The sequence below is a fragment of the Corythoichthys intestinalis genome, chromosome 9 (genome assembly GCF_030265065.1).
Source record: "Corythoichthys intestinalis isolate RoL2023-P3 chromosome 9, ASM3026506v1, whole genome shotgun sequence".
Lineage (NCBI taxonomy): Eukaryota > Metazoa > Chordata > Actinopteri > Syngnathiformes > Syngnathidae > Corythoichthys > Corythoichthys intestinalis.
In genome coordinates, this window is record NC_080403.1 from 45858249 (window position 1) to 45930337 (window position 72089).

The window sequence follows — 72089 nt, forward strand, 5'->3', positions numbered from 1 at the left end:
AGTGCAGTGCATGACCGATCTGAGCCGTGAATACATTATGATGTCTTTGGTTACATACAGTCAACTCTGGGAGCTGCGAGTACCAGCCATAATGTATTTTTGCCTTTATCATGAAATTTCTTTCTTTACAAGAGGCAATATTTTCCCATTAAGGTGTGTCTTAACCTGAAAATTCTGTATGTTGAGACGTTCTTAAGTAGAGGTACCACTGTATTCCTAAAATCCTCAAAGATGTCATTTAAGTTAGTTTCATGAAAATCACCCGTTCGGGTTTTCAATTCCTTTGGCAAGCTATGGAGGTCACCAGTCAGTGTGTCCGACAGGACCATGAATAAGAGAGGACTGTTATCTGTCTCGACTCACCTGGGGGACATTGCGAGATGAAACAAATGGGAACACCGGCATACATCAATAAAGGATGGACACTTGAAAGACTTTGGAGAGGAGGCAGAGGTGAAACTACTTGTTTTTACACTATTTAAACACACTAATAGTCTTACTTTTGCAAGATCACAATGTTGGGTGCTTGACTCTAATACATACTAACTACCTAACGGTACCTTACTATAATACACTCTGTCACTGAACTAGATGGACGTGACACAATGCAAGGGGACTTTATGGACGAACATGACATACAGTGGTTGCTGTAGATGCTTGGCCATAATTTGAACTTTACCAAAAAAATTACGAAAGTACGAAAGAGAAACGTAGCCGGTAGTGGTAAAACAGGGTGAATGCAACATAACGTGATGGCACTTAAGAAAACCAATAGAGAACGGGAAGTGTACAGGAGCATCTCATATGATTTGAAAATCAGTAAAAAAAAAATTTTGTGTCATTTCAGGAAGTTCAGCGTCACAGCTCCACACTGTGACGTTGAACGTAAAGTACCAAGCACACCCTGCTCCGGTTGCATTCACAAGCGAAGCAGGGTGCGCTTAAAGTTACCGAGACCCACAATGTTTGTGCGGACTAAAGTTTGTTTGTTTAGTCCGAACTACAGTTCAGATGCGTGTTCACATTTACAAAACGAAGCGAACTAAAGGTAGTCGCCGGGATACGATGGACCCGACTTATTTTAATTTTTTTTTTAATGTAGGCTTTTGTGATGCATTATTTTATTTTGGCGCAGAACGCATAGAACAGGAAGCGAGCACATGTACAGACGCGCCCACCCCACACGGGCACACACAGAGCAGCCGAGTGACAGAGGTGGCAGCCTGCGCGTACATTGGTTGCTTGTGAAGCATCCAGAGGCGACGGCTGTATATAACCCACTTACAATTTTTGTATTAGTGGCAGGGCTTATCTGGAAAAGACTTCAGTCCTGGCCGGTCAGCTTTTCTTTGTTCCTGAGTTGTGTGTCATCATCTCCTGTTCATTGAGAGAATTAAATGACCTGTGAAGAGAAAATCAACTTTTTTCCTCTTCAATATACACTAAGAGATTTTATTTCTCCTGCTATCATCAACCCCTTTGTTATCTTTCTCAAGTATCCGTGCAATTGCATTTTCTCAACAATGTCCCCCAATCCCTCATTGGTACCAGATTGCTTTAAATAGACATATGAAGATGCAGTTGACCTGCGAATAGGGGACAAAATCTTTGTGGAATCAGACTGATATGTCAGACTGGAGAGTACTTCAAGCACAGATGATGACGAGTTGCAGTGAAGCCACATTAATTAGGCACCATCACTGGCATACAACTGAGCGGTGCTTTCAAGCATGGCTGTCTGTCTGTCTGTGCATGCATTTGCACATGAATTAGGAATACGGATCAGATGTGCTGACTGTCGAACATCCAAGAGTGTTTCTGGGTGTATGCAAGCACCACCTGGTGGGGGAAAGGGAGGAGTGGGGGCACGGAGTGTAAAGCCATGACTTTGGTTAACAGTAAACACACCGCTGAGGGCTCATTAGAGAGGAGCTCTCCGTTCCGTTCTCCTCGCTGCACTGCTCCAGTGACAGGGTTTCAGCTTCAGCTCCAGCCCGATCTGCTATCCAGCAACAAACTAATTAGTGGCCGGCGCTCATTACAGTCAGGCCAGTGAGCGTAGCCCTCTCCAGCGCATCTGTCAGAAACACACCATTTGTGTTAAAGTTCCAAACGTGTTGTGATTGGAAAAGGCGAAATGAAGAGATTTGATTATCACCCAATGTTCGTCTCCACTTATCTCCAGCTCATTAAAATGACAGTATTGTTCATTCGAGAGCAGTCTTGGTTCTGCTTGGTTTTTGTCTTAGTTTTGACTTCCTAAAGTCATGATCTTCACATGGTCTCAATGATTTTTAATAATCATAACACTGACCTAATCACTGGGGTTCAATGAATTTTATCTTTGAAAAGGCACTGGTTGTGTAAAGGATTTCTCTCAGCAATGATTTGAGAAGGTTACTCATCAATGCTGAACAGAAATGAGTAGTTACATGTTGCATTTACTCCGTTATTTACACAGTGATCCCTCGCTATTTCGTGCTACAACCCTTGCGCCTTCATTCCATCTCAGATTTTTTTTCAATATAAAAAAATAAATGCCTTATTTTTTAGAGCTGTCCTGATCCTATCACGAAGTCTCTCACTGTCGCTTCTGCCGCTTTTCTTGGTCAGGTAGTGCACTGGAGTTGCTTATTAAAGTTGACGATGCTTGACAGACGTTAAGTTTTGGTCCTGCCAGAGACGCACGGAAGCCGAAACTTCAAAGCGCCGCATGCGTCAATCATCGTTTAACTAGTTAAATAGTTACTGTGGCAACTCATTCTGTGTAAGTGGGTAGCTTCATCGTTTAACTAGTTAAATAGTTACTGTGGCAACTCATTTTGTGTAAGTGCGCAGCTTGAGCTTATTTGAGTGACTCACTCAATGAAGCATTTAATAAAGACAAGCATTTTTCTACTTTAGTCTTGTTTAAAAATAATTTGATGGGACAGTAACATGTTTACAATTTATCATAATTATTACATTTGAAGTGCTTAAAAACCATTTATTAATAGATTGGGGAAAAAATCGGCATTTTGCCCATCCAGGCGGTATAGCCTCTCAAGCTCGGGTCCTCTGCTAGAGGCCTGGGAGATTGAGGGTTCTGCGTAGGATCTTAGCTGTCCCTAGGATTGCGCTTTTCTGAACACAGATGTCGGACGTTGTTCCTGGTATCTGTTGGAGTCATGCACCCAGCTTGGGGGTTACTGCCCCTAGTGTCCCAATCACTACTGGCACCTCTGTTGCCTTCACTCCCCAACATTTTCCAACTGGATAGCTGGATAGCTCAGTGGTAATATTGCTGACTTTGGTATCCAGGTGGGTCCTTAGGCAAGGCCCTTCACACTATATGCCTATACCTCAGAATGGGTGGAACAATAAATGATGGAGTCATACTGGCTCGAACGCTGCCTGGGTTAACAAGGTTTGCGTCAGGTATTGGGGGACCAGGACAACCTGGTGTCAAGTGGGCTACTGGAACAAGACACAGATAGAGCAGGATATATACATATACAGTATATACTGTGTATCACAAACGTGAATACACCCCTCGCATTTCTGCAGATATTTATATCTTTTCATGGGACAACACTGACAAAATGACACTTTGACACAATGAAAAGTAGTCTGTGTGCAGCTTATATAATATAGTTGATTTATTTTCCCCTCACAATACCTTAAAATGTAGCCATTAGTATCTAAACCTGATTTATTTTCCCCTCACATTACCTTAAAATGTAGCCACTAGTCTCTAAACCCCTGGCAACAAAAGTGAGTCCACCCCTTAGAAACTACGTACATCCCTAAATGTCCAAATTGAGTACTGCTTGAAATTTTCCCTCCAAAATGTCATGTGACTTGTTACAGGAGTGCTGTCAGCATTGCTGCAAAGATTGAAGTGGTGGGGTTTCAGCCTGTTAGTGCTCAGACCATACGCCGCACTCTCCATCAAATTGGTGTGCATGGCAGTCAGCCCCAGGAGGAAGCCTCTTCTGAACATGGTACACAAGAAAGCCCGCCCGTCTCACCAGACAATAGGTCATGGTTCCAGTAATCCATGTGCTTTGTTGACATGTCTTCAGCCAAATGTTTGTGGGTTTCCTTGTGTACTGTCTTCAGAATCAGTGTCATCCTGCAATTTATCTCACTTTTGAATGGATGTAAAAGATCCTAGCTGGATTTAAATGGAGTTTGTGACAAAATTTGACACTTAATAATAAGCATTCATTACTGCGCATGACATTGTCATGTCCTAATTATGACTGTCTTATGACAGTATTATGATGCCACTGTCCAATAAAGTATTACCTATTAGCCCAAATAAATCAAGATATAAGCCGCACTAGACTATAAGCTGCAGGATTCAAAATAAGGGGAAAGGAAATATAGTCCGACAGTTACAGTATATACTATATATTACCTTTTTGCATTAAGAGAAAACACTTTTACTTTTTACTTGTATAGTAAATTTTAAAGCAAGTACCATTGTACTTTTACTTAAGTAAAAAAATAAATTAAATAAAAAAAGTGAGTACATCATCCACCACTGCATCGCTGTCCTTCTTTGACATGAACTGTCAGCTATTCAGATGAAGCCAAAGTTTACCTGTCACCACTCTCCCCACTACTCGCATGTATGGAATTAAAGAACACGAAGCCCACAACGAAGTGGATAACATGTAGGGTAGGTTTGAATTGTTAACTTTTGACACTGGTCCTTTTACATTTCTTCTATATCTTGTATTTCCACCTCAGAAAATAGTGGAAGAAATCTCTAAATAATTTCTCCACGTGGTTAAAGGTCAAACTATTCCGTAACATTATTATCATGCAGCGTGCAGACGGCCATCACAACCCTGTGTGTGTTAAAACAAAAGGAACCATGCATCCTTAATCAAAAAGCCTATTCATCACAAAGGCAATATCCTCCATAATGATGCGTATGGATAAGAAGATAATAAGGTAAATGAGAAGGAGCATAAAATAATACAGTAGCCACCACGGTTCATGCACTGTTGCGCTGCTGATAAATGGCATCGCTTCCTGCCGCTCCTTCTTCTCTCCTTTTCCCATTTGCACACTGCGGTCATCAAGCTTTCCGCTAATGTTCTGGAATGTAACAAGGTCAAGATAATTTTTATTCATGGTTGCAAATGCAATTTATAAAGAATAAATTATTCCAAAGAAGCATAGTATATAGTACACCCCAGTGCATTAGACAAATACACACACTTCAAGAGAGATGAAAACAATTATACTTGCACCTCAAATCACACCTGTTGGAGCAGCCAGATGGTTCTGCCCTGGAGAGTTGATGAAAACAGAACAATAGCCAATTATGAGATGATGGAGAATATGTGTTGTGAGGAGGGGCCATCTTCCTAATTCTATGGATAGATTAGTAGAAGAAAATGAATTGGAGAAAAAAAACAGAATTCATATAGAAAGAGGAATAAAAAAAAAACATAATAAGCATGCAATTGAGTAAAAGTGTACATAGAAGTCCCATCCATTCATCGCTGGTGATACATTCCACACTAGCTCATCACATCTGAACAAACAATACAGAGACCAGACAATGTATTAAATCAAGGGCGTAGGTTTGCATAGGGACGGTAAGGACATAACACTACCAACTTTTCAGGATGCTCAAATTGTCCCCACCAACCTTTAGGCCACCTTATTTGCATTATATAATAAGTTCAGTTATTTAGGTAATTTTGATTTTCTTCCCATATGTTGTAAGGATAGAATAGATCCTACAATTATTAAGTGAATTATTTTCAAATTATTTTAATTATGTTCTGACTTACATGTATCCCTTTTCACTTGCTGAATGTGCCAGTCCATTTTATTCTCCCTCAAACGCACATTTGATTGGGTGATGACTTGACCCACCGTTCCCTCCTCCCAACACACAGAAACACGTACACTCACACAGCCTCATCGACAGAAATACAGCATGCCTCCTCTAACCCCTTTAAAGAGGAGGGATATTTGAAGTTTTTTTCAGCTAGCACAAGCAAGTAAGTAATGAAAAAAGACATCAATGTTGTGGAGGAGGGGGAAACACCACTAATTTTGCTGCTAAATGTCCGACCTGCATCAGAGTTGGGATAGCATTAATCTGTGTGAACTTGATAACCTCTAAACTACTGCGGCCAGGCCAGCCTCCACAAGGAACATCTAAGTCAAGCTAGCCGACCCTCATTTGAATCATTGTTTGCATTATGCGCACTACTGCAACACAGTGGCTTCAGAGTGCAAGTCCCAAGAAAGGCTCCACTTCAGAAGGACAATGACATGAACATGAACTGACATTAAAAAAAAAGTGAAATGAAATCACACATCACATTTTCATGAGAGTACTTTGGATGCTTCAGATATAGATCGCTCCTTGGATTTTCATGAATTTTTTCCCAAATCACTTTTAGATTACAATACTTAAGTCATTGAGTCAAAATGTTTCTTTAGTAGTTTTTGAAAACAAAGGTTTGAATCGAACGTTGGATCATGTGAGCCAATACACAAAGTTAGTATGAGTCAATACAGATTTAGTTTGCTTTGATCAGTACGCCTATCAATGAATGAGGTTCATATTCGTGAGAAATGTGGCCTTGACCCCTGTTTAATAATCTCATCCCGAGCAAAAAGTGTACATGCAGGTTATGCTGTTATATTGTCAGTACCGATGTTGAGACCAAACCTGCGCCCTTGTATTAAGCCAGTGTTGTTTTCCTCAACGGTGACGATAACAAAAAAATTCGTGAACAAATACTTTTTTCCATGACGACGAGACGATAACGAGCAAAAAACTTGTTTTGGGAGACTAAAACATAACAAGACGAGTGCCATTTTTTTGTATGAGACAAAAACGAGCAGTAATAGTTTCTGTAACGTTCACAATATGTGACATTTTATGTGTAGATAGCTTGTATCGCATCAGTGTCTGGTTGCTGCGCCCCCGCCCTTCCCAACTCACCAGCGTGTCATCTCCAGTCTCCATACAGGCTTGCACACACGGTAAGATTTGTTTTCTTGGCCAGAGAGAATTTGCAATGTTGCGTTAACCTTTAAAGGTCTGTGCTGAGTGATCATCATACAATCAATGTAACTCGTAGCGTTAACATCGCATTCGCGTTGGCTTTACTAATGCTAATGCTATGCTAACGCATCCTCTTAAACACGGTCAACTTTTTTTTTTACTTAAAGTTTGTGGCGTCCAGGTGGGTATAATTAAATGAAAATAATGTACTATTTTCCTGCTAAGTGTGCATTATCAGTGAGTTGGTGTTGTCCTTGGAGAGAACGTGAGGACCATAAGTGGTATTTGGTATGTGGCAAAATTGATTTTGCCATGTGGAAAAATATATTTTGCGTAATCCATTTTGCCACCTAGCAAAAAAATGCAACATTGCGAAATCCATTTTGCCAATACCAAATACCACTTTTTTTTCTCAGCCCTGCTGGGTCCTTGTAGATAGAAGCTACAATATGTGCTCGTCTGTCTAGGTTCATTCGTTGAAAACCTTTTTTTATTTACTTTTGGAGTAAAATTTTTATAATTTTTAGTAAACGTCGACTAAAACTAGACAAAATTAGTCTTGAGTTTTCGTCAACACAAACTAACAAATACAAACACATTTTGAGATGACTAAAATATGACTAAGACTAATATGTATTATAGTCCAAAAGACTAAGCAAAAATTAAAAGGGCTGCCAAAAACAACACTGTATTAAACTGAAGGTGTAAAACTTGAAATTGAGACATGCACATACAGGCAGGCCAAACAGTCACTTAAAAATCTGCAGCAGAACCATTTTCGGAAGCCTCCATTAATGTATCTCCACCATCTTTGTTGCTTTTGCAAAATACACAGCAGTTCATAGACACGAGTTCAAATTCCTTGTTTTGATGTCAAAGATAACCTATCTTCAGATGTGCCCTTCCCTTCTACATGAACTTATCCTTTCAGTGTTATCTGCTGTATACTCAATGACTCAAACATCTTTATAAATTGTCTGTCTCTCACTCATGCACACACACCTCATCCACTAGCCACTAATACATGTTCAACAACTTGTGCCAGACTGGACGTGCAACAAAATAGAGGCGGTTGAAGTATTTCACATTTTCTTTTACTTGAATATGTTTTATATTTGCATTTCTGTATGTGATGTGCAATTGCCTTTTCAGCTTAGCCTTTCAATGACATTGTTACATTGGTGTCAATAAGAAATAAAGCAAGTTGCTTTCTTGTCACATAACCTGGCAACGGCAACCATAGCAACCTGTCACACAGCCGGCCCCTTTGCATACAAATGAGTACAACAGAAGTATGTATGCATGCGCAAGTATGTGTGAGTGTGCATTAGAATAGCTGGTGCCAGTTTGCTGGTGGGTGGCAGCATAAATTGGTGTATAAAGTGCGTGTGTGTGTGTGTTTGAACGAGCATGCATGAGCCCTTAGCCGTATGCACGTACGCTATATAGAGTTATGTAAAGAGATAGCTATAAGGCACCAATTAAAATCTTATGTGATTTCAGTGTGATTATAGCGAAGGATCTAAACAGCAGATTTTGCTCCTCATTAATGTGACTTAATTAACTGTGGCATTTCCCCCCTGCATTCTCTGAAAACAGAGTAAATGACTTGAAAATGACTGATGTTTCACCTTTTAAAAACCGAAATGATTTTTTCCCCCACTTAATAAACCATAAAGAGGTGTTCTCATACACCCAAATTTCCTTTCTCACAACAAAAAGTACAGCATTGGCTCGTTGAGATCGATCTAACGAGAGCATTGACACTGATGAAAAGCCAATACATCACTTTTTCACTTCCAAGTCGGGTGCTCTCGTTCACAGTGATGAGACAGATGTCTTTGTGCTAATAGTTTATTGTTGTTGGAAGGCTGTTATCACAACTTACCTATAGATAGAAACATGAAAAGTCACTTTTGTTTAAAGGAGTTTAATATATACTTGCTTTAATCAATAGCATACCGTACGAATGCCATTTTTAGCCCGTGAGGCTGCGTGACGTCACCATCGTAAACCGGAAGGGGTTCAACCTTTAAGCGCGCTAGCATGCAACCCATGCTAGTACTGCTTGTTTTCTACCGGTAATCTTTCAAGAAAGAACATGCCAAGTAAACACTGCTGCTATGGAACTTGTAGAAACGACTCTAGACATTATGACATATGAAGGATGTTGTCTTCATATGTTTCTTGAAGCCAAAAACGCAGAGGGAAAAAATGTGAACAATGGATAGCTTGTGCGGACGTCCAAAAGAACAGTTTAACGCCAGCAAGGTGAAGCCATTCACCTTCATATGCAGTAAAGATTTTGTTGGGGGCTATGGTACTACAGATGACAATGCTGATCCATTGCCTGCCACAGGTCAGAGACGTAAGACAACCAGAGGATATAATATATAAGACAGACAGGGCATATGGTGGTAAAGGATAGGTTGTTGAAACGGGAGAATGTCATTGTCAGTAGCGTAAGGCAATGCACACAAGAAAAATATGTCAATAAAAAAAGCTATCTCTGGATCAGGTCTTTTTCAGCCCTCGACACTCAAGCCATCTCTTTAACTGAACATTTGTATGCTCTTCCACATCTTTACCAGTGAATTTGGCCCCAGGGACATCATTTTCGGACAGAATTGGTAGGTTTAGCTCAATAAACGTCTCTTTCATACACTATTCACATGCATCTAGCATGAGGGACAAACGCGAGTTCGACCCCCCTAGCAACAGTTACTAACATCATGAATATTAATGAGCAAAGGTGACGTGTTAGGTGCTGTACGCTATTGCTGCTCGCAACAAAGAGATACTTTGCTTTTTATTGCTCACAACGAAGAAATCTTTTGCCTTGAAGAAACTGCTAACGTGATAAGAACCCAACCAACCGGCCAGCTCTAGACAGCGGGGCAAAGACAGTGGTTCTGTGTTGGAATATTTTGAGATACATGTATTAATTCCACCTACATGCACACACAGAGCCAAACAAATTCACTGGGTGTTACCCTGGCTTTTGCTCACTAATTCCTTTTAAGTTAAGACACCTTGTTGTGTCTAGGGCTATCCCAAATAAGAACAAAGGGAACAGAAGGACAATTGTGGACCCTGTATTGTATAGTTTTAGTATAGCATTGTATAGCTTTCCGTTCTCCTTGCAAGCTGTTCGATTAAATTGAGAGGCTTCTCTCTTTATATTCTGTAATGTTTATAAATGTCCTCCTAAGGATTTGTAGTTGCACTTGACATTTTAATGGTCCTTCGAGCCGGATTTAAACCAGCGACCTAGGGCAGTCAATGTTGCAAAAGCAGTATCCACTAATAAGATTTAAGGATTAAGAACGGAACCAAGATTTACTTTCCAGGTCTAATCAATCAATAAAATGTACTAAAACTCCACAAGCACTAAGCCTGAACGCTATATCGTTTAAACATCGCCATCGCGATGTGCACATGCAAGGATGTGCGATAGTTTTTTTTTTTTTTCCCCAAACCACAAACCTTTGGTCTGCTTCATTCGCTCGCACAGCCTCCCTCACCCCCTTTCCCAGCTCTCAGTCACTGCGGCACTTGCTTATTAAAGTTAACAATGGCTTTGATCTGGCCAAAGAAGCCAGGCAGCAATCTGTCAATCATCGTTTAACTTGTTAAACAGTTTCTGCAAGGAAGCGCGGGCTGGAATGAATGTGTGTGTCTGTGGGGGGAGAAGGTAGAGAGGTTCCAGACATATAAAATAAACGCCAGACGGGATTATGAGGAGTTTGTAATTTCTACGTGTCACTCCAAGTGTCACAGCCATGTTAGGTAAGCACAAGCATTTAATAAAGCCAAGCATTTTTCTACTACAGTACTTTATTCTTGTTTAAAAATGATTCAGTGGGACAGTTATGTTTAAAACTGATCATAATTGTTACATTTGAAGTGCTTAAAAACCATTTATTTAAAAATAAATATATATATATATATATATGTTATATATATTATATATAATATACATTTTTTTAAATAATACTCTGGGGGAAAAAAGTGAGGAAAAAACATGTCTTATATGTATCTCTTTCCAGTGCTAAATCTGAATGAATACATTGAGTACACACACACAAAAAAAAATAAAAATTGGGGGGGGTTTATGCGCTACTTCACGGTTTTTTAGTTATCGCGGCGGGTTCTGGTCCTATTAACCGCGAAAAACGATGGAATACTGTACACTGTGGTCATGATGAGTCATCCAAAGTCTTTCCAAACAGCTATTCAAGTCATCTAGTACAAATTTCTTTAAATATATATATATATATAAACAAGCACTAAAGACTTTTGCTGTTAAAGTATGAGTCAGAGCAGTTTGCTTGGACATGGTAGCCGGTTTGTTATTTGTGATGTGCGAAGCCTTGAATCTTGCCCTGACCGAGTTTTAACTGTGCCTGATGGAGTATTAAGCAAAAACATGTGTTTTAAATGTAGTTTTAGACAAGGTGTTGGTCATTTGATGGACATGCTGATGTGGCTGTGATATATAGTATTCACAACCAATGACACTGCCAGTGGCAAATGACCTTTCTTTTAAATGTTGCATGCTCACATGACCTTAAACAGTGGAATGATTTAAAAATGATAACAACGATGTGTTCAATTAATAGTTCTATAATGTTTCAGATGCTTATATATGTTGTATTTTCATCAAAATCGCATTACACCACCTGTGGTTGTGGTCTGGTAGTGTCCCCTCAGACCAGCATTTTTCCACCAAATTGTCATATCACCGATTATACCTTCAAGGGCACACATTGGACACGTTGGAATTCTAGACTTTGCAAAACAGGTTGAGCGAGGCTTGCACTTGCACGAAAATCAAGATCCGCTGGATTTTACACTAGAGAAAAACAGTAGAACACTAAAATGACTTAATTTTCCTATTCACTGACTCAGCTGAGAAGGCAGCACCCTTGCTCCCTCTCTTGACCAGCTGCCACTGGTACATATGTGCAAGTGAGAGCACGGTTGTCCTGGTTATGCATCCGTGTGATTGCGTCCGCCTGTGACAATGTGTCTAAGTAAAAGAACAGGAAGGAGGCATTGTTTGTTAAGCAGTGGGGGGGGACTGAATTGCTTCCTCTGGCCTTGGAAGTGTTCCCAGCATCTGCATGCATGTGTTGTGATACCAGGGTGGCACAGCTCATGATGGATTATAGTTATCGGACCAGTGCCCATGCAAAGCTAATGTGTATATAAGCAGGTGTCAACAATGACACTGTGCGTATTTGAGTGGGTGTGATCATATATATATATATATATATATATATATATGTATATATATATATATATATATATATATATATATATATATATATATATATATATATATATATATATATATATATATATATATTGGCCTGCTTCGGGGGTCAATACTTGGCCCACTGTTATTTTTTTTTATGTACCGGTATTTGCCAAATTAATGTGTAAATGTTGGATTTCAAATGTACGTTGATTATGCTGTCATCTTCACCAGTGCAAATAAATGCTCAAGACGTAGCTTCTACTCTCACATTAGCGATGGTTCCTATAAATGAATGGCTGCTAAACACAACTAAAACTGTTTGTATGATGTTCACAAAGCGACCTTTGGACATCAAACATTCAGGTCTATTTTTGGGAGGACAGGAACTATACATTTTCTCTGAATTTAAGTACCTTGGAGTGACACTTGATTCCACACTCTTAAAAGCCATATTATAAGAATATGTAATACAGTGAAATTCAACCTGAACAATTGTAAACAAATACGATCTTTCATAACATTTGGGGCTGCTAGAGTGTTTCTATACTAATTGATTTTATCACACATCGAATATTGTATTACATGTTGCGAACTGGCAGTAACATACATGCAGTAACATAGAATCACTCTATAAAAAACGTTAAAGGTCTTTGTCAGAAAACCAATGTCATTCCAAGTTTTTAACATTTTAAAAAGTACTATTTATTGAGCCTTGAGAATTAAAAGAAAAAAAATTGAAATCATTTGTCTAATGTAGAAGGTGTTACATGGACTCGCCCCACCTCCCATGTTGGGCTTTATTTTATTTTATTTTTAAACGGCTCACAGCAGTCTCAGCACCAGGGCCTTCTCTACAACGGACTGTGAAGTCCCACTCAGGAAAACAGCCTTCAGTCAAAATTCTCTCTCTGTAAAGGCCAGTAAGATCTGGAACAGTTTACCATTCGCCTTTAGGGAGTGTCCCACAATACGAACCTTCAAAACTCACTTCAAGTAGTGCTTGAAAGTAAACCAGTCCTGCAACCACAGACTTTTAAAGTTTTTAATAACCTACTGTTTTATTGTAACCTCTTGCTCTTTTTTGTCTTTTTGTGTCTTTCTGTTCCGTTATCTGCTTAGAGACTGCGAATGTGAATTAGCATTTTTGCTATAATCCGGCATATTTACGTCTTCTAGACTCTTACTTGAAGTTCAATTCAATTCAATTCAATTTTATTTGTATAGCCCTGGAAACACAACAACGTTGTCTCAAAGGGCTTTGCAGAGGCAATATGATACACAATCAGAAACAGCAAATGAAGCAACAGAGATGAATAAAAAAATTCAAGTCCTGGGTTTCCGCTCTGAGACCCCCAATTTGGCCAAATTTACAAATTGTCCGATATGCATGTGTGATACATCATTGGAAAGCTTAAAATCTGAATTTTCTGCGGGAAGAATAATTTTGAACAGGAGGGCATTAAAAAAAAAAAAAAATTAAACAGAAAAACCCTATCTGGAGGTGAGAGCACGCGAGAGCAGAATTACAGACGCCGCCATGACTTTAACGAGATGTCATCGCGTACTTGTTTCGATCCAAAAACTCTATGTAGCGTGTATCACTGAGTGTCAAGACACAGCTTTGAATGGCCACAGCTGGATTTTTGGGGGATTTTATGGGTGAAACATGGTAATATAACAAGGGTCGCGATGCAGAAATCGCAGACATCAAGGAGTGGTCGAGAATTTCTTTTTCACATACAGTGCCTTGCAAAAGTATTCGGCCCCCTTGAATCTTGCAACCTTTCGCCACATTTCAGGCTTCAAACATAAAGATATGAAATGTAATTTTGTCAAGAATCAACAACAAGTGGGACACAATCGTGAAGTGGAACAACATTTATTGGATAATTTAAACTTTTTTAACAAATAAAAAACTGAAAAGTGGGGCGTGCAATATTATTCGGCCCCTTTACTTTCAGTGCAGCAAACTCACTCCAGAAGTTCAGTGAGGATCTCTGAATGATCCAATGTTGTCCTAAATGACCGATGATGATAAATACAATCCACCTGTGTGTAATCAAGTCTCCGTATAAATGCACCTGCTCTGTGATAGTCTCAGGGTTCTGTTTAAAGTGCAGAGAGCATTATGAAAATCAAGGAACACACCAGGCAGGTCCGAGATACTGTTGTGGAGAAGTTTAAAGCCGGATTTGGATACAAAAAGATTTGCCAAGCTTTAAACATCTCAAGGAGCACTGTGCAAGCCATCATATTGAAATGGAAGGAGCATCAGACCACTGCAAATCTACCAAGACCCGGCCGTCCTTCCAAACTTTCTTCTCAAACAAGGAGAAAACTGATCAGAGATGCAGCCAAGAGGCCCATGATCACTCTGGATGAACTGCAGAGATCTACAGCTGAGGTGGGAGAGTCTGTCCATAGGACAACAATCAGTCGTACACTGCACAAATCTGGCCTTTATGGAAGAGTGGCAAGAAGAAAGCCATTTCTCAAAGATATCCATAAAAAGTCTCGTTTAAAGTTTGCCAAAAGCCACCTGGGAGACACACCAAACATGTGGAAGAAGGTGCTCTGGTCAGATGAAACCAAAATTGAACTTTTTGGCCACAATGCAAAACGATATGTTTGGCGTAAAAGCAACACAGCTCATCACCCTGAACACACCGTCCCCACTGTCAAACATGGTGGTGGCAGCATCATGGTTTGGGCCTGCTTTTCTTCAGCAGGGACAGGGAAGATGGTTAAAATTGACGGGAAGATGGATGCAGCCAAATACAGGAGCAAACCTGTTGGTATCTGCACAAGACCTGAGACTGGGACAGAGATTTATCTTCCAACAGGACAATGATCCAAAACAGAAAAGCCAAATCTACAATGGAATGGTTCAAAAATAAACGTATCCAGGTGTTAGAATGGCCAAGTCAAAGTCCAGACCTGAATCCAATCGAGAATATGTGGAAAGAGCTGAAGACTGCTGTTCACAAACACTCTCCATCCAACCTCACTGAGCTCGAGCTGTTTTGCAAGGAAGTATGGGCAAGAATGTCAGTCTCTCGATGTGCAAAACTGATAGAAACATACCCCAAGCGACTTGCAGCTGTAATTGGAGCAAAAGGTGGCGCTACAAAGTATTAACGCAAGGGGGCCGAATAATATTGCACGCCCCACTTTTCAGTTTTTTATTTGTTAAAAAAGTTTAAATTATCCAATAAATTTTGTTCCACTTCACGATTGTGTCCCATTTGTTGTTGATTCTTGACAAAAAATTAAAATTTTATATCTTTATGTTTGAAGCCTGAAATGTGGCGAAAGGTTGCAAGGTTCAAGGGGGCCGAATACTTTTGCAAGGCACTGAATGTACCCTTTTAAAGTGTTTTTTCAATTTTTCTTTGTTTGGAACGATTATCATCTAACATATCGGAGAAAATGCGACAGTAACAAAAAAACAAAAAAAAAAATACAATTAAGCGATAGTTATGAGGTAGATATCTGTGACTTTTTGCAGACACCATTTTTTTCATTGTTACGTGATTTGTTTAAAAGTTAAAAAAAAAAAAATATTCACTTGCATATTTTAAAGTCTTTATAAAGAAATATTAGACATCAAATAATGATTCTACGCTAAAAATGACAGACATTTTGAATAATAAATATAATTAATTACCTTTGTTTTATGGCTGGGTTGAAACAAAAGCAGTTGCGCGACGTCTGTAAACGGGGGTTTCCAGGGTAAAACGGACAAATTAAAAATAGTTTAGGGGCTTCATGCGCCATGAATCTGCTATGGCAGCATATAGACATATTGTTCAATCAAACACAACAGTTCTTTTGGCTTAAAATACAGCAATTTATTTCAAAGAGGGGTGCAAGAGCAGAAACTGCTTTTTCAGTCTTGTCTGTGTTTTCCGCCATATATAATTCAACATCCCAATCAAAAATGAATTGTGGGTAAGGATGGACGGACGGGAAGGGGTTGATTGATACCTAGGCGACAGTTATTAAGTAAGCTAAGACATTTCTAAATGTTTTGCATCTTGAGTTTACAAAAAGAGGGCAACTGTTTGTCCTCCGACATCGGAGCTCAGCATCTCTTCAATTTGCATCTTGGAGCTTTTCATGGCATGCTCCCAGCGGTTTCAATGCATCTACTAGGCCCTTTGGCTTCCTTTTTACTTGTTATCGCAGCCCAACGCCAATGCCTATGAAAAATTGATTCCCCCCCAGTCTACATCACCATGGTGATACACAACTTACCTGCCAGTTCTCCCATTTAAGGATTTACGCCAAAGTTGCTTGACTGAAGGGAAGGTTAGGAGGGGGTTGGGAGTAGATGTAACGTATATGGGAATGGAAAATGTTTCATCTCTCAGCAGGTACTTAGCAAAATACCATTACTGCGAGAACAATGAGAGATCGAGACAGTTCAAATACAACCTGATGGCTGCGGCGTAGACGTAACAGCTATTTTCTCCTAATGCGTGAGGTCATTTATGCACACATAAACTGGCTTTTATTGCCACACGTAACCTACAGACATATTGCTTTGTCTCAAAGCAAATTGAGAATACAATATAAGGTAGAAGAATTAGTTTTTTTTATAATTTACATAGAATTTATGTGCAAAAGCATATGCAATCGATGTGCGTGCGTGAGCAAAAGTATCTTTCAGCAAACAATGAAACCGGATAACACTTTAGGTCAATACTGAATGTTTGCAAAGGCAGCAATGTTGTCATTAATTATGCAAATAAAGAGTCAAGATTAGAGCAAAATCCAGTCTGCAGTGTTTCATCTGACACTGTCTTTCATTTAAAATAGATCTCATTCTAAATTTTGCCCCTCGCTTCAGCAATTAAAAGAAAAAAACAAAGCCTTGCACTTCTTTGTGGCTATCTGCCAGTCCATCAAGACAAGGCTGCTACCTGCTTTTTCATGAGCCGCACATAAATTGCTGTGAAGTGTTGCGCTGGCGGGTTAACAAGGATTTGCGCAGCCCTTATCTTTCCTTTGAACACAACTTTGATGGAGACAGAGATTTCAGATAAACAACCTGGGGTATTGTACGATTGGAGCCTTGTAAACAAGTGTTTGAACAAAAAGCGCAAAAACATCACAAGGTCTGAAATTCCAGGAGGATTTGAGGCAGCTTCCAAATTCTCATCAGATGTTTTGATGTTGCATCTTTCTTAAAACAGGAGGAAACAATCTAAGAAAAAGGTGATCAATTTTCAAAATGCTACTGTCACTTTTTCAGGGTGTGTTTTGAGAAGATGAAAGCATATTTATGGCAGTGACATTTGGAAAGAAAAGCACGTGAAATGAGTACATAAAAAAACACTCCGTGCTTTTAACTTTTCATTTTATGATACTATTTCTTAACTTTTTGCGAGAGCTGAATTAGTGTCAGTTTGACACATATTTTATTTTGTTGGGATTTTTTTTTTAATTTAGCTTTGGTTTGATTTAAAAAAAATTACAAAAAATTACAAAAATGTTCTTAAGACTTGCAATTGCAAGTCTAACAGAGTGAGGTTATTCCATCTTCACTCTTTGTTAGTCAGTTTAAGGTAATTACAGTACTATGCCATATTTTATCCACTTTTTTCAATCTTTACTGTGGATTTTGGCCTTGGAAATTACTTAGATTTTCTCAACTAATAAATAGACTTTACAAAGCAGATTTTACTGACTAATGGCCAATTACTTAATTGTATCATTTCTGACTCGTCCATTGTTTTTCTTACTTTTGAAATCCGTGTCATTTTGAAATCCAATTTGAATACATGTGCACCAGTAAAAAGATGTTGTTCTCCAAACGGTTTTCCAAAAGCTTTGTTTTCAAAGGGAAAAAAACAGATCAAACAAATAAATGCACGTTGTATAATGGCAATGGTAGTTTCTCACAGCTTTTTAAGCAAACTTTAGGCTGCGTTCAGACTGCCGGCATATCTGATTCCAATTGAATTCTTCCTCAAATCTGATTTTTAGGGCTGACAATTGCCCTACTGCACTAGTACTACAGTTATTTTTGGAAAGTCTCCAAATCAGATTTGGGTTAGGGTTACAATTTAAGTCAGGTGTATGCCCAATCACTGATGAGTGGTTTAAAGCTGCCCTGCCCACTATAAAACACACACCTTGTAAGAATTGTCTTGATGAGAAGTATTGTCTGATGTGCATCATGGCTCGGTCAAAAGAGCGGTCTGAAGACCTGTGATCAAGGATTGTTGATTTGTATAAAGCTGGGAAAGGATACAAAACCATCTCTCAAAGTCTGGATGTTCATCAATCAACAGCCATAGAAGTTGTCTACAAGTGGAGAGAGTTTGGCACTGTTGCTTCTCTCCCAAGGAGTGGTCGTCCACTAAAGATGCCGCCAAGAGTTCAGCGCAGAATACTCAGAAGGGTACAAAAAGAACCCAAGGATGTTTGCTAGACTTACAGAAATCACTGGCATAGTCCAATATCTCCGAGCACACATCAACTATATGTAAAACTATGGCCAAGAATGGTGTTCATGGGAGGACTCCAGAGAGGAAGCGACTGCTGCCTAAAAAAACAACATTGTTGCTCGTTTAATGTTCGCAAAAAGGCACTTGGACACTCGACAGAGGTTTTGGCAAAATATTTTGTGGACTGATGAAACCAAAGTTGAATTGTTTGGGAATAACACACAATGTCATGTATGGGGGTAAAATGGAACAGCTCACCAACACCAACACCTCATAACCACCGTGAAGCATGGTGGAGATAGTATCATGATTTGGTGCTGTTTTGCCGCCTCAGAGCCTGGACAACACTTAATCGAAGAATGAATTCTAAAGTTTATCAGGATGTTTTGCAGGAAAACCTGAGACCGTCTGTCAGACAGTTGAAGCTAAAAAGAGGAAGGATGCTGCAACAAGATAATGATCCAAAACACAGGAGTCAATCAACCTCAGAATGGTTTCAGAAGAACAAAATACACCTTCTGGAGTGGCCAAATCAAAGTCCAGACTTCAACCCCATTGGCCATTGAGATGCTGTGGCATGACCTAAAGACAGCGATTCATGCCAGACATCCCAGGAATCTGACTGAACTACAGTAGTTCTGGTGAGGAGAATTGGCCAGATTAGACCTGGTCGATGCGCAACACTGATCTGCAGCTACAGGAAGTGTGTGGTTGAAGTTATTGCTGCCAGAAGGGCGGCCACAAAATATTAAATGTGATGGTTCACTTACTTATTTCACCCCCTTCTGTCATTGATTGCATACTAAAATATTAATATAAAGACCTAGAGTCCCCCCCCCCCCCGAAATGCTAATACTACCGAGAACGTGAGCGCTATGCTAATGCTCTGAGCCAAGGAGCATCGCGTTTGCAACGGCGTCACAACCCCCTTTCCTCCTCTCCCTTTCCGTTCTGCTCTCTCCGTGTCTCCCATGTCATTCAACCAAATTGTAGAACGTGCGCCTTCACATCCTCAGTAACCGTAACGGTGTTGCAAAGATGGGAAAAGTAATTAATTAGATTACTCACTACTAACGCCATTAGTTACGCCGTTATACTATAACCCCCTTATTAACAACACTGATAACGAGTCCAACAGAGGTTATGGCCCACAGAAATCAAGGGAAAGATGGCATCCCCAATTGTATAACGAGGACAACAGAGGCTATGGCCCACAGATATCAAGGGAAAGATGGCGTCCCCAATTGCACAGCGCGAAGTGTAAAGCAGGGGTTCCCAACCTATTCCACTAAGGCACACTGTGGGTGCAGGATTTCATTCTTACCAAACAAGATGACAACACTTTTTCCCCAATCTGGTGTTTTACAAGTGCAATCAGTTGATTGCAGTCAGGTGTGGCTTGTTTTAGCAGAAGCCTCATTGGTTCAACTGTCTCTGCTGGATCGGCTGGAACAAAAACCAGGACCCACAGTGTGCCTTGAGGACTGGGTTGAAAACCCCTGGTGTAAAGGGTTAAGTGTTAAAATATATTTGGCCGCCGCTTGGCCAGTTTTCTGGAGAGGCCCGCAAAAAAAAAAAAAAGTTGCACTGGCACCCCCCACACACACACACACACACACACACTCACCGGACGATTGTCTTAACCCCCGATTGGATGGTCCACTCAGGGGTCCCGTTTTTGCTCATCACACAGTATGTCCTGCCCCTTGAGCACAAATTTTTAAAGCCACCAACAATGGGAAAAATATTAAAACATGCTGCAATAGACTAACACTATAGTAATAGTAATTACAATAGACAATATTAGTTTTAATATTCAGTAGAAATGACAATAACATTAACTGGTTAGCATGCTATTCACTGAAACGGATGTCCAATGAAAGACTAAATACAGTAGCAACGTCTCCTTTCTGCCGATGCTGCACGTGCAAACCAACTTTTTGTCATTCGACTGTATCCGCCATTATCCACCAAAGGAAGTGAAAGACAAAACACAAAGTAAATCAGGGACATCACAATCAGTGGCGTTCCTACCCTACATAGTGCCCTTGGCGACAAGATGCTTTGGCACCCCCCCCCCCCCCCCAAAAAAAAAAAACGGTTGACCCACAAAATACAGCGCATGAAGTATACTTAGCACAAATTTGCTAAGAACGTTTGCTAAGAATGTTGCATTTAGTAACACTATCAAACCAGTTGAAAGTGCACATCTAATATATGTGCAAGAGATTTTTAACATTACAAACATTAATAAGATATTGTAAAAATAATAAAGAGAGGTGTGCATACATATACACACATTTAGTATCTGGTGAATAACATACTGACATATAGTAAACAATCACAGACCTCTATAGGTGCTTAGCTTATTAAACATTTTACCGCTCATTTTAACTATAAACCAACTATAGAGAACAATTGCACGCTATCTCCTCTTAAGCCAATACACTCACTGATCACATTAATTATTTTGATATGATGCTAACAGTTGTAGCCGATAAATACAAAACAAACAAACAAACAAGCTAACAACTACGAAATTACGAGCATGAATGATAAAAAAAAAAACACACAAAACACAAAAACACATTTAACACAATTATTTCTCCACCTAGCATTGTGAGAAATTTTCAACATCTATGTGCAGCGCCTTTAACTTTACAAGGCATACTAACATCATCATTGAAGGAGCAGACGCATGAACCCGGAAATGAATAAGTGGAAATAAAAGCGTGAAGTTTCCAAAAGTTTCTCCTTTTAGGGTTGTGTGCAGACAGTACCAACGGTCTGCAGGGGGCATCACTGCAACTCTAAGGGCGCCAATTATAATACTAGACAATCACTCGCGTGCACGTGCTCCCAGCAATTTGCCGCCCCAGGTGACCGCCCAACCCGACCCTGCCAGGAATTGCCATTGATCACAATGCAGCTATACAAAACATGACTACATTTGGTTTTGTTCTACTACTATTTCTAATCAGAATTTCCCATCCAATGGTAAACTTCATTATTATTGCTTCAGTGCAAGATATAAAATATGTAAAATACGACATACATACAAGCACTAGCTTATTAGGATGATTATAATTTGATGCCATACAGTAGGCATCATATCCTTACTTTGATGAACAGTATTCTTTGAGCATGGTTGGGGAAAAAAGGCGCTTATTGATGTACATAATTTCATGCACAGACGGGCACACACAAAGGCGACAGCCACAAAGCTGAGCTTCTGTAAGGAAGACATACAAATAACCAAATGTCTTTGGGTCGTAAGTAGACTGTCATTATACGCCATCCCCCAAATAAAATTTAAAAAACACAGATTTTTGTCCTTGACAATAACGCTGCATTACAAAAGTATCATTGATATTAAAATAAATGAACCTTCATTTATTTAGAAGCATAAAAAAAAAATTGCCTTAATATTTCATTCATTTCTCTTTCTGAACAAAAGGATGATAATAAACAAAAGTGATTAGACCATTGCCTAAAACAACATCATCTCCATGTCAGACACGATGCCAATGAATGTTGTAAAGCATAAGCTGTAAATACGTGCAAAGACACACGTGGCCTTATGATTTATTTATTTCTATTTTCATTGCTTATGGATGCAGAAATAAGGGCGCTGAGGGAACGAGAGAGGTGGCAGAGAAGCATGTTTTTGAACAGGTTGGCGATGATCACAGAGTCTTGGGGCCACTGTTAATGACTTATTCATGGACCCTTCTGGCCCCTCACGGGCCCTTGGGAATGCCACAGATCCAACAGATGCGAGCGGGAAAGAAAGAGGGCTGGGGAGGCAAGAGATGTAAGAAAAGCAAAAAATGAAAAAAAAAAAAAAGGGTGGGGGTACAGTGTCAAAGGACAGCAGCAGCGGGATTGAGGCGGGGAGAAGCAGCTTTGCATAAAAAGGGTGAAAGAGAACAGATGAAGTGAGCCGTCACACTGGCGACCAAGTCGTAACCTTCTTGCCCGCGACTCAGTGGAGGGAAGCTGAGGTGCCGCACAAAGACTTGCCGGCTGGCTGAGCAGGTGACGGACTGTTGGCCCACATTATCATGCTCATCTGGATCCGCACTGAAGAAGAAAGGAAATGGACTTTTAGATGCCACAATGACGCAAATCTTGATTTTATTAAGCTAAGATGCACTGAGAGTCAAGATGTGGGCGAAATAAAGTTAACCCATCAATTGTTCTCCGGCCCTTTGGAAGGCTGTCTAAATACTGTAAATAATTCTTATTATAAAGGAAGGTTGTATTTTTTTTAAATACTGTATATAATTCTTATTATAAAAGAAGGTTTTAATTTTGTACATTTGCCCTAGCTTTTTTATTCTATAGACCCTACTCACCAACGTCACAGAATGACGTGTCGCTGTATCCGGCCGCCGTATTGTCCGTCATTTTTTAGACCTATTCTCATTGTTTTCAATTAGTCGTTCAGTTTATAGAGCAATTCATGAAAGCCCCGGTGCTTTCAGACGCTGTAAACTCATTGGATGCGTTGCATAAAAGGCGTTATGTGGAAAAGCTTCAGTCTATCAATTTGCCAGATCCATATTTGATGCCTAAATTGATATTTTTCGACCCGCTGTCTTCGCCCTCTCTGCCTGACATCTGCTACCCTGATATCTACAACTATCTTGTCCACACAAAATCAGCCTATTCTCACGAAAGTTTGAAAAACTTTAAGAGCAGCACTCTAAGCAACATTACCACGTGTGACCCTTTACTTCCAATTTTCTAAAATGGCGACAATCAATAAAAAAAAAAGTTGACTGCGATGGCCGACGCTTCAAGGATAGGTGGATATTGGACTATTTCTTCAATAAAACACGCAACAACTGTGTCTGCCTCATTTGCAAAGAGACAGTCGCTGTTTTTAAAGAGTTCGATGTGACGCGATAATATTACCGAACAAGACACGCTGACATGTACAACATTACAGGGAAGATACGCAGCGAGAAATTATAGCAACTTGAAGCTTGTTTAATTTCACAGCAGCAGTATTTCGCAAGAGCCCGAGTGTCGAAAGAGAACGCCACAAAGGCGAGATTGTTGAACTTATGAATTAATGAAAAAAAATAAATAAAGTAAATGTGACACACAGAAGGGCTTGCTAAAATTTGTTTAAATATATTGTTCTATGTGAATCAGCCAAAGTAGCCCCCCGCATTTTTACCACACCAAATCTGGCCCCCTTTGCAAACGGTTTGGACACACCTGTTTAACTGATGATCCGTAGACGAGGCCAGCTTCTTTCACTTGGTACCAGCTAAATATTATTCAAAATGTAATGATGATGGAAGAAATAAGCATCTTGAATTTGAATCTGTATGTTGTCGGCGATTAGCCTCGCAATGATCTTAATTGTGGTTGTCAGCCCAAAACCCTCTAAATATATATTAAATGCATCTTACCAGATATAAAATGACTACTACATAATCTGTGGTAATCGTTTGGAGCCCAGTTTTCTCGTGGAATTGCAGCAGTCTATCTAGCTCTCCTCTCCCGGTCTCTTGGAATACGGTAGAACTTCAAGTCTCTCCGTCTATCTTCTCTGTTACTGCAACCAACCGCTACACACGCCTTCACCATTATGATTAGTAATGTTAACGAGCAGAAAAACACGCCATAATAGGAGAAATTTACGAAGCGGTAATGCGTTAACATGACGAGTAGACGGACAACATGCCGCGGAGGCGTGGTTGTGACGTCATGTGAGTAGGGTCTATAACACCTACAAATACATGTTTCCAGTGGCGGAACAATCCATCCAAAGAAGAGGAGGCGGTGCTAGTGGACAATTATTTGCGGGCCCCTCCAGACAAGCAGTTGGCAGAGATATTTTAACACTTAAACACTATATTAAAGCTCCGTGCATCACCTTACCTTTCTGTTTGACTCTCCCCTCACCCAACCACGCCCACTTTAAGCCAGCAAACCGGACCCCTTGGAGGCACAGGTGCGGTTGCACCCCCAGCACACCCCTAAATTCTGCCCCTGCATATTTCACATGTAGGATGAAATGAACAAACGGTGAAAAATGTGAAGGTGAAACGGACGTGTTTAGAACCTCAAAAGGAAACCAAGCATCTGGATAGTGATTTTTGCTACAAGGCCTTGTTAAAACTGGTAGCCAAAATCTGATTTTTAGCCCATCCAGATTGAAACCGGTTGGCTATTTTGTAGTCTGAACAATCACAAAGCAGAGTCATCTTTTTTTGCAAGATGGATGGAAGCCACATACGGGAGGTAGTTTCTTATCAGATATGGACAAGATGTTTTTTAGTCTATAACCCTTACTAAACTTAAATTAACCTAACCCAGGGGTGCCCAAGTCCGGTCCTCGAGAGCCCCTATCCAGCTTGTTTTCCATGTCTCCCTCCTTTAACACACCTGAATCAAAAGATCAGCTCATCAGCAAGCTTTGCAGGAGCCTGAAAACGATCATCATTATTTGATTCAGGTGTGTCGGAGGAGGGAGACATGGAAAACAAGCTGGATAGGGGCTCTCGAGGACCGGACTTGGGCACCCCTGCCCTAACCCAAATCTGATTTGGATACTTGCCAAAAATAATTGTAGTAGTAGTATAGTAGTGTAATCGTCAGCCCTAAAATTCAGATTTCAGGAGGAATTTCATTGGAATCAGACAGACACTCAAAAATGCACATGCATGATTTCAACTTTAAATAGGTGTTTTTCATTCTATATACACATTAGCTTTGTGTTATTACGAATTACTAAGGGTGTAACGGTACATGTATTCGTATTGAACTGTTTCGGTATGGAACGGACGCTAGTGTTGTATCGGTCGTGAACGATTCGTTCTTTTTGAACGAATTGTTTGGGTGAACGAGACCGAACTAATCACCTTCTGCACTGATTCGTTCTATGAAGTTGGGGCTTGCCTTGTTATCTGCGTGGGAGGGCGTTGAGCAAGCGGCAGCGTCTACTGACATAGCACACGACCAATCAGACGCCAGCCTCATCGCGGGCAGGGGAGGGAGCGGAAACAGAATCAGGGCGTCTGTCACTCACTTCCACGTGTGGCCAATAAGCAGCCAGCGTGCAGGCAGGGGGCAACACTGAGTTATGTCACTTCCCGTTCACTGACTCTCCGTCCTACCGAGAATGCTTAGATGATTCGTTCTGCTAGACGGCTACGCTAATTTATAGTGCGCCTACACCGGCAGTCACGCAGCAGCGCTGTGGCAGTGAACGAGCTAAGGACTGAAAGGAAAGGGCTTTATCACATATTCTTTCATGTTGAGCCTATCATATGCTACTCAAATGCACAAAAATCACCACATAAACACAGTGAGCAAAGTTTACTGTGCTTTTATCAACAGACTCGAGACTACATATGACGACATTGTATCCACTTTACAGTACGTTAAAACTTTCGCCAGTAGCTACAAGGCGATAAGGCTGAGCTATGGAGACGTCGCGGGGGCGGGCGAGAAAGCTGTCAAGAGACTCTAGCTGGACTTCATGGCAGCGAAATTTATCTAATCTGTGCCCATGGAAAATGACTATTTAGTATGATCACTATAATACTGATTTGCTATGAAACGGTAGTTTCATGACATATTTTTCCGAGTTTTTTTTTTCTTTTCTTTTCCGTGTCACAGCTTGTCGGGTCGGGGCGCAAATTAATTAACGTTGAGTCCATCAGTCCATCCTGTGCGACTAAAGCGTCCAAAAATTAAACGCGGGGACGTAGGATGTGTATATATACATGTATGTCTCCATTTTCTTAACATACCAATGAGAGTGGAATGGTTACATTGTAAAGAGCAAACGATTCTTTTTTTCATCAGCATTTGGCGATCTGAGATCGGGAGGGGATGACTGCGTGGAGTTGATGGGATTATATATATATTAATACCAGTGCAAAAATGACATTTCAACACGATTTTTAGGTAATATTTTTTCGATTGTTGTTTTATTTATTTATTTTCGTGTCAGAGAAGCCAAATAATAATAATAATAATAATTTTTATTTATAACGCTGATTGAATATTTATTAATATACGTTATAAATTGATTATTTATTAATATTTTTTATATTTTTTTATTTGTGTGCAATAAATATCACTCAACCGGAAAAAATAGCCGAAAACAGTTTATTTAAATTCCACATTTATTTGTTCTTCAGCCAAAATGATTTGGTGGTATATCAAATGGCTTTCACGAGCAGCCAGCTCACGTAAACACGCGTTTAAGCTACGAATACGGAAGGGAGCGTACACGCAATTTAGCGTGATTGAAAAAGTTTGTGCTTAAAAAAAAGGGGATACGTTTAACCGTTTCCCTATATCAAAGTGAAGCAAGCACAAGCCATGGCTTTGATCCCATAGAAATATGATAGACGCGGAAATTCTCATTGCTGCAGCGGCTGGGGAGACCCGGGCGCCGGCAGAGACGAGGCAGTGAAAAAAAAACACAGAAAAACACAGTCTGTCACTCACTTCTGAATTTACGAAGAGAGCGGCCAATGAAAAGCCTGTGTACTGTGCAAGAGGGGGAGGGACCAAGCCTTCCTGTTCAGTTATATATGCTAAGCGGTCTTTTGGTGATTCGTTTGGCAACGTCACTTCCCATTCACTGACCGAACAATTCATTTGGGCGGTTGTGGGTGGGTGGGGGATGAGGAGGGCGAACGATTCGTTGAACGATTTGTTTGAACGAATCTTTTTACTGAACGAACCGGAATTGATTCGTTTCCTCAGGTGAACGACTTTTCCCGTCACTAACGGACGCGTACCAAACGAGTTTCTGACGTAATGTAACCCTTACTTTTCGAGGCTGTGAGTCCATCGGGTTACAGTTTCTTTGTGTAGACTATATTTACTCCATCTTCTCTACTATAATGAGGACCAACACGGTAGGAAAGTAAGAAACGTCAACGTCGCGACAACGTGGCCGCCGCGAGAACGCAGTGAAACGCGGCCGTTAAAGTCAATCAGCCAATGCACAGCAGTCGCAGTGCGGCCGCGTGTTAGACGCGTCCCAGAAGCAGCTCAACGCGATGCACGCGAAAAGAACGGCAGAGTTTATTATTTGACGCGAGACGCGGCCCTCCTGCGTCAATACTACTAGCTAGCAGACCGGAAGTCACTCGTGTAAAAATATGGTGGATCCGGTCGATTTTCAAACTAATATGCAATCGTAACCCACTTTTTAAGTCCACCAGATCTCTTGAGTGGTAGATCGGGGCACAGTTGACTTGTCTTTGTTGATTTACAGTTGTCTTCTCTGCTATAATAATAACCAACACAGCCCTGTGTTCAATACAAAACCTCCTACCACAACAAAACAAGTAGGAACTAATATTCACATAGGAACTAAAGTTATACAACATAAAATATAAATGAATACTAAATCACATTTTTAAGTTACAAACACATAATAAAATAAATAATACCCCATTTAAATAAAATATATAAAATAAAATAAATAAAATAAATAAATAAAAAATATATAAAATATTAAATTATAAATAAATAAATAAAAATATTAATTTCTGTGTGGCTCTTTAACTTGAGAAAATCCACCAATAAAGCTTTTGAAAACCGTTGAGGCATTTCATTTGTAAAATACATGTTAAAATCTTTGTCATTGGGATTGCTTTTCTCTTTAGCACAGGACTTCTTTTTTCTTTCAGAAAGAAAGCTGACCAATACGCGGGGTCTGAAAGGCAAATTGTTGTTGGATTATCATCTTTAAATACCCGCTACTTTTTGAGCAGAATTCTAGCTTTGTATAGGCTAATGCTCCTATTGTTGAAAGCACAGAGGTGTGTAATAAACAACTAGCACATTTATATTTTGCATTTTGTTTTCTTACTGTACCGAAAATGAATGCTAGATGCTTCGCTGACGAGAACCAATCATCGGCCCAAGCTGCGTTCCATTATTCCAAACGCGCGCACTCCTTACGCGTGTACATGGAGTGCTCGGAGAGCCTTCGGTTGCATTGCAAAGCAGCGAAAACAAAAAGCAGGCCTTATCCACATCGGGGCAGACCAGAGCGCAGCACACACACTTGCCTGTATTTGCCAGCAGATTGAATTTGGTAATGGTTTCAATCGTTTTCACGTTTTGCGATATAAAAAAGTTACTGCCATTCGTTGCAGCTTGCGTTGAACACTGCCAGAGCTAGCCAAATCTCCCATGAAAAAAAATAGCTCCCGTTAAATTGGCGTCAAGCTTGTGTATTTAGCGGTAATATAAACGAAGAAACACACTGTTGAGTCAAATTAAGCGGCATTCTCTCGGAGGGGGCGCCTCACATCGCTCCCGTCGTCCGCCGGAGACGCGTTGTTTTCGGCTTGGATTTGAGCTGACGGCCGGTGTCGGCACAACAGCGGCCCGACGAGTGGTGGGAATGAGTCCTGCTTCTTAAAGCTTTTCAGAAATACAGGGATCCCTCGTTTTTCGCGGTTAATGGGGACCAGAACCCGCCGCAATAAGTGAAAACCGTGAAGTAGCGCCCCAACCCCCCCCCCCCCCCCATTTTTTTGTGCGTGTTCAATGCATTTATTCAGATTTTACATTGGAAAAAAGATACATATATATATATAAGACATGTTTTTTCACTTTTTTCACCAAAGTATCATTTATAAATGGTTTTCAAGCACTTCAAAATGTAAGAATTATGATAAGTTTTAAACATGTTACTGCCCCACCGAATTATTTTTAAACAAGAATAAAGTAGTTAGAAAATGCTTGGCTTTATTAAAAGCTTCATAGTGAGTCTACTCAAACCCTCTCAGGCTTTGGTAAACGGTGATTGGCACATGTGCAAAGTTTTTCTTTTTATATATATTTTTTGTTTGAAGCAACTTATTTGATTGAATAATAAAGACACAAATGTCCTAGCCAAAATGTGGCCCAAACGCAAAACATTACTTAAATGGAAACATTTGTTTCAATCAAGAAAAATAGTTTTCAAATGCTTTTTTTGTCTGAAATTTATTATTGGAATCAAAAACTTTTTTTTTTATTTTTTATTGAAGCTACTTTTTGGGATTAAAAGTATATACTGTATTTTGATTGAAGCAACTTTGTTTTTGATAGAAGTAACTTTGTTTTTTGATTGAATAATAAAAACACAAATCTAACTCCATCGTTATTGAGTGAGAAAGAAATTCAGAAAGCTTTAAAACTAAAAGCCACCGGGGAGTCTGTTTTTTTAAATATTTATATTTCATTACATAGAGATGCGTCGTAGGGAAGGGAGATTGAGGGATAAAAAAAGGAGTTAGATGAGGCTGCTAAAGGCAGTGGGATACGTCATCAGCTGGGTGAATAGCAGACCTGGTAAGAACAAGTTTGCAAGGATAGTCGGGTATTAAATCCAATTATAAACACAATTACAATGTTATTTTTCTATAAGATTTTTATGTCATTGCTTTATTAATCATTAGGTGCTAGAGTTGTTAAGTATGGATAATAATGAAATAATAGTTTTAAGAAAACTGTGCTGTTGGTGGCTCAGTGACCATCTGATGTGGTTTGTTCTCAGATGAACAAGTTGAGGAAGGAAGTTTTGATGCAGACGTTGAAGGAAGAAAAGAGGCAGACTGACTGAGTCACAGCCAGAAAGTGTTGATGACAGTTTTGATTTCTATTCACTGTTGCCCCCTCCCAATTAAAGTATGTCACAGTCGCAGCTAATTATTATCTAAAGCTGGTTAAAATTTAAGTTATGTTGTTTTAAGGTGTATTAAATACTTGTTCATGTGCCCCTTTTGATCTACGAGCACCCACCCCTCCACCGGTCTCTGCATGGCCCTGCTGAAACACAGTGTGGGTCGACAGAGCTCAATATTTTGTTGGGGTGTACAATACAGTGTACTGGAACATATTTCCTCCACACCCTTCTCACCTTTTTAACCCCTGACCCATTTTCATGCCTGTGAAATTTACAGTGGTTGTTGTTTTTTTTTGGGGGGGGGCGGGGTGCAGTTGCAAACCCAGCACCCCCTAAGTTGCGCCCCTTATGTGGTCACTAATTGATTCAAACTTTATATTTACTCTTTTTTTGTGTCAAATCTGCTTTGTAAACTGATATTCTTGTCCTCCAGTCTAAGAATTTGTATGATATAAGTAACTTGTGTGTTTAACTGTGAAGTAGTAACATCAAACACCATCTGTTGTACGTCATATAAAATTTAAAAAAAAAAAAAAAAAGACCAATATAATGCACAATAACCAACAACCTTCTGAACTTGACCCCAATATGTTTTCTAGCATCATTTATTTTATCTTTGCTAACTCAGTAATCAAAATCCTCTTATTCACACAGCTGAACAGTGACCCATTTATTTACTGTGAACTCTTGCATTACACTTAACAAGACTGGTGATGAAAGGAAACATGCTTCATAAGTGAAAGCCCATTACTTTTGCCACAATGTGTCAGGGAACGTGGGGTGTCGGCGCGGGCACGGGACTGCGGGGAGTCGGCGCGGGCACGGGACTGCGGGGAGCCGGCGCGGGCACGGGACTGCGTGGAGCCGGCGCGGGCACGGGACTGCGTGGAGCCGGCGCGGGAGGAACTTGACTGCGGGAGCAGGTGTTCTGACAAAATTTGCAACCCATCAAAAATTGCTACCTTGCGGGTTTTGCGCATGCGCGTAACATTAAAAATGGCCGCGAATGCGGCGATTCCAAAGTAAACACTACAAACTTTCATAAAGAAAGGAATATTTACTTAATTTTCATCATGTAAAGACATGTACAAAAGTTCTCAGACACATCCTACCATGTTAGCTGCACACAGTAACTGCACTCCGCGCTCTCACTGCTAATAACTTTGCCGCGTCGTTAAGTATTAATTAAAGCCATTTTCGTGTTGCACATGTATGTTTATGATGTATCAAGTTTAGTTAGCACTTTGGATAACATTGAGAGTCCAATTGAATGTAAAAGAGGGGGTTTTCAGCGCCACAAAAGCTTTGGGAGCAAAATTTTATAAGGGAGCAAATTTTGACAGAACACCGGCGCGGGCACTTGAACGGAGGCCAGACGGCGAGGCGCCGGGACAGGCACCTCGGGCAGCTTAGACATCGGCGCAGGAGACCGGGATGTCGGCGCGGGAGGCCGGGACGTCGGCACCGCAGCATGCCGTTGGCGTTGACGACCACGCCGAGGCTTCTGGCGAGTGCCTTCAGGTGGCAGAACAGCCTCATTAGGCCGCAATGACCCTGGGCGACCCCGCAGACCACCCCGGGGGGGGGGGGGGGGGGGGGTCCCCGATAGATGGCCCAACGGGACCCCAGGTAGGAGTCTCTGACCAGGAGCTCCGAACGGGACACAGAGGTAGGGGGGTAGAAAGAAAAACAATCAGAGGAAACAGAGGCTGTGAAATCAAAATCAGGGTCTGAATCAGAATCTAAGAATAGGAGATCATATAAATTATAATCCTCCTCAAAGTCCGAAAAATCAGAGTCCAAAAAAACGTGGCGAGGCAGAATATAATCAGGGGAACGGGCGGATGGTCGTCGGCGTGCACGCCGGTGCCGGCTTTTTCCCGCTGGGTCTACAATTGGTTGCGTCAATGTCTATGTCTATGCGAACGTCAATTTCAAGTCCTGTCCACACCCTCGTGTACCAGTCCCTCTGTTTAAGTAAGTTTTGGTTTGAACATTGCCTTTTTGATCCCCAATCCTTTTAGTTGTACTTTGTGCTTTTGGTTAGTTGTTATTAATTTTTTTTTTGAGTTCACCACCGCCTTTTTTGCCTCGCTTCACTTTTCTTGCGTTTGGGTCCACACACACCTGCCCGCCCAGCATTTCCTGACACAATGATACTGTATGTATGATCCACATGATCACGTTCAAGACTAAACCACAAAATAATTGACAGAGGGGAAAAAAAAAAAGTTTTTTTTCAGGGGAAAAATCGTATTGCTCAAAATACATGTATCAAATATGATACGTATGGCCCCATAGGATTTAGATGCTCTTGGTGTTTAGTGTACTTCAGCACAGCCATTTTCAGCCCATTTCCTTGTCTCCACAACGCAATATGTAGAATACCAGAAACAAAATAGGTCTTCGCTACATTTAACCGATACAGAAAGCATAATTATGTGGTCACAAGTGTTAGCGGGAGATAACAGTTTGTAGGAGTTTCTCACAACTTCATTACCCAGACATTGTTATGTACTGTTCTGGTTTTAAAATTACTCATTTTCAGTGTCTGATAAAGCTTGCCATGCAAAACATGCAGATCAGCATTTTCAGACTCAACTTCCACTCTTCAACTTTGCACTCAAAGAACATATAGGAAAAGTGTTTTATTCTTGCTTGTCTTTATTTCTTTAGTGAAATCAAAAACTTTCCTAACAATTACGACAAGTGCGATTTTTCTTAAGTGATGAAAAGAAAGTTCTAGATCAGCTGCTTATGATTAAGGTTTTACAGTAAAACATCGGAACATACCGGTCTCCAATTTTGTCAGTCACATAGTATTCATACTTTTTTCCCCAATATTTCAACGTTCGCAACACAAAATCTATCCTCTCCTGCATTTTAAATTCACATTCAATTGTTAAAAAATCCAGGAAATCAAGGCAAACAAAAGTTGTACAAAGTTTTTGCTAAAAATAACAAAAACTTCTCCATTCATTCATGGCCAATTAATTTCCAAAGAGAAAAAAAAAATGACTCAATGTCAGACACGTGCAGTCCAACGTCATGAAAAGACAAAAGCCCTCTGGGTTGCATTTTAGAAAGAAGAAGATGGAAGAGGGGCACGAACGTAAAAAAGACAGAGGTTTGTTGTGATGAAAAGAAACTTTTTTTTAATTGCATGAACACGTACAACTGCTGGGCAAAAGTATTGGCACTCCTCAATTCTTTCAAATAATGCTCAATTTCGCCCAGAAAAGGTTTGCAATTACAAATGCTTTGGTAGTAATATCTTCATTTATTTTGCTTGCAATGAAAAAACACGAAAGAGAATGTGGGAAAAAAATCATTGTCATTTACACAAAACTCCAACAATAGGCCGGACAAAAGTATTGACACCCTTTGTAAAATCATGTGATGCTTCTTTAATTTGTGTAATTAACAACACCTGTGGCACATAACAGGTCGTGGCAATAACTAAATCACACTTGCAGCCAGTTAAAATGGATTAAAGTTAACTCAACCTCTGTCCTGTGTCCTTGTGTGTACCACATTGAGCATGGAGAAAAGAAAGAAGACCTAAGAACTGTCTGAGGAAGCATGGGTAATCTCAAGGCTACAAGTCCATCTCCAAAGACCTGAATATTCCTGTGTCTACCGTGCGCAGTGTCATCAATAAACGTAAAGCCCATGGCGCTGTGGCTAACCTCCCTAGATTTGGATGGCAAAGAAAAATTGACGTGAGATTTCAACAAAAGATTGTGCGGCTGGTGGATAAAGAACCTCGACTAACATCCAAACAAGTTCAAGCTGTCCTGCAGTCCGAAGGTACAACCGTGTCAACCCGTACTATCTGTGGGCATCTGAATGAAAAGGGACTCTATGGTAGGATACCCATGAAGACCCCACTTCCTACCCAGAGAGATATAAAAGCCAGGCTGGAGTTTGCCAAAACTTACCTTAGAAAGCCAAAAACGGTTTGGAACAATGTTCTCTGGTCAGATGAGACAAAAGTAGAGCTTTTTAGGAAAAGGCATCAACATGGAGTTCATAGGGGAAAAAATGAGGCCTTCAAAGAAAAGAACACGGTCCCCACAGTCAAACGCGGCAGAGGTTCCCTGATGCTTTGGGGTTGCTTGGCTATCTCTGGCCCTGGACTGCTTGACCGTGTGCATGGCATTATGAAGTATGAAGACTACCAACAAATTTTGCAGCATAATGTAGGGCCCAGTGTGAGAAACCTGAGTATCCCTCAGAGGTCATGGGTCTTTCAGCAGGACAATGACCCAAAACACACTTAAAAAAACACTAGAAAATGGTTTGAAAGAAAGCACTGGAGACTTCTAAAGTGGCCGGCAATGAGTCCAGACCTGAATCCCATAGAACACCTGCGGAGAGATCTGAAAATGGCAGTTTGGATAAGGCAACCTTCAAATCTCAGCAACGTGGAGCAGTTCGCCAAAGAAGAATGGTTTAAAATTCCAGCAGAGCATTGTAAGAAACTCACTGATGGATACCGGAAGCGGTTGTTCGCAGTTATTTTGTCTAAAGGTTGTGCTACCAAGTATTAGGCTGAGGGTGCCAATACTTTTGTCATTTCTCGAGTTTTGTGTAAAATGATAATGATTTTTTTTTTTCATAATCTTTTGTGTTTTTTCATCGCAAGCAAAATAAATGAAGATATTACTACCAAAGCATTTGTAATTGCAATCATTTTCTGGGAGAAATTGAGCATTATTTGATAGAATTCCATGGGTGACAATACGGCTACGTTTATACTACAGGTCATAATGCACGAATCCGATTTTTTCGTGTTTTTCCGACTCGAGTGAGGCATTAACTTGACGGTCTGAACGTGACAAGTCGCATAGAACTGGACCATTTCAAATCCGATCTGGGTCACTTTCGTATGTGGTTCAAATCCGATCTGGGCCACATTTTTCCAGACTGTCGCGGCAGTCTGTACTGTCCAGTCTCTCAAATCGGAATTCATTTAGCAATTACGTCATCAAAAAGCGAGAGAGACGCCACGGTAGCGGTGCAGCTGTGCTTTATTGTGCCCAAACTGGGATTGTTTATGTCTGTTATTTGTGTCGTCTTTTTAAAAAGCAAAATATGATATCCCTGGAATGATGGATGACAGCCAGCATGTGCGGTCATTTGTTTTGATGCTTCTGCGCATGCGGGTCGTCTTGCTCAGCGCGTGTCGGACTGCGAATTAGTGCGCATGCGTAACACTTGAATCGTCTCAATTGACAAAGGCAGTCTGAACGGGCACGCCAAAAAAACAGATATGACAAAAAATTGGATTTGTGCATTAAGACCTGTGGTATGAACGTAGCCTACTTTTGGCCAGCAGTGTATACTTAATGCAAGTGCTAGCTAGTGGCTATTTACAGAGTTCAGATGACATATGGCTAAAGCTAAATTATACTGTATCATTAGCCAGGCCTGTTGTTTTAGAAATATTTTCAATATTTAGCCAGGTGTGGATTAGCGTCAGTTAAGTTTATTCCCTCTCCCATTTTAGAGAAAGTTGGAAATGGTATAGGAGACTAAAATTGTGTCTTGCTAATTTTCATGAGATGTGAAGCACTTTTACCTTGTGTTAAATAGTGCTATTCAAATAAATTTGCCTTGCCTACAAGTGCCAAGGTTAAATAAATAAATACACCATTAAGTATGTAATTATTAATTTCAAAGCTCTGTTGTATGGGGGACTAAAAGTGCCATAGATTTAAATGCAAACATTTGTTATTAAATGTCGTAATTTCATTAAAATGGCAATTCCGTTCATGTTAAAAAATATTCATTTTCATTTTTTTATTATCATGTTATTTAATTCATTATTATTGGTTGGTCCTGTGTAGTTGCAGTGGTTCATGAATTTATTTTATTTTTCAACCTCGCCCGTCAAAGTTAGTGGCCGGATCCAAACACCTGATTGAGCCACATACAGTAGGCTGCTAAAGTTAGGCGCTATTATTGTTATGTGATGCTGGTTTCGGAATCAACAGCTATTTGACTCATGTAACGTAACGTAACATCCCACTTTCTTCTCTTTGTAGATGCTCTTCTGAAATATTTTCCTTCCACCTCTGCACATCCCTGGCCATCTTCTACAGCCACCTAATCCACATCAGTACCAAGTTCAAGCCTGCCAAGTCCAGTACCTTCCAACACACAAACTGCCAGTGGAAAAAGAAGTACTGTGTGAGTTTTTAAATATTTGTGGCTTTTGTTGTGGGGGGATTGGGTACCAGCAAATACAACCTCTAGCAAAAAGTATGTAATCACCATTCTCGGACGAGCACTAACTCAGACATTTTATCTTGTAGAACAAACTCAGATAAAAAAGCTTGAAATAAATAATGAATTAGTTCAAAAGTGCAGCTCTTTGGCATTTAGAAACACTAAAAGAAATTAATAAAAAACATTGTGGTGGTCAGTAAATGTTACTTTTATAGAACAAGTGCAGGGAAATATATATGGAATCACTCCATTCTGAGGAAAAATACATGGAATCATGAGGAACAAAGAAATAACAATCAAAACACATCTCAAGTATTTAGTAGCACCACCTCTGGCTTTTATGACAGCTTGCAGTCTCTGAGGCATGGACTTGATGAGTATTCTTCATCAATTTGGAGCCAACTCTCTTTGATTGCAGTTGCCAGATCATCCATGCAGGTCGGAGCCTTACTGTGGACCATTTTTTTCAATTTCCACTACAGATTTTCATTGGAGTTGAGATCTGGGCTATTCGCAGGCCATGACATTGATCTGATGAGTCTTTCTCCAAGGAATGCTTTAAAGGGATCCTCTATTTTTAAGACAAGTAATTCTTAAAAGATAAATATTAGTATGAGTTATAATAATTTGATATTAAAATCTCTCTTAATGTTTTTGTTTTAATAAAGATTGTAAAATTATTTTAAGTGATAAGTCGCCATTCTTGTTACGTCGCAGTGCGTGACGTCACTGGTCCCGTTGACGAAATTCCAGCGTGTCACTCGTTACCGTTCCCAACATGTCGTCAGTTCTACCCTTCCTATTTGAACCAGTTCTGAAAAGTGAAGAGCAGGACAGCACTGTCGGTCGTTCACAAGACGAGCTTCAGGGAAAAATGCGTGCAGTAAATACCTGATAAGACAAAAGTTGGGCAAAACTGGTGATGCGAGAGAGTCCCGTTGGGAACTCCGGTTGGGAGCGAGAGTGTATGCTGTCCGGTTTTATTAGCAGATAGTCAAGGTAAGCATATTGCGTTTTCAAACTTATCCCAATATAATTATGTAGATTGTTAGCATCCAGAGCTGTCGTGTGCTTTACATACAGTACAGGCCAAAGAGCACACCGTGTATAATCTATGTCTTGTACATTGAAACGCGTGGTAGCTAGGATACGTGTATAAAAGTACCAAAAAGGGAGAAGCTTCCACTTTTCCACATTTATTCACAAAAAAATAATATTTCCACCTTGACCACTCGGGAGCTCAGCAGTACGCAAACACGCGTTCCCTGATGAACTCCAACATTGTTGTAAGTAGTGTTGCACCGATACCATATTTTGGGCCCGATACCGATACAGATACCTGACTGTGCAGTATCTGCCGATACCGATACCATTCCGATAACACTCTGTTTGCAAAAAAAAAAAAAAAAAAAACATATATATATATATATATATATATATATATATATATATATATATATATATATATATATGTGTACGTATAAGGGATGCAACGATACAGTTAAGTCACGGTTCGGTACGATTTTCGATACAATTCAATACATTTAATGCCCTGAAACAGAAAATACAACTGTTATTATTATTATTTATTTATTTTTTTATTTTTTGCTTACAAGCAAAAATAACAGTGCCATCAAATAAACAAGCATTTTAGTGCATAATATTTATGTGCTTACTTATTACTGATCTGAAGAAATTTTGTATATACTGTAAGTGCTGAGAACAATCTTTACTGTTTGTAAAGTGGGGCACACTGTTGATTGCTGCAGCTCTCTTAGCAGCTATATTTACCATACAAGCAAAACATCCTATTTGTGGTCCGAGTCCATCTGTAACATGCTGAATTAACAGTATTTGCAGCATTATCTATAGTCACTTGGATGGTTTGATTTGGCCTGCTTAACTTCCGTTCAGTCATGGCGGTTTCTAATTCATCAATGTACTATATGGACTACACGTCGCTCTGGGCTCACGCAGCTAATCGCATGCAATCTAACATATGACATCTAGGTTACTATTTGATGATATCTAGTGTGTGCGCGCGAGAGTTGGCATGGGATCTAACATAGGACATCTACGTTGCTATCTGATGATATCTAGTGTGCGCGCTGCGCCGCTTGAGTGTTCTCTGGCCACAGAAGTCACTTCTGCTCATTACTGCACAACACCAGCATAATATGACAATCGACTTTCATAAACAGGACGAGTTTGAAGTACGGCGCTCTTAATTTGCCACTCATTGTTCATCATGAAACCATGAGTTTGCTTAGTCTTTCACGGTTTTAACCTTTCTGATCCCATCGGCGTTACTACAGCAAGCGTTAGCTTAAGCATGCTAATCGTTTGTGAATGCAATGTTAGAAACACATTGCGGATATGCATTGTGGTGAACATCCTTAATATGTAAGACGAAGGTGTTATTTTCGTTTGGTAATTTTGAGTCAAAGACATACAGATGTCATGCATCGGGATTTGGGAAGTTGGCTCACGTGGGGAAGACAGTTCATTTGCGCTAAAGTGATGCCAGTAGATAGTATCGGCGCCCTAAATGTTGGTACTCGTCGATACCACCAATTCGGGCCGGATCGGCGCCCCCTGCCGATACTGGTATCGGTATCGGTGCAGCTTTAGTTGTAAGGTCCATGTCAGAGTCACTGTCGTCACTGTAGCGTGCCATAGTGCTTTAATTATTTAGTATGATTTGGGGAAAACTCCCACGAAGAAGAGTCAACAAAAAAAGATAGCAATAGTAATCCAAATCCGCGTTTTTTACTCACTCGAAGATCCTGGAATTAGACCGATCCCGTGGCAATGTCGTAGCTGCGATCAGGCCGTCGATTCCACAAAATAGACCGATCCGTAAAGCCACTGTGGGACCGACGGAAAAAAAAAAAATGGACAGATCCGAAACCAATATTGCAGACGCGGTGGGACCGTCGGATCCAGAAAATAGACCGATCCCTTACTTGACTGAGGATCCAGGAAAAATGTTCGGGCGCCAGTTGTAACGCGTGGTGGGTAGGATACGTGCATACAGGGACCCAAAAGGGGGAGAAGCTTCCACTTATGCACATTTATTCACTAAAAATAATAATTCCACCTTGACCACTCACTTCACTCCCCTTGTTTCCATTTGATTGGAAATTGCATCCAAAAGCAGCGCATCGTGGCGTTTTACTTCGCGAGTTTAGGCAGCAATAAGCAATTATTGAACACGCTACACATTTGGAAAGATGCCAATGACGTCTTCACTGTGAGCCCGCAAACCATGGCGCCAACTAACGGTCAAAATATGGACTAAATATTATAAAATATTGCCATTGATTCAACGTTTTATATGTTTCTAACAACATATTTTAGTACAAGAGAACAATTGTGGTTTATTAGAGCCTACATGTATTTAAGTTAGAGGATCACTTTAACAGTTTTAGCTTTTTAGTTTTAATTTTGTGGCATGATGCATTGTCATCTTGGAAAATGACAAACATATTTTCAATTGATGGGATAAGGAGGCTGTCTAAAATTTCAATGTAAACTTGTGCATTTATTGAAGATTTAACCACAGCCATCACAGTGCCTTTGCCTGACATGCAGCCCCATATCATCAAGGACTGAGGGGATTTTGATGTCTTCTTCAGGCAGTCATCTTTGTGAATCTCACTGGAACAGCACCAAACAAAAGTTCCAGTATCATTACCTTGTCAAGAGTCAAGAATCTGCATTGGAAAAAGTAACATTTACTGACCACCACAATGTTTTTTATTCATTTCTTTTAGTGTTGCTGAATGCTAAAGAGTTGCACTTTTGAACTAATTCATTTTTTTTTTCAAGCTCTTTTTCTGAGTTTGTTCTACATGATAAAATGTCTGAGTGAGTGCTCGTCCTAGACTGGTGATTCCATACTTTTTGCTAGGGGCTGTATGTTGCATAGGGTACCAAATTGGTCAGGAACAGCCCTGCTTAATATCAACAGGAAGTGACGTAAATGGCCCCAAAATCTATGGAAAGTGTCTCAGAAATGCCGAAAAATAAACAGGAAATTATCGAAAGTGTATAGGATGGCACCCAAAATCAAAAGAAAGTGACCAAATTAACATGGAAATAACCTAAAATTAACTCATTGCCCGCCATTGAAAACATTCATTCATATAGACATGTAATTCTATTAAAGTGGGAGGACTGTGAATGCTCATCTTTCAGTGTCTTTGACAGCGCTAGATGTTCAATCCATTTTGACTGTGAGGGTCCCTCAAAGCCAAAATGGATAGGACGTCTTGCGCCGTCAAGGCAACCAATGAGTTAACAAGAAAGTGACCCGAATAAACCCCAATATTTTTAAGAAGTTGCCAAAAATCTATCGGAAGCGACTCATTTGAAAGAGAGCTAAGCATTCCTACGCAGTTTCTCCAGAAATTGCATCTTCTTGTTCCTCCATGTTGCACTATTGTTAAGTCTTGGCGACTGCCTCAGATGAATTCTGGCATACCTTTATACTTTTTATCACAGACAATATGACTCTGGAATTGACGCCTACTCTAATTTAAGAGTTACATAATTAAATTGGGCGCATTTTCACTTAGCGCGTCTTGCCTTGTACAGCCTCAATGTGCAGTAATAGCATCTTGAGGGCCACTTCAGGACTTGCTGGAGGACTACGAATGTACAGTGAGACGATGAGCCGCTTTCTGTAAGATAGCAAGCAGGTGAGGCTGTCAGAGAGGAGACGGTGGCTGCCGGTGGGCGCCGGCTCGGCTCCACTTTGGAGGAAACGTAAGAAAGGAAATTCTCACAGGCTGTTCTCTTTTGTCTCTACTCATTTATCAGTCTGTCTTTTCCTCTGCCCTTTTTCATCCTGCATCTGGACTCACTCGAGCCAAATTTTTTGGTCTTCACAACCACCTTGGATTCCTCAAATTCAAATACTATATCCTGTCCAGACTCATTACTCGTGGCGCATCCTTTTCTGCATTCCCTTTCGAAGTGGCCTGTCCCTCTGCTTACCACCTTCTTCCATATTCTGCCTCTGACCATTCTCTTTTGACTCCATCTTTTCACCACCAGAGAACTTGGCATGGGATGTGTGCCAGCGTGGTCTGCATTGTGCCACGTACCAAGAGAGTGGGTGTGAAACGCAGACATTTCCACAGCGTGCCAGTGAGATGGCACCACATCCAAGCCGATGGCTGCAGAAAAAATATGAATACATTCTGTCTGTTGCCACCCACTCATCCCAGTTTGAATTCTTTTGGATCCCTAGCTCAGTGCAGAAATGTGTTTACATAGAATGAAGGCACCGTGCATGCTCTGATGGAGTTTCTATGTTCTTCCTGTGGTTTTCTTCAGGTAATATAACTTCCTACCGCATTCAAAATAAATGTGTTTCTCGCCTCCTTTAAGTGTGAATGTTTGCATTAGTCCTATGATTGACATGTCATTCACCCGCAAGTTACCCATCTACATTTTCCACTTACTGAGACTGACTCAAGAAACGAATTAGTTTTAAAGAGGATAAATACATTGTAAAGTGTTGATCGATTGCTGACGCATTACTGCTGCAATTTCCTCTCGTTTCCCTGGCACAATGGACTGAATTGTTATTTTGCTGCTTTCCTTTTGTGTCAGATTGAGCTAAAAAATAAGAAAAAACAGACAAGTCATTAAAACATTGAAAGAGTTCATCAAGAGGAACATGCAAAATTGCTCTTTTCCAAATTAATCACCCCAAGAGAGCAAGTGAAAAGCGTAATTGTTAAAACCTCCAAGTCAAACCATTTCTAAAGTGTTCCAGAAAGACGATTTTGCACAGAACTAATTAGCCCCCGAAAAAAGTCATCCTTGTGGTGTTTTCCATTTAGTGCCAGTTTCAGTTTGGCCATGACCCCTTTTGTGTCTTTGGTGAGTTTCCCGCATCTCCCAGCGGAAACAGGCTGGCATTGTCCAAGAAAAGGCAACCTGCAACAAACAGCACCAAACCAACAATTAAAATGGCACAATATTGACCCCCAATAAAAATTAGGATTCATGCCATTTTAGAAAACGGCCATGTCCCCTGGTGTTTGCTTGGAAGAAGTCCCTTCCCTCTTGGATTAACACTAAAAGGATCCCAACATAGTGGTACTTTATGCAGGGTTCAACAAGGTACCCAAGTGTGCGTTTTGAAAGCTGCCCAGCCCTCCTAGAGGGACCATCTTGAAATACAAATGAGTTAGCCAATTAACTGTACTGCGTCATCAAATTTATCTTGTAATTTTACAGAAAAGTTCTTAAATTGACCACTGAAGGGAATAGTATCTTTTGTCATATTTACTGTTTGACTGTTTGTATGACTTTAACACACTTAATATAATCAATCAGGGAATAGTATCTTTTCTCATATTTACTGTTTGACTGTTTGTATTGCTCTAACACACCCAGTAAATAGCATTTTTATCATAGTTTAAGAAAACAAGCAGAATGTACTTGATATTATTACAGATGCATTTTCCATGTAAATACCTTAATCCATTCCAAGCCCACCTAAAATTCAGACATAAATCTTTTATAACGCATCAAAATGCATCAAAAGATTTAACAAATACATGGCACAATTAGATTATTGCACAATAAACATATAATGAGAGCTGTGCATAATGTAAAAACAAAGAATTGCGTAAACACCTCATGGCCCGAGGACTGAATGAGGAGGACACTAGTATTCACACATACAGTAGAGGTCTTACTTAGCCAATTGGATTTTAAGAAGATTCTAGGCAATAACCAATGGCAGCGCAACCTTAAGTATGTTACGTTCAATAAAGTTTGGGAGCTGCAACAAGCAGCCTCTACAGTCCCTGACAAAAGTCTTGTCGCTCATCCATTTTGTAGGAACAATTGCTGTCATCTGTTTTCTAAGTAAATCTCGGATCCATGCGGGCTCCATTAGGTCTCCTGCAATATTTGCGGCGACTGTGGTGTAATTCAATGGAAGATTCATCTGAAAATTTACCTTTTACCACAAAAAAGTGAAGTTTGGTGGTGGCAAAATCATGGTCTGGGGTAATATTCAGTATGGGGTTGTGCGAGAGATCTGCAAGGTGGAAGGCAACATAAATAGTCTGAAATATCAACAAATCTTAGCTGCCTCTTACATTCCTAACCACAAAAATGGACAAATTCTGCAGCAGGATGGTGTTCCATCGCATACTTCAATTTCTACTTCAAAGTTCCTCAAGGCAAAGAAGATCAAGATCCTCCAGGACTGGGCAGCCCAGTCACCAGACATGAACAGGATGAAAGAGGAAGCATAGAAGACGAAACCCAAGAATGTTGATGAACTCTGGGAGGCATGCAAGACTGCTTTCTTTGATGTTCCTGATGACTTCATCAATAAATTGTATGAATCCTTGCCGAACCGCATGGATGCAGTCCTTCAAGCCCATGGAAGTCATACAAAATATTAAATTTGGGTCTCACAGCAACACTACTTAATTCGCTTGTGTTATGTAATATATTTTTGTATTTCAAGTACATTTTTTTGTTCAATTTTCACACTACTTTCTGTAGGCGACAAAACCTTTGTCTTGCAAAAATTTGACCTTTATGTCTTCATTAAATGATAAATCTTTTTTCAGTGAAACAAATATATTTTTGTACATTCAACATCATTTGGGAGGGTCTTAACTTTCATATGAGCCATTTCTGAAACCAATTGAATAATTAAAAGACAGGTTATTAGCAATTGTTTCAACAAAATGGATAAGCGACAAGACTTTTGTCAGGGACTGTACTGTATTTTTTGTCTACCGTATCCTGAAATGTATTTTGTAACAAGAGGTCAACATTTTCCCATTGAGGCGTGCTGTAACCTGAAAATTCTGTATGTAGAGATTTTCGTAAGTAGAGGTACCACTGTAGCCCAGAATAAGTCCAGCTGCCTCCAATTCAACTTTTGTGGACGATAGAAATGTCCCGATCGATCGATGCCGATCGATGGGGTCCGATCACGTCATTTTCAAAGTATTAGAATCGGTAAAAAAATATCAGACATGCCTTTTTTTAATATATAAATCGTTTTCTAATTGTATTTCACGTTACAGACATAATATGTTACACTCATCCAGAGTCTTTAGTTTAGGCTTATGGTAGGGTTATCAAATTTATCCCGTTAACGGCGGTAATTATTATTATTATTATTATTTTTTATCACGTTAAAATATTTAACGCAATTAATGCATGTGCTGCACGGCCCACTCACGCATTGTCGCGTTCAATCTGTAATGGCACCATTTTAACTATATATAGACTTAAAAGGCAGCGTAAAATGAGTAGAGTGAATTTTGGCAGCCTTTGGAGCTTTTTTTTAATTGGCTGAAGCCTTACAATCCCTCTCCCTATGATTAGAAACATCGTGGGAAGCAATGTGGGGAAGAAAGGTAGTAATTGATCTTTTTCTTAACACCCTGTGTTATTTCCCAACGCAGAGAAGATATATCAATGGCGTACCGCACACAGGCTATTTTTAGACCGTGACGTCGCATCGTAAAGCGGAAGAAAAGCCGAAGTGGGACATTATAGACCCGCCCTCGCATAGACACAACGCAATGAGTGCTACTTTTCGCCGGTAATCTTTCTAAAACGAACATGCCGATCACGCATTGCTTTTTTGAAACTTGTAGAAACGACTCTAGACATTACGACACATGAAGGATGTTTTTTTCATACGTTTCCGGAAACCAAAAACTCGGGAGGTAAAAATGTGAAGACCAAATCAACTTGCGCGGACTTTAACACCAGCTCGGTGAATCCATTCACATTTCATATGCAGTAAACATTATGTTGGGTTGGCATGGTCTTTCAGAGGACAAAGAGGTAAGCCATTTTTATATTTTTAACTTTTTTTTTTTTTTGCGTAACGTTGTGCCGTACTGCTTCTGTCTTACAAAATGAATGACCTGAAAAGAATTACAATGGTATCTGACTGCCACTGAAACCGTTTCTGTTATATATATATATATATATATATAAAAAAAACAACATCAGTAAGGGGGAAGTGTAAATAAATCATAGGATTAGGATGTGTTGTCATGAAAAAATTAAAAGTGTTCGTTGGCTGTCACTGAGTAGCATTTGCGATCGCTACACGAAGCTAACTAAATTACCCCCAAGAACGGTAAGAGACGTAGGACAACCAGAGGATATATAAGAAAGACAGGGCTGATAGTAAAGGATAGCTTGTTGAAACAGGAGAATGTCATTGTCAGTCGCGTCGATAAAAAAGCTAAAGCTATGCTTAGTTCTGCTCGTTTTTTTTCGTCTTTTTCAGCCTTCGACACTAAAGCCATCTCTTTAACTGAACATTTTTATGTTCTTCCACATGTTTGCCAGTGAATTTGGCACCAGGCACATCATTTTCAGAGAGAATTGACAGGTTTAACTCTGTAAACATCTCCTTCGTACACGATTTCCATTCATTTCCTATTAGGGACAAACGGTGGCTTGTCCCTAGTTAGCAACAGTAGCTAACATCATGAATATTAATGAGCGGAAGTGACGTGTTGCTTGCGGTACGCCATTTAAAGGTATATTTAGCCATTTTTTTGTGTGAATGAGTTTTAACTATTTGTTAAGAGCCTTGGAAAAGAAAAAAAAAACGTTGGCATTTTATAGCATTTAAACTAGTGGACTTTTGCTATGTAAGTTCGCCAATTGTTCTTTTGTTGTACATATATCCTCATTTAAAAAAACTTTTTTTTTTTTTTTTTTAATACCGTATGAGGCTCAGGGGAGGTATTTTAATTTTTTATGTTCCTTATCCGATTACTTGATTATTCGAACTAACAATTAATCGAGTACTAAAATAATCGATAGCTGCAGGCCTAAAAGAGACTGTGGTGCTGTCATAGATCGTCGTATTTAGAGCATGTCGTCGGATGTAGAAACAAATGGTGAGTCGAATTTTACGTTGGATGTCGAAAAGATCGTGTCGAAGCGATCTTTTTATCGAGGTACTACTGTATTAAGTATTTTCATCCAAAAGACTTAGACTAAAATAAAAACTAAAGGAGCTGCCAAAAACAACATTGAGCCACAGTCATGTGTTGAACACTCAAGGTTCATTCATTTAACATCTAAAAGTTCTTTTTTAGTTGTAGTTGTTATATGTCAAAAACAAAAACATTTTTGGGCAGACTCCTAATCTGAGACTTGCTTAAGTTTGGAAAAAAAAATATTTTTTTAAGGTTAATGAGTTAAAAATAACAATAAATGTGACCAGTGGAACACCCACTGCTGCTTAAAAGAAAGGAAACATTGACACCAGTTCTACTACTCTACTGAAGAACTTTTTGGTCTATTTGGAGAAACAAACTAAAAAAAAAAGATTCAAGACCGCTTTGTTAGTGTGAAATCTTTAATTAGGATGCTGATGGTTTGTTCTACCATCAAACACTTCTGACTAAATGAAGCAGCGTTTGATGCTAACTCAAATTAGATACTTTAAGTGTTGTTTTCATTAAGAAACTTCAAGGAAGCACAAAAGGCATCTCTGAACAGACGGGGTTGGACTTGAAAGGTTCTACTGTACAAAAGGTGTCACATACACACAAGCAATTTCTTCCCTTGTGTCGCTTTGGATGAAGCCGTGACCTCTGGCTTTTTGACCACGAGGAAGGAGGATGAACGGAAAGATGGGAGCGAGGGATGAAAAGATGGCGTGATGAATAGTCCTGCCTGAAAAGAACACCTCTTGGATGCTGAAAAGAAGGATGAGGTCATTATCTCTGTCCCCACCTGTGGCCTCCAAATCACACATACACACTCAAAAAACACACACACACTCAACTTTGTCTCCTCACTGTATTTTCTCTTTTCACTCCCAGAAAACTAATTTGTTGTGTCAGCGTACAAACAGTCACAAATCTTTGTCTCCTTGTCAGTCCGACATTGTTTGGAGTGTTTGGGATCCTCCCTTTCTGTCTCTTCTTCCTCCAAAAGGAATTCACAGCAATTTCCCTGCTTCTGGCATGGCAATTATATTTGCTTGTACCAATTCTGTTTCCAGCCCCATTACTGTTCAATTTTGAACCCCCCCACTCCTCACCTCCTATTTTCCCCGCAGTAAGCTGTAATCACGTCCATTGGAGCATGATCACCCCTCTTCTTTGTCATCCCCACACTTTTGACCAAGCGGATCACGCCTCTTGAGGCAGCAGAGCAGAGAAATTGCCTGTTATCAAGGGTCGATTTTTCATGCGCTTGTAAATTGCTTTGTATTGACACTCTGTCAGAGTGGGGTCGTCACAGCGGCCCGGGCCACTCGCCACCTCACGGTTCTGCCGCTGATCCCTGGGTGCTTCCGCCAGAGTAGAAAAGGTCGGTTTGTGTGTGTCCAAATGTGCACCAAATCATAAATTACTGTTGAGATTGGAGGAGGTTTTCATATATCTCATGGTATGTCTGGAAGGGGATGAGGGCATTATCAGTCATTACAGATCTTGGTCGTCCACTAGGGTTGTTCCGATCATGTTTTTTTGCTCCCGATCCGATCCCGATCGTTTTAGTTTCAGTATCTGCCGATCCCGATATTTCCCGATCTGATTGCTTTTTTTTTTGTGCTCCCGATTCAATTCCAATCATTCTCGATAATTTTTCCCGATCATATACATTGGCCATTGGTACCACTACGCACAGTCATGGGTGCACGCATCATGCATTTGGGCATAACAGATGGCTACAGTATCATTTACTGAAAGCTCAACAAATACACTAGATGGCTATATTTAGTCACAATATACAAAGTGTTATGATCCTGCCTTTTGTTCAATGCTCACGCCTTTCTCCCTGTTTGCAGGCTGTACGGGTGCGAGAGGGACCGGTCTCCTCAGGGGCGAGGCTAAGTGGCAACACCTGTGGCTTATTGATTGAGCCTTTTTAAGCGCAGGCCAAACACAAACCAGTTGCCAGAAGATTCCAGCACAAACGCTAGAAGCCTCTCTCCTGAGAAGACCACGTTTCATGAATAGTCTTTTGTAGTGCTTTTTTCCCCTTGTGGGTGATTTTTTTGTTGAAAATTTGCTTTTTTGAATAAACACTTAACCACCTCTGCAATTGGGTCCTGGACATTTCCTGATCACCTCACAACAGAATCTTCTGGCCAACGAAATGGACCCAGCAGAGATGGAGAAGCTGAAACACACTCTGTCTCGCCAGGCTGCCAAGATGACTCACCATGAGACCTGTCTGAACCAAGTCATGGAGCACCTTCAGCAACTCACGGCAAGTGTGACACAACTGGGAAACCAATTGTCATCAATGAATGAGCGTTTTACACCACCTGCTGCTCCCTCGCCACCTGACCCAGCAGCTCACCAGATCGGCACCCCTGCTCCACAAGCAAGGGAACCATTCATTCCCATTCCAGCCAGGTACTCAGGTGATCTCGGTACATGTTCACAATTCCTTCATCAGTCAACAACCCGCCACATATTCTACTGCGCAGTCAAAGATTGCCTTCATCATGAGTTTGCTCACTGGGCAAGCGGCAGCCTGGTCGCTAGCTATCTCCTCACAACAAGATATTGTTAACAACTATGACCTGTTTACGGGGGAGATGAAGCGTGTATTTGATCATCCAGTGAAGGGGAGAGAAGCAGTAGGCCAATTACTCGACCTCACTCAGGGAAACCAACCTGTGTCACAGTATGCTATCAATTTCCGCATACTGGCAGCAGAAAGTGGTTGGGGGGATTCTGCCTTACAGACAATCTTTATCAGGGGGCTGGCAGGTGAAATCAAAGACCAGGCTCGTCAGTGGGTGGGAGGTCTCTGATGAGCCATATGTCCTCGTCCTCCACTTCTCGCATCCACTTGCCAGGTATGATCCACGGACCCGAACGCTCTCTTTCAGTCAAAGTTCTTGTGGACTCGGGGGCAGACGACAATTTCATTGACTCAGATTACGTTAAAAAGCATCGCCTCCCAGTTCACAAAATGACCAGCCCAAAGGAGGTGCACGCCGTCGACGGCAATCTTTTGGAAGTAGTCACGCACAAAACCGGGCCTCTGAAACTAGTCCTGTCCAGCAACCACCACGAATTTGTTGAATTTTTTGTGATTGCCTCACCGCTAAGCCCTGTGATTCTGGGTATCTCCTGGCTCAAGACGCACAACCCACACTTGGACTGGTCAACGGCTACCATCCGCAGCTGGAGTCAACACTGCCATGCCCACTGCCTCCGGTCAGCTGTTCCTGTCAGGACTGGTGGCCAGTCACCCAAGGTAATAGATCTGACTAATGTTCCACCTGAGTATCATGACCTGCAGGAGGTTTTCAGTAAAACCTCGGCCGGCACTTTACCCCCCCATCGGCCATATGACTGTGCAATAAACTTGCTTCCTGGAGCGCCACTTCCCACTAAGCGACTGTATAATCTCTCGAAACCAGAACGTGAAGCCATGGAAACTTACATAACAGAATCTCTAGCGGCCGGTCTCATCCGGCCATCCTCGTCACCAGTGGGGGCAGGGTTTTTCTTTGTGGAGAAAAAGGACAAGACACTCCGACCGTGTATAGACTACACAGGGCTAAATGACATAACTGTGAAAAATAAATATCCCCTTCCCCTACTAGATTCAGCATTCAGCCCCTTGCATGAAGCCTGTATTTTCACAAAACTTGACCTTCGGAATGCTTACCACCTTGTCCGTATTCGGGAAGGGGATGAGTGGAAAACTGCTTTTAATACCCAATTAGGGCATTTTGAGTATTTGGTAATGCCATTTGGCCTCACGAATGCACCTGCTGTATTTCAAGCCCTAGTGAACGATGTATTAAGAGATTTGTTAAACCGTGTTGTATTTGTATACCTGGATGACATCCTGATTTTCTCCCGCTCACTAGAGGAACACGTAACTAATGTTAGGGATGTACTGTCGCGCCTCTTGCAGAATAAGCTGTATGTCAAGGCGGAGAAATGTGAATTCCATGTGCCCTCGGTTAGCTTCTTGGGCTACGTGGTGGAAAAAGGACAGCTTCGGGCTGACCCCTCTAAGGTGGAGGCAGTCAGGGGATGGCCTGTTCCCTCTACCCGCAAACAATTGCAACGCTTCCTAGGTTTTGCAAATTTTTATCGTAGATTCATTCGCAATTATAGCAGTCTGGCAGCCCCTCTCACTCAGCTCACATCCACCAAGGTCAGTTTTGCCTGGTCTTCGGTAGCACAAACCGCTTTTGATAACCTGAAAGATATGTTTGTTAACGCTCCTGTTCTCATCCACCCAGATACCGAACGGCAGTTTGTGGTCGAGGTTGATGCCTCGGACACCGGGGTCGGGGCCGTCCTCTCCCAGCGCGCCTCTGCGGACAACAAACTCCACCCCTGCGCATTCTTCTCTCGGCGCCTCTCTCCGGCGGAAAGAAACTATGATGTGGGGAACAGGGAATTGTTGGCGGTGGTTCTGGCACTTCAAGAATGGAGGCACTGGCTGGAGGGCGCATCTCATCCTTTCGTTGTATGGCCAGACCATAAGAACCTCTCTTACCTCCGCTCTGCCCGTCGTTTGAACTCCCGACAGGCTCGCTGGGCGCTCTTCCTGGGGCGCTTCCAGTTCACTCTCACCTACAGGCCGGGCTCCAGGAACGTCAAACCCGACGCCCTCTCCCGGCAGTTCGCCCTTGAGGAGGGGGAGGCGCCCTGCGAAACCATACTGGCCCCTGACTGCGTGGTGGGGGCAGTGCATTGGCGGGTTGAGCAGGAAGTCCTCGAGGCCCTTCGTGACCAGCAAGTGCCAGACGGCTGCCCTCCCGGCCGCCTGTTCGTTCCCTTGGCAGCCAGGTCCACAGTGCTCACATGGGGGCACGCCTCTCGGATAGCGTGTCACCCAGGGGTCAATCGCACACTCACCCTGATTCAGCAGCGATTCTGGTGGCCCTCCATGGCAGTTGACACCCGAACATTCGTCGCTGCGTGCACGGTGTGCGCCCGCAATAAATCCTCGCACAGACCCCCGGCAGGCCTCCTTCATCCCTTGCCCATTCCTCCACGCCCCTGGTCTCATATTGCCATGGACTTTGTTACCGGACTGCCCCCCTCCGAAGGTAACGATACCATATTGACAATTGTCGACAGATTCTCCAAAGCAGTCCACTTTGTTCCACTGCCTAAACTCCCCACCGCCTGGGAGACCGCCAACTACCTGGTCAAGCACGTGATAAGACTACATGGAATCCCTCAAGACATTGTTTCTGACCGGGGGCCCCAGTTCGTGTCCCGGGTGTGGAAGGCGTTCTGTCGGGCTCTGGGCACCACAACCAGCCTGTCGTCAGGTTACCACCCTCAATCCAACGGACAAGCAGAGCGCACCAACCAAGACCTGGAGGCCTCCCTGCGCTGCGTCGCTTCCCAGCTCCCCTCCTCCTGGGCCTCCCATTTACCATGGGTGGAGTACGCCCATAACACCCTGGTGAGCACAGCTACGGGCCTGTCACCATTCATGGTAAACCATGGCTTCCAGCCCCCTTTGTTCCCCACGCAGGAGTATGATACAGCAGTGCCCTCTGTTCAGGCCCAATTCAGGAGGGTCCGACGCGTCTGGCGGGAGACGAGAGCTGCTCTGAGCCGGACAGCAGAGCGGAACCGGCGTTGGGCGGATCGGCACCGCATCCCAGCTCCCGATTATAAGGTTGGCCAACAGGTCTGGCTCTCCACAAAAGACCTTGCTCTACAAACAGATTCCCGAAAGTTGACCCCCAGATACATCGGTCCATATCCCATTGAGAAGATCTTGAACCCCAGTGCCATTCGCCTTTCTCTCCCTGCCTCTCTCAACATCCACCCGGTCTTCCACGTTTCCCTCCTAAAGCCGGTCACTGAGAGTCCCCTTCAGCCTCCAGCGCCTCCACCGCCTCCCCCACGTCTCGTCGATGGACACCCAGCCTACACAGTCAACCGGATACTGGATGTCCGCAGGCGAGGCCGAGGTTTTCAGTACCTCGTCGACTGGGAGGGGTATGGCCCCGAGGCGCGCCCTCATCCTCGATCCACAACTGCTACGCGATTTCTATGCAAGGTACCCAGACAAGCCTGGTAGGTCGCCTGGTGGCCTCCTTTAAGGGGGAGGTACTGTTATGATCCTGCCTTTTGTTCAATGCTCACGCCTTTCTCCCTGTTTGCAGGCTGTACGGGTGCGAGAGGGACCGGTCTCCTCAGGGGCGAGGCTAAGTGGCAACACCTGTGGCTTATTGATTGAGCCTTTTTAAGCGCAGGCCAAACACAAACCAGTTGCCAGAAGATTCCAGCACAAACGCTAGAAGCCTCTCTCCTGAGAAGACCACGTTTCATGAATAGTCTTTTGTAGTGCTTTTTTCCCCTTGTGGGTGATTTTTTGTTGAAAATTTGCTTTTTTGAATAAACACTTAACCACCTCTGCAATTGGGTCCTGGACATTTCCTGATCACCTCACAACACAAAGTCACATTTATCCTTTAAGAATTACAAGTCTTTCTATCCGTGGATCCCTCTCACAGAAAGAATGTTAATATAAATGCCATCTTGAGGATTTATTGTCATAATAAACAAATACAGTACTTTTGTACTGTATGTTGAATGTATATATTCGTCCGAGTTTTATTCATTTTTTTCTTAATGCATTGCCAAAATGTATATGATGGGGAAAAATTATCGGGAATGATTGGAAATGAATCGGGAGCAAAAAAAAAAAAGCAATCGGATCGGGAAATATCGGGATCGGCAGATACTCAAACTAAAACGATCGGGATCAGATCGGGAGCAAAAAAAACATGATCGGAACAACCCTAGAAAAAAGTGATGCATACCATTGACAATAAGATGGATATGATAGAAAAATATGAGCGTGGAGTGCGCATCCGTGAAATGGCTCAACAACACAGCCGTAGACGGTCTATGATCTCAGTGGTCCCCCTCCGTTCGCTAGTCTTTAAAAGTTGTAAGTGGCAATTATTATTGTGGTAACATCGCCAAAGAAATCGCCAGCTTTGTCAGGCTTCAAATCTTTTATTTCATGCAACACAACAGGCTTCTGTCCCCCGCTGCAAAAAACAAAACGAAAGTAAAAAGGCTTTGTCAGCCACACTGTGCGTTCAGGTACATCAAAAAGCGTTGCCACATTGGAACCCCGTTTGTTTATTATTATTACCGTATTGGCCCAAATATAAGATGGTGTTTTTTGCATTGAAATAAGACTGAAAAAGAGGGGGTCGTCTTACATTCGCGATCTAGACGTTATACCCATTCACGACACTAGATTGCGCATGATATCATTGGAGCGATGTTCTGTCATGATAGATCTCAGCTACTCTCAAGTTTAATCAGTTTGCATTATTTTATTGCAATGTTTTCCCTAATTCAGATTTGTTTCAAGACTACAGTTACAGTTAGACTTCACTTTGATGGTTAATGCAGTTATTGCAATTTTGTTGTTTTATCACAATAGATTGGTTTATTCACATTTCAAAAACCAGAAGCCATTCATTTACGATTGTGATTGCACTTTAGTTTACATATTTAAATGTTCAGATATTAAGATTTGAATGAGGCAAAATAACATGCTTTTTCAATATATTGCTATAATCATTTGTTTCAGATGTACTGTAATTATTTTCTGTATGAAAATGAATTTGTTCAAAAAGTATTTTTTCAAACTTGAGTCTTGAAAAAGAGGGGGTAGTGTTATAATCAGTGCCGTCAAAATCAGTATTTATTAAGAATTTAGTGTAGGTTTTAGGGCTGTGGAACAAATTAATACAATTATTATGTATTCTTATGGGAAAATCCTGCTCGACATTCAACCATTTCGACTTACAAAGTTCTGGAACGAATTAACTTCGTATGTAGAGGTACCACTGTATTCTTAAACCCCTTTCACACACACACCTAAACACCGTTTAAATCCCGGGATTTAAACGGGCGGGCCTTGTATGTGAAAACAATTTCCCGGGTCGACTGACATGGAGATTACGCGGACATTTGGCGGGTCGTGTTTCAGTTTAATGTCCGAGACTTTCCCGTGACGAGGCCTATGTGAAAGCAAGCATTGAATTCCCGGGTCACAGCACAATGGCTGATAACATAAATATCATGGTGGGCCGATCGTCACTTCCTCTTTCTTCGCAGTAAGAGAAAAAGCTGTGAACAAACATAGCAATTATCATCGTTGCAAGCTGGAACTAGCTAAATTAAACTGAAAACATACAAAATTAAATTGCGACTGTTATCGTTGAGCCGAGGAAAAGAGTATCATCCATCTTTGTGTGGTTTATTTTGTTGCCGATGTTAGGGTCGGCAACTGCGGAATGAAGGTTGTATCCCGAACCAGAAAAAAACGGAGGGATGCGTTCAAGGGTTTATTAAATACAAACAAAATTACACGCGATAGCGGAAAAGAGGGAATAAGACTATGGGTCCGCGACAGTAGTTCGACGGGGATCAATAATACTAACCTAAGCAGTAGGCAGGAAATATGGTTTTCTTAGTCTAGTTTTCGTTGACAAAATCTCATACAAATTTCGTCTAGTTTTAGTCGTCTGTAAAATTCAAAAGTTTTAGTCAAAAAATAAAGGCTTTTTTAATAATTGGAAATGAACACAGACAGACAAGCACATATTGTGCTGATGAAAATACACGCTCAGCAAGAAAAAGCAGTACATCATTTTCAATTAAACCTGCCTGGAAGCCACAAACTGTTTTTTTTTAAGCTATTAGAGTCTAGCCAGAAGTTACAAGAAATCAGTATTTCCCAGTAATTACCCATTTACCAAACAAAACAGCTGAAGTGGGCTATAAGCTAAATGTCATTTTGCCAACTGGCTCTCCTCTAGATTTACTGGCGAGAAAGGCAAGTGGCTCTGCGTTAGACTGACCAGTGTTTTAAGGGGATGCACGCCATTCTGAAACTAATGCTAACGCGGATGCTACGCTATACTAGAGTTACATTTGCCGTCTAATTATCCTGCAGCACAGACCTTTAAAGGCTAAAGCAGCATTGCATATTATCTCTTTTTCTCTCAGAGGAACGAGCTGTAACTTGCTCGCCGCCGGGCGGGTGGCCGATCAGCGAAGACAATCAACAACCCCGCCGCCGTGTGAAATGAACTGGGCTAGTTTTGTGTGATTTTTCGCTTCGAAAAGCAAAAATAACACTTTGAGACTTCACTCGTTCCAGGTTATCTCGGCTAGCTGTCACGCCTCTTGGTTTGTTTACATTCTCCGAAGCTGGGGCAGGGAAATGACAAAGCCTGACTAAGTACGGTGGCATAAAATATCGTTCGGGAGGTGCAACAGTAAAGGTGAAGTCGACAGTTTTGACCATTATAGAGTAATTTTGCCATGCCATACTGAATAAATGCATTTTTATTATTTCATATTCCATTTAGCACAAGACTGTTATTTGTCATGACCATACCATTTATTTAGCAATTGGGGAAAAATTCTTCGATAAAAAGAATATCCTGTAAAAATATTGGAGTAGAGAGACTGAAACAATGACATTTTTCGGCTCTCTTCGTCGCATTTTCCTCATTCTGAATACTTCCCCCTCAGTGGGTTGAATTCTAAATCAGATGAAACCATGACCCTGCCGACGTCATCCTCCTGTTGGGGACGCTAGAGCCCTATAATGGTAGGTGTGGCTGAACGACGGATTAAAAGAATAATTTTTCGTCATCTGCACTTTGCCAAATTGTTGTATATTATCGAATCATCTCAAAATATGATTCTAATTCACATAATAATGCTATTTAAGACTTTTTTTTTATCCTGTCTTACGCACTTTAAACCATAGGCGGAGTTTGACTTTTGGGGTAGGGGGGGCACAACATGTTGATGACCCCGAAACGCAGTGGCAGCAACAAAATTAACTTACAAGAATATTTATAATAATAAGTTGACTATGAGCGTTTTTTGTTTCCCATCATTCTTGAGGGGAATTGTAAACTAGGCTGCTTAGGCAATACTTTTCGCCAAGATCGTCATCCATTGAATATGGTACGACCGCCGGATTTCGTGCCAATGTAGTTACCTCACGTCAAAAATGGTATCCCCTGGGCGGAGCCATGTGGGAGTAGATTTGTGTCTTTATTATTCCATCAAAAAAAAGTTGGTTCAATCAAAATCTATATTTTCAATTAAAAAAAAAAAAGTCGCTTCCATCAAAAAAAAAAAAAAAAAAAAAAAAATGGGTTTGAATGCAAAAATAAATGCATGTGAAAGATATTTTTCTTTATTATTATTATTTTTTTTTTTTTATTGGAGTCATGTTTTTTTATTGAAGTAATGTTGATTTGTGTTTGGCAGGACGTTGGCTTGGACATTTTTGTCTTTATTATTCAATCAAAAAAAAGTTGCTTCAAAAAATATATATTTTCTGAAAGAAAAATCACTTCAATCAAAAAATGAAAAATTTTAAACCTTTTTGAATGCGAAAAAAATATTTGAGATTGAAAAATTTGCATTTGAACACAAAAATATTTTCAAAGAAAAAAATCATTTGAAAAATAAAATTGCCCTCCCCTAATTTTTTTGTTTTGAAAATTATTTGTAAAGCAAATGACCGTCTAAGGTGCTAGTCACATAATCTGTTCGAAAAAAAATAATTTTGACCCATGATGAAACTTTTTTTGTTGTTGTTGTTGAAAAAGTCAATTTCATGCAATGACACTTTTCGGCCACCAAGGGGGGCCTGGCCCCCTGGCACCCCCTTAAAATCCGCTTATGCTTTAAACGTAGTGCGGACAGGTATAAAAATGGTCTGCAAAATAACGAGAAAGTTATCCCTCCTAGTGTAGACGTAGCCACAAACTCATAACAACTGAATGAGGTTGTTAAAGCTGTTGGAAGAAAATATCTAGCTAATAAGTCATCTGTTAAGCAACAGTCAACCAAAACTACAAAATCAAACAAAGATTACTTTGGACATGCGACATGCACACAATACAGTGAATGCTCACAATTCCCCACAGACAAACAAACTCTGTTAGCACATGACGTTCTACCCTTCTGCCTCAGCGGAAGAAAGATATATATATATACATATATATATATATATATATATATATATAAAAGAACATGTGCACATTTCAAAGAAACAAAGAGGATTCTGACTGAACTGCAATCTTTTCTCAGGTTGGTGAGTTACACTCTGCCATCCTGTGCTGACATAATTGGCTCCGTAGTTGTTGATGTCATGTCACGAGTCATGTTGAAGACTTCACCACATACCAGAGAAGAGAGCAACCTTAAAATGTCAAAGTTTGTGTGCGCATCATTCGCCACAGCGAGACTCGTTGAAGATTTGACAACAGCGAGAAACTTTTTTTTTTTTCTTTTTCAATTTAATCACACAGCATTTTGTTTTCCAACTTTTACTTCTGCTTCTAACTCTAGGTTAAGGTTATTTATGGCTCCAACTGCAAAGGTTGGAAGGAGAGAAAACAAAACACTCCTTGTTTTATTCTTATTCAAAAGACCCAGCTGACAAAAGCAGAGATTATACAACAACACTAGAGCGAGAAGGTAACCTGTTTGCACTTAAAAATAGTGCCGCTCATTTACCTAGGTTTGAACTGACCATGCAGATGGTTTGTTTGGTTTAATGAATCCATTTGAAAAAAAAAATCAAAGAGTAAACTACAAAGCTAACGTTTTGTCAGAATTACATTAAATACAGTGGGGCAAATAAGTATTTAGTCAACCACCAATTGTGCAAGTTCTCCTACTTGAAAAGATTAGAGAGGCCTGTAATTGTCAACATGGGTAAACCTCAACCATGAGAGACAGAACGTGGAAAAAAAAAAGAAAATCACATTGTTTGATTTTGAAAGAATTTATTTCCAAATTAAAGTGGAAAATAAGTATTTGGTCACCTACAAACAAGAAAGATTTCTGGCTGTCAAAGAGGTCTAACTTCTTCTAACGAGGCTCCACTCGTTACCTGTATTAATAGCACCTGTTTTAACTCATTATCGATATAAAAGACACCTGTCCACAATCTCAGTCCGTCACACTCCAAACTCCACTATGGCCAAGACCAAAGAGCTGTCGAAGGACACCAAAGACAAAATTGTAGACCTGCACCAGGCTGGGAAGACTGAATCTGCAGTAGGTAAAACGCTTGGTGTAAAGAAATCAACTGTGGGAGCAATTATTAGAAAATGGAAGACATACAAGATCATTGATATTCTCCCTCGATATGGGGCTCCAAGCAAATTCTCACCCCATGGCGTCAAAATGATAACAAGAACGGTGAGCAAAAATCCCAGAACCACACGGTAGTGAATGACCTACAGAGAGGTGGGACCACAGTAACAAAGGCTACTATCAGTACACAATACGCCGCCAGGGACTCAAATCCTGCACTGCCAGACGTGTCTCCCTGCTGAAGAAAGTACACGTCCAGGCCCGTCTGCGGTTGGCTAGAGAGCATTTGGATGATCCAGAAGAGGACTGGGAGAATGTGTTATGGTCAGATGAAACCAAAATAGAACTTTTTGGTAGAATCACAGGTTCTCGTGTTTGAAGGAGTAAGAATACCGAATTGCATCCGAAGAACACCATACCCACTTTGAAGCATGGGGGTGGAAACATCATGCAGGAAAGAAGAATCGGGCCACGTATGAAGAGATTTTGAGTGAAAATCTCCTTCCATCAGCAAGGGCATTGAAAATGAGACGTGGCTGGGTCTTTCAGCATGACAATGATCCCAAACACACAGCCAGGGCAACAAAGGAGTGGCTTTGTAAGAAGCATTTCAAGGTCCTGGAGTGGCCTAGCCAGTCTACAGATCTCAACCCCATAGAAAATCTGCGGAGGGAGTTGAAAGTCCGTGTTGCCCAACGACAGCCCCAAAACATCACTGTTCTAGAGGAGAGCTGCATGGAGGAATGGGCCAAAATACCAGCAACAGTGTGTGAAAAGCTTGTGAAGAGTTACAGAAAATGTTTGGCCTCCATTATTGCCAGCAAAGGGTACATAACAAAGTATTGAGATGAACGTTTGGTATTGACCAAATACTTATTTTCCACCAGATGCCGATCGATCGGGTCCGATCACGTCATTTTCAAAGTATCAGAATTGGCAAAAAAATATCAGCCATGCCTTTTTTAAATATATATACAGTATATTTTTTAATTAAATCTAATTAAATCTTAATTAAATTTAATCAAATCATTTTCTAATTGTACTTAACCTTACAGACATAATATGTTACACTCATCCAGAGTCTTTAGTTTAGGCTTAAGGTCGGGTCATCAAATTTATCCCGATAACGGCGGTAATTAATTTTTTAAAAAATGTATCACGTTAAAATATTTAATGCAATTAATGCATGCACTGCACGACCCACTCATGCATTGTCACGCTCAATCTGTAATGGCCCCGTTTTACCTATACAGTGGGGAGAACAAGTATTTGATACACTGCCAATGGGTTTTCCCATTGACTGTGTATCAAATATTTGTTCTCCCCACTGTATAGAGAGATAAAAGGCAGCGTAAAATGAGTAGAGTGAATTTTGGCAGCTTTTGGAGCCTTTTTTTAATTGGCTAAAGCCTTACAATCCCTCTCCCTACGATTAGAAATATCATGGGAAGCAATGTGGGGAAGCAAGGTAGCAATTGATCTTTTTCATAACACCTTATGTTATTTCCCAACGCAGAGAAGATACATCAACTGGTAGCACTACGCACAGTCATGGTTCCACTTCCCATCATGCATTTGGGCATGGCTACCGTATCATTTACTGAAAGCTCAACAAATACACTAGATGGCAATATTTAGTCACAATATACAAAGTCACAAGTCTTTCTATCCGTGGATCCCTCTCACAGAAAGAATGTTAATAATGTAAATGTCATCTTGAGGATTTATTGTCATAATAAACAAATACAGTACTTATGTACTGTATGTTGAATGTATATATTCGTCCGTTTTATTCATTTTTTTCTTAATGCATTGCCAAAATGTATATGATCGGGAAAAATTATCGGGAATGATTGGAATTGAATCTGGAGCAAAAAAAAAAAAAAAAGCAATCGGATCGGGAAATATCGGGATCGGCAGATACTCAAACTAAAACGATCGGGAGCAAAAAATCGGAACAACCCTATTTTCCACCATGATTTGCAAATAAATTCTTTAAAAATCAAACAATGTAATTTTCTGGGGTGTTTTTTCCACATTCTGTCTCTCATGGTTGAGGTTTACCCATGTTGACAGTTACAGGCCTCTCTAATATTTTCAAATTGGAGAACTTGCACAATTAGTGGTTGACTAAATACTTATTTTCCCCACTGTATATGTCACCAAAAGCGGTCATTCAAACCACGGCCAACCTCCAACCCATCAGGAAGATGCGCTGATAAGAGGCAGCAACTCAGCCACGCTTCTCCCCCACCTCTGCACGTGCCTGCGAGTGAGTGACTTTTGAAACATCGTTGTGTTTTAATGTATCGGGAAACTAATGTAGCACAGCAGCGGGTGCCTGCTGCATTCGCTCTGTTGTCAAAGTTTCCTTGAAAAAGAATGATGAACCACAAGTTGATGTTGTGTTGTATGAGGGGGAGGCGTGTGAAAGGTGCTTCTCGTCACAGCATGTTTGCAAACTCTTTGCTGTGATAATTCCTGGTGGGAATAGGCAGCCGAGTTTGAGTTTCTTTCTCCACCTGTCTTCCCAACAAAGACCCCCTCCCCAACACCACGCAGCAGCATCCTCACATGGGAGAGCACCAGGAAGAAAGATGCTCTAGCCCTCATCCCTCCTCCTCATCTTCTCATCTCGCTCTCCTGCGCAAGGGCAAAGACGAGAGGAGGCAAAGCTTCTGTGCATAAAACAAGTTTACAAAGTCTGTGACTACTGAGGAGAAAGAAGCCTTCTAGTTCCTCTCCTTTAAATTTGCACCTTTGAGGCGTAGTCACATCAAAATCATTGAGAGAGATGAAGAGCAGGTGTGGTTGGTGTTCTTCCATGAAAGAAAGGAAAAAAATGCTACACACTATATGAATAAAATGTGTGAGCAGAGTACAAACCCTTGTCATTACACAGGCTATTGTGTTGAATGATTTAAGATTCTTGTGAGCGTGCTGAATGGCAGCCTGTATGACAACGTGTCCTCTCTCTTATCTGCCGGCTTCTCCCCACAGGCCTCATTCAACACTTCGCTCTCATCTTCCTGCTTGTCACTTTCCCTCCATGTCAATTACAGTCTCATCCCCTTTGTCTACACTTCTTACACCTTTTACATTTTTTGCCACAATGTATTCACCCCCTCCTGCTCGTCCTTTACACACCTTTTCTTCTTCTCCCCTTCCTTTTAAGTCCGCATCTTTGCCACCCATCCACTTTACTATCCTTTTTTGATCAATTTCTGTCTATGTCTCTCTCTTTCTCCATGTTTACGATGTTTCATCTTCCTGCAGGACTTTGAGACAGCAATGCTTTGGCGTCATCCCTCGCCTCCACGCGGCATCTTCTCTCCTTCCGGAATCATCCTCGCGTGGAGTGAGTGACTGACCTGAATCTGTCTCTTTGCATTACAGCGCCCGCCCCGTCGGAAGGAGCAATAGCGCGGCAGCAGAAGCCCCGACTGCCTCGCATGCCCTCATTTGAGTGCATGAGTGTAAGTGCGTGTAATTGAACCTGCTGCAATGATAAGGCAGCTGGCTTTTGCAATGCCAGTGACACAACTGTTGTGCGCTTTGCTGTGTGCGTGTGTAGGTGGGGATGAGGTGGAAAATGTACATTTTGACACTTGGCAAAAATCAGCTCCTTTTCATCCCAAGTCTTTTCTTCACACAATCTTGTTGACTTTTCTCTTTTGGTATTATCGTAATTTTTAGGGTTGTTCCAATCATGTGTTTTTTTTTTTGCTCCCGATCCGATCGTTTTAGTTTGAGTATCTGCCAATATTTCCCGATCCGATTGCTTTTTTTTTTTTTGCTCCCGATTCAATTCTAATCATTCCTGATAATTTTTCCCGATCATATACATTTTGGCAATGCATTAAGAAAAAAATGAGTTAATTTTGGAGTATTTCACATCATTTTCTGTTTATTTTCGGTTACTGTCTTTACCTTTTGGGGCATCTACGGGTCACTCCCTGTTGGTTTTGGGTTACTGAAAAGGAAGTAACTCATGAATGGCCCCGAATGAATAGCAAGTCGGAAGTGACTTGTAAATGCCCACTAGACTGGCTGTGAATTCTGTGGTTCCAGTGCCATTGACGCCGCTAGATGTCCAATCCAGTCAAAATGAATTGGATGTCTCACAACAAGTGAGCTAACGTAGACACTATTCTAATGGAAGATTTTGGTAGTGCCTTTTTTGTGTGATCCAAGTTGGGCTGCAGCTATCGAATATTTTAGTAATCGAGTAATCGACTGAAAATTCTATCGATTAATCGAGTAATCGGATAAAACAAATATATTTTTAGGTGAAGAGCAATTATGAATATACATGAGAAAACAAGACATTTCATCTAATCTTGAACCATTTTCAGTCAATCAATGTCTTTATTTTCGATGTATATTGTTAAAAACAGCCAACAATTGCCAGCTTCTTTTAGATGTTCCAAGGTCAAAACTTAAACAGTGGGGAGACCGATCCTTTGCGGTTGCTGCCCCCAGGCTGTGGAACAGCCTTCCCCCCGAAATCCGCACCACCACGGATGTAGGTCTTTTTAAGTCTCGGCTAAAAACACACCTTTTTAGACTCGCCTTTTACAAAGATTAGGATAGCCTGGTTTTATTAGCTTAAAGGCTTTTTTAATGTTTCTTTTCGATTTTATCGGTTTTATTGTTTTACTTGCTGGAATTTTATTGCGATGCGCTCTTTGTTTTATTTTATTTTGTAAAATGTCATTGTATAATATTTTCCTGCCTTTTATTTATCTTGAGCCATGTTTTGTTGTAAAGCACTTTGGAGGCCTTTCGGGTTTTGTAAAGGGCTATATAAATAAATTTGATTGATTGATTGATTGATTGAACAATTGCATCTCAGATGTAACTAGAATTAAAAAAAAAAAAAAGACTAATTCACTGCTTTCACTCAAAAAACTTTTAGATCTTATTAAAATATATATACCGGTGTATATATATATATATATATATAGGTATATATATATCTTACCTAAAAATGCCGTTACGCTTGATAACACACATCACTTAAAAGTTAGGATTTTTTTCCCACGTGTTTGAATTTCTCTTTGTGTCAAGCCATTTTTAAGTTCTAGTTAAGTTTTAAGTTAGTCTAAACTGTAAGTCCTGATAGGATTTTGAGTTTTTGTAGTGTTCAAAATAAATGTATGATACAGGCTGTATCAGACCTGGCGGCATGGGCGGGCATTAGGGGGCCGTGCCCGCCCTGAGGGACGGCTGTGCCCGCCGTAGCTCGATTAAACTGTACTGTGTAATTAAATTTTTTTTTTTTTTTTTTTAATCTTCCACAAAAACACACACACACGGGGAGAATGAACCCTATATTCCAGTGTTTTTCAATCGATTGTGCCGCCGCCGCGAGAAATTATCCAATGTCGCTTTTTTTAACATCGTCGGGCAAAGTTGCAGTAGGAAGGAAGGAAGGAATGTGGAAAAAGTTCTCGGTTGTGTGCAGATGAGTCGTGTTGCGTTCAAGAACTGCTCGGATTTCTAGCCGTCAGCCACCTTGCTCTCCGTAACAATGTGGACCCCAGCACTTCTACTGTTCATTATTTGACTCGTCAAGTGTCGATATATACAAAAGTGTCCTTTCCATTTTATCCATATGTGACGACCGTTAATCCTCCCTCTTTGTTTTATTCCAACACATTATCGAGGACAGCTAGATGGGAGATACCTAGAAATCCGAGCAGTTCTTGAACGCGACACGAGCGGCTATCTAGCGCCATGCAGTGCCACTGGCGCCATGGCGCCATACAAGCTTAAACTCATCTCCAAATGAACCCCCGTCGCTTCAGAACAAGTCGATGGATTATTTTGTACGCCTTCGTGAAAACACAGAGAAATGGGCAACTTTTTTTGAGGAAAACTACAAAGGTAAATAAGAACGCCCTGAAAGCCAGTTACTTTGTTGCTAAATCCCAAAAGTCCCAAACTGTGGCAGAGACGTTAATACTACCTGTCTGCAAAGCCATTGTCAGCGAGACGACCAGCCCTGATGTGCTTAAATGCATTGCTCAAGTCCCCTGTCTGATAATTTTTCAAGCCTAATTGCTAAACGTTTCACACTGAGTAAGTATAAATACTGGGAAATTATTTTATAATTAAATATACTATACAGAAAGTAATTTTGGAACATTTTGGGGTGGTGTGCCGTGAGATTTTTTCCAACGTAAAAACGTCCCGTGACTCAGAAAAGGTTGAAAAACACTGCTCTAGTCATCCTATCTTGATCTGTCATCACAATCACAGCAGCGAATGTAGGCAATTTCTAGCCAATCACAGATAAGGGGGGCGGGCTGAGTAGCCGGTGCTGTGCCGAAAAATAGCCGCCCCGCGTGAAATGGGACGGGAACGCTTATTTATAACGCTTTATTGAGCGTTTATTTGATTTATTTGTTTATTTATTTTATTGTTGAGCGCCCACACGTCACTCGCACAGCTTTTTCTTACCAATTGATGGACATGGAAACGATTTTCTTAAACCGTGAATATATGTATTATTTTACTCTGCTTGAACTAAATGTCATAACTGTGTGATTGTCATTGAGATATGGTCGTGAAAACCTGTAGACTAATACATTTCTGTTCAAAGATGGTTATGTGGCCCAGTCCACAATTTGTTAGTCAAATAAAGTACTAGTATTTTGTCAAATTTATTTATTTAAAAGTGATTTTACAGTCGTAAATCCATTACTGTAACGAGTCCATGAAAACATTTGATGTTTTCACCTCAATAAAGCGTTATAAATAAGCGTTCCCGTCAGGGGGGACATTTCACGCGGGCGGCTATTTTTCGGCACAACACCTGCTATTGTGTACTGCGATTGGATAGGGATTGCTCCAGTTACAGAAATGGCGATTGAGCGGCTCCTCAATTGCTAATTCAAATTGGAATGGACATCCGTGTTTTTTTTTCAAGAAACTAAAGACGAACTCAAGCCATGACAAAGACGCGGCCGAAAGTCAACATGAAGGGATAGCGCTGCCACCTCCTGCAGTTTCACTGACTGACACTATCATCAGAAAATATAACGGGTAAAAACGCCACTGTTACGGCTAAATTTACATTGAAGAAGTGTGCCCCCCCCAAAAAAAATGTAATGCCCCCCCTGTAATTTCTTTCTGCAACCGGGTCTGGCTGTATTGGAGCACATTAGGGACCAGTGCTACTTGGTGTTTTATTTAGCAATGACTACTGAGCTAAAATTGATAGTTAGCATCATTAAGTTTTTATTTTACACCCTCATCACTCCACAATGCTATGTTATGTTAAAGCCTGTATGTAAGACACGTTAGCCACGCATCGACAGTGGTCATAATTAATTGAAACCTAGCCCTCCGCAGGGCTAACGTTACGTGAGCTAGTAGCGACAGTAACGTTAATCTTATTTATTAGCGCTTAGCGCTCTTTATTAGCGCTTAGCGCTCTACTGCTTTAAGATGGCGGCTGTTTACGAACGCTGCCCAGACGCGGCCGAGTCTGTAATTTTGCATCTAGTTCAACCTACATGTGATCTCTATGAGATGCATAACACGCAACCTGTACCAACGTAGCATCGTGCGGGCTAGTATTTAGCAACGTCGGCTTCGTTTGTGGCGGCTGTCGGCTGCAGTAAGTTTTTTTTTTTTTCCTTCTTCCTCTCCGCACGTGACAGCGCGTTGTCCCGCATTAAAAGTAGTCCGAGCAAAACGTGATGCTTAGAGCTGTCAAAATAAATGATTACTTGAGGTGAACAAAAATTACTCGGATCAGTTTTTAAACTCGAGTTACTCGATTTGCTCGAGTACTCGTTTCACCTCTAGATCCAAGACACCTTTTTTAAAACGATATATCGCTTCTTGGTGGGAGATTATCACGTTACATCTCCTTTTTTATATATTGTCAAACCCAGATGTGGGCAGTAACGCGTTACATGTACTCCATTACATTTACTTGGGTAACTTTTTGAGAAAAATATGCTTTCGTTTTTTGCTTAGTTTTACTAAGCCATACTTTTTACTTTTACTTGAGTAGATTTGTGAAGAAAAACGCTACTCTTACTCCGCTACTTTGAGCTACACAAGAGTCGTTACATTTTTACTCTTTATTCTACATATTACACTTTTTTTTTTGCTAGTGATGCCAAGAGTAGCTAGACTAATTCCACCAATTAGACGTTGCAACAATGATCACATGAATCCATCAGACGCAAGCTTGCCTTTCAATGATCATGCCAGCCTGTTCAATCATGTGGCGTCTTTAAAGTACCGTAAAAAATGAAGTATTTAACATAGAATTTCGGGGGGGTTTTTGCCTCTGATTGACCACAGAAAACCATGATCCTTATAATTTCATAATAATAACTAGGGTTGTTCCGATCATGTTTTTTTGCTCCCTATCCGATACCGATCGTTTTAGTTTGAGTATCTGCCGATCCCGATATTTCCCGATCCGATTACTTTTTTTTTTTTTTTTTTTTGCTCCCGATTCAATTCCCATTATTCCCGATAATTTTTCCCGATCATATACATTTTGGCAATGCATTAAGAAAAAAAATGAATAAAACTCGGACGAATATATACATTCAACATACAGTACATAAGTACTGTATTTGTTTATTATGACAATAAATCCTCAAGATGGCATTTACATTATTAACATTCTTTCTGTGAAAGCGATCCACAGATAGAAAGACTTGTGACTTTGTAAATTGTGACTAAATATTGCCATCTAGTGTATTTGTTGAGCTTTCAGTAAATGATACTGTAGCCATGCACAAATGCATGATGGGAAGTGGAACCATGACTGTGCGTAGTGCTACCAATTGATATAGCTTCTCTGCGTTGGGAAATAACATAAGGTGTTAAGAAAAAGATCAATTGCTACCTTTCTTCCCAACATTGCTTTCCATGATATTTCGTAGGGAGAGGGATTGTAAGGCTATAGCCAATAAAAAAGAGGCTCCAAAGGCTGCCAAAATTCACTCTACTCATTTTACGCTGCCTTTTATCTCGCTATATAGGTAAAATGGCACCATTACAAATTGAGCGGGACAATGCGTGAGTGAGTCGTGCAGCGCATATTTTAACGTGATACATTTTTTTAAAAATTACTGCCGTTATAGGGATAAATTTGATAACCCTACCTTAAGCCCAAACTAAAGACTCTGGATGAGTGTAACATATTATGTCTGTAACGTTAAATACAATTAGAAAACAATTTCATTCATTCATTCATTTTCCATGCCGCTTATTCCTCACGAGGGTCACGGAGGTGCTGGAGCCTATCACAGCTAACTTCGGGCGGTAGGCAGGGGACACCCTGAATTGGTTGCCAGCCAATCACAGGGCACAAGGAGACACACAACCATTCACGCGCACACTCACACCTACGGACAATTTAGAGTGTACAATCAGCCTACCATGCATGTTTTTGGGATGTGGGAGGAAACCGGAGTTCCCGGAGGAAACCCACGCAGGCACGGGGAGAACATGCAAACTCCACACAGGAAGGCCGAAGCCCGGGATTGAACCCTTGATCTCAGAACTGTGAGGCAGACGTGCTAACCACTCAGCCACCGTGCCGCCTAGAAAACAATTTAATAAAAAAAAATATATATATTAAAAAAAGGCATGGCCGATATTTTTTTGCCGATTCTGATACTTTGAAAATGACGTGATCGGACTCGATCGATCGGGATGCCGATCAATCGGGACATCTCTAGTAATTTTTGGACTATAGACCCCAATCACCAACGTCACACAATCACGTGATCGCTGTATTGTGCCGCCATATTGTCCGTCATTGTGTGTCCGTATTGTCAATGATCGTAGTTTCTAAAGGGGGATTCACTTGCAAATTATGGAAGCCCCGGTGCTTTCAGACGCTGTAAACTCTTCGGATGAGTTGCATAAAAGCTGTTATTTGGAAAAGCTTCGGTCGATCCAGTCGCCAGATCCATATTTGATGCCCAAACCAATGTTTCCCATTCCCGTCCCATTCGTCAGAGCTCGTCCTGAGACCACAAAATTTCCAATCATACTCCAGTTTATGTCACGATGAGGAGTCGGGTACCCAAAATCGGCACCGGCCCGAATATAAACCGACATTTGGTCAGCTGAGCGTCACCGTTGTAACGACTGTAAAATTAAACTTGATCGACAACGGGCCACTGTGTGCCGAAAAATACCTGCCCCGCCTGAAATGTCCCCCCTGACGGGAGTGCTTTTTTCTAACGCTTTATTGACGTGAAAATATCAAATGTTTTCATGGACGCATTACAGTAATGGATGTACGACTGTAAGATCAGTCTTAAATAATTAAATTACACAAAATATTAGTACTGTTTTTGGTAACAAATCGTGGACTGGGCCACATAACCATCTTTGAACAGAAATGTATTAGTCTACAGGTTTTCACGACCATATCCCAATGACAATCACACAGGTATTACATTTATTAGTTCAAGCAGAGTAAAATAATACATATTCACGGTACATGAAAGTCGTTTCCGTGTGGGCGCTCCCGTCGGGGGGGGGACATTTCACGCAGGGCGGCTATTTTTCCGCACAACACCTGTTGCTGCGCTCACCTTCTTGCTGCGTGACCGTGGCGACGAGCTTCCTAGTCTCGGTCTGATGATGTCTGCGATCGTGTTGGCATCATATTGATGTTTTTGCCGCTGTCTGACTGCTGTCGACACAAACGCATCATGGACCGAGATAAACAAACCGTGCTGCTATAGAGATTTGCCCTTTTAACAATGGGCACACAGTAACTACTAAAATGACCGTTTATCTTCTCTGTTACTGCAACCAACCGCCACACATGCCTTCACCATTCTGATTAATCAATGTTAACGACTGTCAGGAAGATTTTTGGGTTCGTTTACTAGGCGGTGATTCTTTAGACGAGCAGAAAAACACGCAGTAATAGGAGGAATGTTCGTAGCGACAATATGTAAACACGATGAGCTGACGGACAATATGGCGGCACCAGTCAGGGGGCGGAGTTGTGACATCACGTGACTGGGGTCTATAAGCCACTACTTTTTTCTTTCATTTGGATCCTGCGGCTTATAGGCCAGTACGGCTTATTTGTTGATTTATTTGGGTCAGGGCTGTCAGCAGACTTGCAGGGGCCCGGGCACAAGAGACCATTATAGGGCACCCTCACCCCACTCCACCCCTGCCACCGGCTTGTCATGACAACATACTCAGTACTTTTAACGCTTTACAAGCAATGAGAGTGTAAATTTTCAAAATATTTAATTTGAGATGGACAGTTAAATTCAACAGACTGTAATGTGATGTGACACAATATAAACAATTTCCATCTAGTGTCCCATTTAGGCTACAATACAATACAACTGAGAGTGCTATGCCTGCCTGCTAAGCAACAAAACAGTGTAACTAAACATCCTGTGCCTGCCCCTCCACATGTGGGACGCACCCCCTTCTGAGCTCTGACTGTGGGCTGCTTGACAGCTCCCGGTCTCTCCCTGACAGGCTCCTCTGGTGTTCCACTGCTGCTCGTTTGTGCTGTTTCGGTGATGGATTCGTATAAACGTTTGCGTGGGTTGTAAACCCAAGATAAATCCAGCTGCCGGACCCGAGTCTGATCAGCCTCGCGCACTTGCTCTCCACAGACTAACATATATCCCTGATCTTCCATCACTTTCTCTCTCCTCGGATGCGAGGAGCATGTCTTGTCATACCACAGCTCAATAAGCTACAAGCGGCCGGTGACAAAATCGAATCGGGCTTTGGTCACGGTGATCACGAATCTAAATGTGTTTGCGGCTGTTGCTCCCTTACCGACATCACCGTCCACAGCCAACTCTAGCCCTAATTCTCTGGCTTTTTGTCCCTCTTTTAAAAACTTTTTTTCTCGTTCACCTCTATGATCTTCATCTCTTTTTCTTCTTTTTTGTACACCCGATTTTTGATGACTCGCCATGTTTAGAGTTATTAACAACACAAATCAGCAATATGGGGTGTAGAACCCAGTAATATGTGAATCACTTGTGGATATGTTGACATCCTATTCTATGCTGGCTGATCGCTAATCCTGGAACTGACATTCTCTCTACTTGAGTGTGTCTAATTGCAACCAGTCATGCGTGAATCCCATCAGACTTGTGATAGTCGTGCAGACAAGTGGAAATGCTGCACAGGGGCCGCCCCAGAGCCACGGCACCTCCCCAGCCAACCAGGGAGGGTGAGCCAGCGCAGCCCATACCTCCTCACGCAGCTCCAGCAAGGGGGCCGCCGCCATCACCCCAGGACCCAGGGTGGTCCCCAGGACCATCCGCGCCCTCATTAACCAGCCTTCAGCGAGAGGATGAAAGGATGCGTCACCGCCCCCCACGTCTGCCCACCCACCCGGCCCACCAGCCACTGCAGCAACCCCCCCAACTGACGAGGCACACTGCGCGACCGGACAGGATCTCCGCCCGGAGTGGGCACTCAGCCAGCGACCCACGCCGGCGCCCAAGGAGGATACCCAGGTAGAAAAAGGAGGGGAAGGCAGAAGCAGGAGGGTGCCAAGAACCCACCGCGGGGCGTCGCGGGACTGGAGCCTTCAAGTTAAAGACAGAGTTAAAGTCGTATTCCATCACATGCTTGCTTGACTCTGCTCAGTCCCAAACTTCTTCTGTCTTTTGTAGCAAAGGAAAACTTTGTCAAATTGACTGCGACTCCCGACATGAGTGAAAGCATACATAAGAAACTTTCTAGCAAAAGATTGCGTGGGAGTTAGATGGGGAAGAAGAAGAAGAAACATCATATCTGCCAGGCAGGAAAACAATCAAGGCACAGAGCACTGACTTGTCAAAGATTGCGACACCACCAAAACACTGAAGTCCCTGGAAAAAGAAAAGAAAAACACAGACACAAAACACAATACCTCCAAACTTAGTTTCATAATCCTATTTATTTTACTTTCTTCTGCTACATCTAATCTTTCATTGTGATACTTCACTCAGAGAGATTCAGTAGCGTTAGCTTTCCTTGTACATTTGTTGGCTGCTTCCAGGCTAATTTATGCACCTCCTGCATAATTACAACTGTGCTCCATGAAGAAGACATATGAAAACTTGGGAACAATATCTTAGTTGAAATACTGGAGTTCAAATATAAAGTATGGAAGACTTGTTGTAAAGAGTTGAAATGTGATCATTGCTTTAAGCCATCGTAGCATTTACTGCTTAATTACTGCAATAGCGAAAGGACTATCCTTATATATCCTATTTTTGAAGTTCCTCAAAGTGGTACGGACACTTTCTAATCTCACTTTTCA